The sequence below is a fragment of the Hyaena hyaena genome, unplaced genomic scaffold (assembly GCF_003009895.1).
Source record: "Hyaena hyaena isolate Hyena2069 unplaced genomic scaffold, ASM300989v1 scaffold_422, whole genome shotgun sequence".
Lineage (NCBI taxonomy): Eukaryota > Metazoa > Chordata > Mammalia > Carnivora > Hyaenidae > Hyaena > Hyaena hyaena.
In genome coordinates this window covers 108,570-180,658 of record NW_024081056.1, presented here as the reverse complement: position 1 = coordinate 180,658, position 72,089 = coordinate 108,570, and positions in this window count along the sequence as shown.

Here is a 72,089-nt window from a genome sequence, read left to right as displayed (position 1 = left end):
AGAAGAGATCCTCTTCAGTAATTGGCCAGGCTCTGATCTAAATCACTAAAGTATCAAATCACACAAGTTAGAATTATTCCCAGTTCTTGTTGATTCTAGACTTTTTTTTTTTTTGCTGGATCTCCACCAGACTTAAAAAAGGCAAAGTTCTTGACTATGTGGAGCCTATATTCTAGGATACTCTAGGTGCAAGGGAGCAGAAATACTAACATGCAAATGATCTAATAGGTTAGCTAGTAACTAATGTTACGGAGAATAAAGCAGCATATGGAGCATTGAGATTATAGGCAGAATCACAGCATTCAATTTAAACAGTGGACAGGATAAGCCTCACTAGTAAGATGGGATTTGAACAGGCTAGAGGGAGGTGAATGAAGCAAATGTCTGAGGGAAGAGCATTCCAGATAACAGGAATAATCACTGCAAAAGCTCAGAGGATACCCTGAGGGAGCAATTATAAACTAATATGCCTGGAATAGTCAGCAAAGGGAGGTAAGAGAGGAGGACAGAGAAAATGTGGGTTGAATTCCCTGTACCATTTATTGGTTGCACAATGACAAAGAGTAGAGCCATCTTTCAACTGTCTCAGTGAACTCAATGCTTTTTCCATGGCCTATTTACCTTGCAAGATTTGGGGAAGGCTAAAATAAAATAATGTAAGGAATTAATTTAAATCATTGCTGTTGTTGTGTTCTATAAATAAGGATAGATGCATAGTAGATAGATAGGTAGAAAGATAGATAGATAGATACATACATACATACATATATACATACATGGATGGAGATAGGGGATATATATATCTACACTTAATGAATTCCTTAACAATAATTGTTTAGTTGTCTTCACCAGGCAATTCGAATAGGGGATCCCATTTTAACAGGAGCATAAAAGTGCCTACTTTTATAAAGTAAACACGTGGAAAACTACAATAACTAAGCCTTAAAATGCACAGCATTGCTCCTGCTCTGTGACTGCAGAGAATTGCCTGCCCTTTGTAGTCAGAACTGCCTCTCTGAAGCAGGGTTGAAATCCAGTTTGCTTCTAATAGACCTGTACCTTCTCTCAGCCATGCCTGGTAATATTACCAGAGACAACTTTTAAACATTCATACCTGCTGATTTTTTTAGTCTTCAAGCTAAAAGTAATATCCTGATAAGACAAACATTTAACAAGTGTGTGGTGTATGTAAAGGACATTTTGAATTTCATGTTTGTTTAAATATTTATTCTTAAGAGAGAGCACGAGTTGGGAGGGGCCGAGAGACAGGGACACAGAGGATCTGAAGCAAGCTCCGAGCTGACAGCAGAGAGCCTGATGTGGAGCTTGAACTCAAACCGTGAGATCATAACCTGAGCTGAAGTTGGACATTCAACCAACTGACCCACTTGAATTTCCTGTTTTGCTGCACTTACACAGTAGAAGTAATTTCTATTTTTTTAAATTTGTTTGAATGTTTATTTTAGAGGGGACAGAGCAGAAAGAGAGATGGACACAGAATCTGAAGAAGGATCCAGTCTCTGAGCCATCAGCACAGAACCTGACATGGATCTTGAAACCCCTGACCATGAGATCATGACCTTAGCTGAAGTTGGACGCTTAATCTACTGAGCAACCCAGGCGCCCCCTAGAAGCAATTTCTAAATAAACAGAAATATTTTATTGGTATGAAGATAATACATAAGCATAATAGCAACTTGAATCATATTGAAATTTTCTCCTGAATTCCCTTCTCAAGAGACGGTTTTTTGCTCCTTTGATGTCATCCCCTTAATTCTAAACATTATGCTTATCTTGGTATATCATGACATACTCATTTTAAACAATATTTTTACCACTCTATCATGATGGAGGAAGACAAAACTCCACTTCCCCTGTTTTCCCTCTCTTCCTTTCCAATGCATCATAATTAATTTGGCTGCTTCTCTCTTGTAACTTCATGTAATTTTGACTCTATTGGTGAGGGAAGTGGTAGCAGAGGGCTGAAAACACTGGTCCTGGAGATGGACTCCCTGAATTAGAATCCTTGTTCTGCAACTTTTATTAGTTCTGTACTCCTGTGAAATGTCTACATCCTACCTGTGTCCATTGTTTTCTCATCCATAAACCAGGGGAAAGGATTCCTCTCTACCTTATGGGGTTGTTTGTGATAATGCAACTAAGAATGCATTTGTAGCCTTTAGTGTCTAACACACAGGAGATCTCAAGAAACATTAGCTATTACTATTTATATCTTGTGTTATTAACTTTCACCTTAATCTCATGATTCTCTCAGTGCATCAGGCTGTGCTCTGGAGCCCCTCTGCCTTTCCTTTCCCCTCGTACAAATCACCTTCTGTGAATACGTGCTTGCTTTTATTTGTGCTGTTAGCATTTACATTTTGCTATATAGCTGTAGCAAAGTGTTCTGTGTTTTATCCCCACCTTGGCTCTAAGGAATGAAAACCAATAAACTGTATTGATAAAGTATCGCTTAGTCCTGGGAAAAATAGTGTGATTGGATTGTATTTCCTACTCTGCCAGTATAGTGCTCCTTCTTGTCTTTAGCATCAGTTGTTCAAAATCATGCTACAGTTTAGTTTGGCTTATGCTTTTCATATATTTTAAATTATTTTTCCTAACAGTTGAACTATTTCCCTCTTTTAATCCTTCCACTATTTGCACGTTAAAAATATTTTATTTTCAAACCTGATATTTCACTTACTTGGCTGGGTGCCTTCCTTTTCTAGAATGCTTGCATCTTTCCTCCCCAGTTTGGAAGCTGTAACACTGAAAGATATGATCCAAGAAGAAAGGGGGCCAAAGGGACTCCTCAGACTGCCTTTAGGCTATGCCAGAAATGCTCACTAGTCACTAATTATGAAAAATGCATAGTTCTGGCCCCATCATCCTAATTGTGTAGCTTTGTAGGAGAAACAGCCATATGGACTTCAGCCAGTACTCCAGGTAGTCCACATTCCACGTTGTACCAAACACTGGACTAGGCCTTAAGTGAGAGCTCACCAAAGGCCCCAAACATTTCATAAGATTAAAAAATTTATACAGCATTTTGGGCTAAAACTTTTAGCAATAACCAGGACATTTTCCCTACATCTCTTTCTCAAGAACCAAAAGGTAGCTTGTGAAAATTTTCAGTAGTTCAGACTCCCAGATTCATGTCTTCCTTGCCCTAAATACATTCATTGTAGAGATCTAGAAATTACCTCACTGTGATAAGCCTGCTCAGGCCCTTCCTGACCGAATCCCTGCTATGATCCTGGGGTTATGTGATATAACCAGGTTTCCTGGCAGCAGTTCATACCTGAGTTGGAAATGTTCTTTTCAGCAGTCCCAAAGACAAAGCATTGCCCTCAGATACCCCTTCCAGATAGGAGAACTGAGGCTCGCATAATCAAACAGGTGCAAAGAAATAGAGCCACGACATGGATTTCTAGATATGGTCCGAGGCTGCTCCTGTGAGGAGGGCAACTAAACAAAAAAAGACAAAGCCAGTCCTGAAAACTCGTCTCTCTCATGTAAACAGTGCCTTTCCCTTAAATCCATGCTAAGCCAGACATCAGAGACTTTCTTAGAAGTAGATGTTCATAGCATGGAGGACAAATGAAAGTTAATGGGCAAAATGATGAGGATGGGAGGCCTTAAGGTAAAGGGTTTCAAACAGAAGCTCACGTTTCTAATTTTTCACTGGACTAAACCCAGGTTCTGTCATATACAAATTTGGAAATACTGAGGTAAAACACCTAAACTAGCCACATGGACAATCATTGAAAACTATTTTCCTGGATAGAAATATCTTTGTGTTTCCCTTGAAAAGACTTATATTGATTTCACCAAATACATATCTTGAAGTTATGACAGAAAGCTGAGAAAGTTATATGTTTGAACTTTCCATTTATCGTTGCTGGAAGCCCATTTGTAGTGCTTGCACTGTGACTAGCAGTATTCTAAGGACCTAGCAAAGATCAACTCATTTCTCTTCATAATAGCAATAAATATCACTCCTAATATCCACTTCTGGGGGAAACCAGAGAGGATAAATAGCTTATCCAATGTCACACAGTAAGTAGATAGCAAAACCCAAGATTTGAAACCAAGCCATCTAGACTTTTGTCACTTTGCTGTGTTACCTTATTAAAAACTGTGTTTAGGGAAAGGACTAAATTGCCAAGAATGAACTAAAAGCAGAAGGGAGAAATGAGAAAACAAATTACAGCAGAAATTGAAGAGGAGCTACATTCAGAAATTTCTGGTAATGAGGCTTAGAAATAATCAGATGCTGTTTGGGATGTTCATTTAAGAGAGCACCTGAATCTATTGAGAAATGACTTGGTTTTCTTTAAAGTTCAGAAAGACTAGTTGAATGAAGAATAATGAAAATAAAAAGTAGAAAGGAAAATAATGATGTGACTTAAGTGAGGAGAAGGAATCTTTCCCCTCTAAGATTTAGGAAAAGCGTGGGGTTGTGGGGGAGTAGAGAGATCTTCCTAGCCGGTGTCTAGGCATTTTTACCAGAATGAACACGGACAAAAAAGCTGACCATTGAGGGTGAGTGGGTGGCTCAGTTGGCTAAGCTTCTGACTTCAGCTCAGGTCATGGTCTTACAGTTTGTGGGTTTGAACCCCACCATACGCTCTGTGCTGACAGCTCAGAGCCTGGAGCCTGCTTTGGATTCTGTGTCTCCCTCTGTCTCTTCCCTCTCCCACTCTCACTGTGTCTCTCAAAAATAGCTAAAACGGTAAAATATATATATATATTAAAAAATGGTGACCATTGTACTGGTTTCAATGATCCCTCAAACCAAACTTCAGTTTCAAATTAGGACATACATTTTACAGCATCCCTACTGTGTGTTAGGCACATTACTAAGTGTATTTCCAGTTACACATTTTTTAAAAAGTTTATTTATTTTGAGAGCAAATAAGGAGACAGAGAATCCCAAGCAGACCTTGTGCTGTCAGTACAGACTCCAGTGCAGGGCTTGAACTCACAAACCACCAATCACACATTTGATCTGGAGTAATAGTTCTGTGAGGTACGAGTTGCTTATGGCTGCTATAACAAGTCACCACAAACTTGGTGGTTTAAAATACATTTATTCTCTTATAATTCTCAAAGTCAGAGATCCAAAGCCATTTTTGCTAGGCCGAAATCAGGAGTTGGCAAGGCTGTACTCCCTCTAGAAGCTCTATTTCCTTACCTTTTCTAGCTTTTGGTGACTGATACTATTCCTTGTTTTGGCCCCATTAATCTAATCCCTGTTTCATGAACACATTCTCTTTAATTGTAGTAAAATCCCCTTCTGCCTTTTTTGTAGAACACTTGGGATTACTTCTAGGGCCCATCAGATAATCCAAAATAATATCTCCATCTTAAAATCCTTAACAGTTCCAGCTACAAGATCCATTTTTCCCCTTAAGGTGAAATTCTCAGGTGCTGGGGATTTGGACATGGACATTTTGGGCAAAGGTATTATTTTTCTAAGATGCAGGAAAAAAGTTTAGGGAAGTAGTTTGTCCCAAGGTCTTATCACGTTTCAGAGTGGCAACTGAAATTCTGGCATGCTCAGGCACCTGGGTGTGTCGGTCAGTTAAGCATCTAACTTCAGCTCAGGTCATGACCTTGCAGTTTGTGGGTTCGAGCCCTGTGTCGGTCTCTTTTATGACAGCTCAGAGCCTGGAGCCTGCTTCGGATTCTTTGTCTCCAGTGTCTCCATTTCCCTCTGCCCTTCCCCGTCCACACTTTTTTTCTCTTTCTCTCTCTCTCTCTCAAAAATAAGATACTACTCTGAGAAGGAAGGCTTAACCCCTACCCTGACTCACTGAATCTCTCTTTCTTACATGGAGTCTAGAAACATGAATGTACACTCTATAAAAAGGCTATTCTGGCATAAATTTCAGATAGCAAGAAGCAAACCTCAAGTGGTTCAGAAGCTAAGTTCAGAGAAGCAACCAGAAATTCAGATGATTACCTGACACTGGAAGGACTTGCTTGATATGAAAACAGAGCTATAAATCTCACAAGATTACATGATCCTGTAAGAATTTCAAATCTTTCTGCTATCGATTGGCAATCCCATAAGAATAGACTCCCTTAAACACACTGATAATATGCTTCACAGCTTAATATTCAGCAGCCTATGTTTTGGCTAAATGAGCTTCAGAAAGAAAAAAAAAAAAGAAACTTGTGGTTTAGTTCCATTTACTTTGGAGCTTCTGTTTAAATAATCTGCTTCTCCTAAGTGTCCATCAACAGATGAATGGATCAAGAAGATGTGGTTTATCTATACCATGGAATACTACATGGCAATGAGAAACAATGAAATCTGGCCATGTGTAGCTACATGGATGGACCTTGAGGGTGTTATGCTGAGCGAAATAAGTCAGGCAGAGAAGGACAAATATCATATGTGTGCACGTATAGGAGGACTAGGAGGAACTTAACAGAGGACCAATCGGGAGAAGAAGGGGGGAAATGGTGGGGGAAAGGGAGAGAGGCAAACCATGAGAGACTCTTGAATGCTGACAAAAACTGAGGACTGATGGATGTGGGGGGGAGGGGGGGATGGGCATGGAGGAGGGCACTTGTGGGGATGAGCACTGGGTGTTATGTGGAAACTAATTTGACAATAAACTATTTGTAAAAAAATAAATAAATAAATAAATAAATAATCTGCTTCTGCTGTGCTCTGTCTTATCATCAGTAAAATGGAGGCAGCTTGAAAACCACAGTCACAGAAATGGTGTACAGTTCTATACACACAGTTGTCTTCATTCCTTTAGAGTACCAGTAACATTTAAACTATTACTCAAAGAGTACACATGCTATTTTGAATCAGCTAGGACAAAACTCTATCAAAATTAAGAAAAGGAAAGGGGCCCAAAATAACTATGATTTTTCCAAGGGGACACAATTACTTTATGGTAACTGTGAGATCAGAACCCTGATATCATCGATCCCACTCCACTATTCTTTAATTGGGTTTTGATAGATACAGAGATATAAAACTCCTATGTTATATGTAACTGGAGCAGGACTTGGCAAGATTGGAATTTGAGCACTGCATATTAAGAAGAATCTGGAAAATTCTTTATTATTTTTCAAAAAATTTTAACAGTTATTCACTTTTGAGGGAGATAGAGCACAAGTCGGGGAGGGCAGAGAGGGAAGGAGACACACAATCTGAAGCAGGCTCCAGGATCTGACTTGTCAGAACAGAGCCTGATGTGGGGCTTGAACCCACGGACTGTGAGATCATGACCTGAGGCAAAGTCAGACGCTTAACCGACTGAGCTACCCAGGCACCCCGGAGTTGGAAAATTCTTAAAACTAAGTCAGATATATACTAGATACGTAAAAAATACTGGTACCTGAAGATGATTCTACAGAAAGAGCAAAGGGAATAGTTGAAGGTGTGTATGAGCTATAGTTACAAAAAGGATAGGTGAGTTCCTGTTCCTGGAACTTTGGAGGTTCCATCCCAAGACACAATATTAAAATAAAATGAACATTTTAATTAGGTCATATTTAATTCTACATGTTCATGTAAGCCAACAAAATATCCCAGGTAACATCTACGTTGTCATTTAGTTTCTATCTTGAGTTTTCATTTCTATAAGCCTTTCCAAACACAAGACAGAGGTTGGAGAAATGTACAAGGGAGTCGGCAGAGATAAAATAAGTCCATTTCACTTACTTTAAAATTAAGATCTAAACAAATTCTTCACAGCTGAAAATATCCAAACAATTTCCATTTTATTGCAAAGCTTCTGAGAAAATGTCCTTACCTGTTTCAATACATATCACTATATATTATGGGACTTCTGAAAGAGGAGAGAAACATATCCTGACTAAACATCTCCATGCCCATAATGCAGATAAGATGGTGTCAAACCAACCTGAAGATGTGAGAGCCTACTTTTCCCATTACTAATATTAATAGAGGACAAAATTTCATATGCTTTTGCTTGTACAACTTAAGTCAATTCTTCATGAAATGGATGGCCCATAAAGAAGTCTGTAGTGTAGGCATCATTGGATGCTGAAAGTATTTTTGTAGGTTTTATTCATGTCATGAATTTCTGGGGAAGATCGACTCAAAAACTCTGAGTCTAGTGTGACATTTACAACGAAATTGTCATGTAACCTTGAGCAAAGTGAGCTCATCATCATAAAGGAAGGATATTAATACTTTCTATCCTTACTTTGAGGGGCGCTTGTAATGTATCAAATAAAGTAACAGAGGGGTATATGAATGTACATATTTTCATTGATAGTTGTACATGCTTGAAAGTAACTCTACAGAATGCACTATAAAAATCTTGATGATACGTATCTCGAAACTAGTTCCCAGTTCTCCCATTAAAACTTTGTAAATTAATGAACACCTGGGGAGGCAAGATGGAGGAGAAATAGCGAGCTTCATACTTTATGCCTGCCCACATCTCACAAATAAAGAAGGGCTGAAGCCATAGGACACTGAACTGTAAGAGCCTGGGAGGAAAAGAGACAGAGTCCACTAAGAAGATAGTCCCCAGTGATTGTGAACTGGGGAAGATAAAAATGGTCCAGGATGGAAGGGCCCCCTCCCAGAAGAGCCACGGAGAGAAAAGGGGAAGAGAAAGAGTGGCTGAAACTGCTCATAGAACTGTCCCTGGAGAAGAGAAAAACCTCTGCCTAGGACAGAGAGGGATACTATCATCTCATATGTATCTGCAGGGCATTTGGAGAGAGATACTGTCTCTAGCTGTGGGCTTTCTTTGGGCTGGGTGCCCTGGTCCCAGGTGGCACCAGAAAAAACTGCTCCCCTACTCCTCCTACTCAATCCTGTCTAGGAATCAGCCCAGCCTGCAGGATTGCATTTACCGCAGTATCATTAAAGCATGTGGACTAAGATCTGGAAATGAGGTGGGGCTTGGGATATAGACCATGGCCCACCTTGGCTACACACCACGGCACAGGGAGATCAGACCCAAAGGAGTGATTTGCAATGCTTGGTTCAAGAAGGGACTGGGTCACCACCAGTTTTCTCCCCGCAACCACAAAGGTGGGCCTCAGGGAGTGGCCTGCAGGACACACAGTGGAGGCGAGACTACCTACACAAAACCACGCTCATCCGCACTGGAGAGTTGCTTTATTATTACGGGAGCCCAGGCAAGACCAGCATTGATGCATTTCCATGATTTACTCTAGTTCAGTTCTTGCTATTCAGATGTATTTTCTCTTATCTCATTCTTCTCTCTCCCCTCCAATGGACTGAGCATTCTGGTCATTGGCTTGCTTTAAAAGTCACATTTAACCCATTCTCTTGATGCATATCCTACACCTCTAGAGTTACCTTCCTTTCTCTCTCTGGAATCATCAGACTATATACTTTCTTTGGGTAACATTAACTTCATTTCTTTCTCCTTGCCTCCTACCATATTCTCTTTTTTCTCTCTCTGAATTAAGCCTCTTAGTCTTTCTGCCTGCTCATTGTCCAAATTTGGCTTTCTCCTCGCCCCTGTCATTTCTCTCCTTGTATATGCTCTTCCACCAGCACTGCCTCCACCTTGCTCTTTATTGTAGCTGGGATTTCTGGTGTTATGCTTTTAGATTGTCCTTTGTCTTTTGTTGTTGCTGTTGTTGGGGTTTTATCCCTCTTTAGGTGTGTTGTTTGTTTGATTTGCCTGTGCGTTTGCATGCTTTTGTTTCCTGTGTGTTTGTCTGTCCGTTTTCCTTTTCAGGTCCACCGCAAGAAACAAGCCAAAGTACACATGGTGGAGAGTCCCAAATATCACTACAAGTAGGGAAATAAACTAAACAAAGGCACAACAAGAGAGACCAAGGACGCCATTAAAAGACTTCCTGAACGGACAGGCCATAGGCAATCAATGAGCCTCCTTTAATATAGCAGAACTGGCAGGTGCAGAGTGCAAAACAAGCTTTTAAAACTTACAGGAGACAGAAAGCTAACCAAAATGATGAAACAGAAGAATTCTCTTCTAAAGAAATTCCAGGAAGAAATGACAGCTAAAGAATTGCTCAAAACAGATATAAGCCACATAACTGACCAAAAATTTAGAACGATACTCACCAAATTAATTGCTGGACTAGAAAAAGGCATGGAAGACACCAGGGAAGCTATCGCTACAAAGATTATGGACCTCAAAAATAGTTGTGATGAATTAAAAAATGCTATACATGAGGTACATAATAAAATGGAGGTGGCCACTGCACAGATTGAAGAGGAGGAGAGGAGAATAGGTGAATTAAAATTCACAATTATAGAAAAGGGTAAGTCGAACAAAAGAGAGATAAACTGATCCAGGAGCACAAAAGGAGACTTTGAGAACTGAGTGATGCAATCAAACAGAACACTATCCATATCATAGGAATTCCAGAAGAAGAAGAGAGAGAAAAAGGAGCCGAAGGGGTACTTGAACAAAGGTATAGCTGAGAACTTCCCCAATCTGAGGAAGGAAACAGACATTGAAATCCAAGAGGCACAGAGGACTCCCCTCAGACATAACTTGAGTCGATCTTCTGCACGACATATCATAGTGGAACTGGCAAAATATAAGGGCAAAGAGAGAATTCTGAAAGCAGTTAGGGATAAAAGGGCCCTAACATACAAAGGGAGACCTATCAGAGTAGGTGCAGACCTATCCCCGAATCTTGGCAGGCCAGAAAGGAATGGCAGGAAATCTTCAATGTGATGAACAGAAAAAAATATGCAGCCAAGAATCCTTTATCCAGCAAGCCTGTCATTTAGAATAGAAGGAGAGACAAAGGTTTTCCCAAACAAACAAAAATTGAAGGAATTCGTCACCACTAAACCCTCCTTACAAGAAATCTTAAGGGGAATTCTATAGGGAAATGTTGCAAGGAACACAAGATCCCAGAGACACCACCACAAGCATGAATCCTACAGAAAACACAATGACTCTAAACTCATATTTTTCAATAATAACATTGAATGTAAATGGACTAAATGCTCCAGTCAAAAGACATAGGGTATCAGGATGGATAAAAACCAAAATCCATGTATTTTTTACCTACAAGAGACTCATTTTAGACCTGAGGACATCTTCAGTTGAAAGTAAGTGGATGGAGAAATTGTTCTCATGCTACTGGAAGTCAGAAGAAAGCTGGAGTATCCATACTTATATCAGACAAACTGGACTTTAAAGTAAAGGCAGTAACAAAGGATGAAGAAGGGCATTCTATAATAATTACAGGGTCTATCCATCAGCTAACAATTATAAAAGTCTACTCACTGGATTCGGGAGCACACAAATACAAAAAGAATGAATCACAACCAGAAACAATCTTATGAATAAGAATGTGCTAATAGCAGGGACTTTAATCCTCCACTTATAGCAATGGATAGATGAACTAGACAGAAAATCACAAAAGAAACAATGGACTTGAACGACATATTGGACCAGATGGATTAGACAGATATATTTAGAACTCTATATCCTGAGGCCATGGAATTCACCTTCTTCTCAAGTGTGCATGGCATATTCTCCAAGATAGATTATATACTGGTCATAAAGCAGCCCTCAATAAATATAAAAGAACTGAGATCATATCATGCACACTTTTAGATCACAATGCTATGAAACTTGAAATCAGTCAGAGGAAAACATCTGCAAAACCTCCAAAAACATGGAGATTAAAGAACACCCTACTAAAGAACAAATGGGCCAATCAAGCAATTAGAGAAGATATTTAAAATTATATGGAAACAAATGAAAATAAAATATAATTCAAACTTTTTGATATGCAACAAAGACAGTCCTAGGAGGAAAGTACATTGCATCACAGTACATTGCACTGTATCAAGAAACTAGAAAAAGTACAAATGCAAATTCTAACAGTGCACCTATGGAACTAGAAGCAGAGTAGGAAGAGTACCCCAAACCCAGCAAAAGAAGAGAAATAATAAAGATCAGGGAAAAAAAAAAAAAAAAAAAATCAAAAAAAAAAAAAAAACAGTTGAACAGATCAATGAAACCGGTTTCATTGATAAAATAAACAAAATTGACAAACCTCTGGCCAGGCTTATCTAAAAGAAAACAGAAAGCACACAACTAGAAAAAATAATGAAGGAAAATGGATTTATTATAACCATTTCCTCAGATATACAAGCAACTATCAGGGAATACTATGAAAAATTGTATGCCAACAAACGGACAACCTAGAAGAAATGCACAAATTCCTAAACACACACGTACTACCAAAATTCAAATGGTAAGAGATAGAAAATCTTAACAGATCCATAACTAGTGAAGAAGTTGAATCAGTTTTCAAACATCTCCCAACAAATAAGAGTCCTGGGCAGGTGGCTTCCCTGGGAATTCTATCATACATTTAAATCAGAGTTAATATCCATTCTTTTCAAGCTATTCCAAAAAATAGAAATGGAAGGAAAATTTCCAGACTCATTTTCAAAGCCAGCATCACTTTGATTCCCAAACCAGAGAGAGACCCAGTAAAAAAAAGAGAACGAAAGGACAATATCCTTGGATGAATATGGATGCAAAAATCCTCAACAAGATATTTGCAATTCAATTTCAACAGCATATGAAAAGAATTATCCACCTTGATCATTGGGACTCTTTCCTGGGTTACAGGGCTAGTTCACTATTCACAAGTCAATCAATGTGATACATCACATTAAGAAAAGAAAAGAGAAAAACCACATGATCCTGTGTAAGGTGCAGAAAAAGCCTTTGACAAAATACAGCATCCCTTCTTAATAAAGACCCTTGAGAAAGCCGGGATAGAAGGAACTTACTTAAACGTCATAAAAGCCATTTATGAGAAGGCCATGCCTAATATCACCCTCAATGGGGAAAAACTGAGAGCTTTTCCCCTGAGATCAGGAACACACCAAGGATGTCCACTCTCACCACGGTTGTTTAACATAGTACTGGAAGGTCTAGCATTAGCAAGTCGACAAAAAACGGGAATAAAGGCATCAGAATTGACAAAGATGAAGTCAAACTTTCACTTTTCACAGACGACATAATACTATATATGGAAAACCTGACAGACTCCACCAGAAGCCTACTAGAACTGATCCATGAATTTAAGCAAAATCGTAGGGCACAAAATCAATGTACAGAAATTGGTTGTATAAGTTGCATTTTTATACACCAAAATGAAGCAACAGAAAGAGAAATAAAGAAACTTATCCCATTCACAATTGCACCAAGAAACATAAAACACCTGGGAATAAATCTAACCCAAGATATAAAAGATCTGCATGTTAAAAACTATAAAAAACTTATGAAGGAAATTGAAGACAAAGAAATGGAAAAACATTCCATGCTTATGAGTTAGAAGAACAAGTATTGTAAAATGTCATTACTACCCAAAGCAATCTACACATTCAATGCAATCCCAATCAAAATTGCACCAGCATTCTTCTCAAAGCTAAAACACACTATCTTAAAATTTGTATGGAACCACATAGGGCCCGAATAGCCAAAGTGATATTGAAGAAGAAAACCAAAGTGGGAGGTATCACCATTCCAGACTTTAGCCTTTACTACGAATCTGTCATCATCAAGACAGTATGGTATTGGCACAAAAACAGACACATAGACCAAAGGAGCAGAATAGAGAACTCAGAACTGGACTCACAAATGTATGGCTAATTTATCTTTGACAAAGTAGGAAAACGTATCCAATGGAAAAAAGACAGCCTCTTTAACAGATGGTGTTGGAGGAACTTGACAGCATCGTGCAAAAGAATGAAACTAGATCACTTTCTCACACCATACACAAAAGTTAACTTAAAATGGATGAAGTATCTGAATGTGAGACAGCAAACAAAATGGATGAAGTATCTGAATGTGAGACAGCAAACCATCAAAACCAGCTTTTCACCTAGAGGTGAAAGCAGGAAACAACCTCCTTGACCTCAACCGCAGCAATTTCTTACTTGACACATCCCCAAAGGCAAGGGAATCAAGAGCAAAAATGAACTATTGGGACCTCATCAAGATTAAAACCTTCTGCATGGCAAAGGAAACAATCAGGCAGAGAAGGACAAATACCATACGTTTGCATGTATAGGAGGATTAGGAGGAACTTAATGGAGGACCATGGGGGAGAAAAAGGGAGGAAATTTAGTGGGGAAGAGGGAGAGAGGCAAACCATGAGAGACTCTTGAATGCTGAGAGCAAACTTAGGTCTGATGTGTGTTGGGGGGAGGGGGGAGATGGGCATGGAGGAGGGCACTTGTGGGGATGAGCACTGGGTGTTATATGGAAACCAACCTGACATAAACTATTTGTAAAAAAAAAAAAGTAAACAATAAAAAAACTAATAGGCAACCGACGGAGTGGGAAAAGATAGTTGCAAATGAGAATTCGGATAAAGGGCTAGTATCCAAAATTTATAAGGAACTCACCAAACTCCACACCTGAAAAACAAAAAATCCAGTGAAGAAATGGGCAGAAGACATGAACAGACACTTCTTCAAAGAGGACATCCAGATGGCCAACAGACACATGAAACGATGCTCAGCATCCCTCCTCATCAGGGTAATACAGATCAAAACCACACTGAGATACCACCTCACGCCAGTCAGAGTGGCTGAAATGAACAAATCAGGAGACTATAGATGCTGGCAAGGATGTGGAGAAATGGGCACCCTCCTACACTGTTGGTGGAAATGTAAACTGGTGCAGCCCCTCTGGAAAACAATATGGAGGTTCCTCAAAAAAAAAAAAAAAAAAAAAAAAAAACACAGTAGAACTCCCTTATGATCCTGCAGTAGCACTGCTAGGAATTTACCCAAGGGATACAGAAATGCTGATGCATAGGGGCACTTGTACCCCAATGTACATAGCAGCACTCTCAACAATAGCAAATCATGGAAAGAGCCTAAATGTCCATCAACTGATGAATGGATCAAGAAGATGTTGTTTATCTATACCATGGAATACTACATGGCAATGAGAAAGAATGAAATCTGGCCATTTGTAGCAACATGGATGGAATTTGAGGGTGTTATACTGAGCGAAATAAGTCAGGCAGAGAAGGACAAATACCATATATTTTCACTTATAAATGGAACAGTAGAAACTTAACAGAGGACCACGGGGGAGGAGAAGGGGAAAACATAGTTGGGGAGAGGGAGGGAGGAAAACCATGAGAGACTCTTGAATACTGTGAACAAACTGAGGGCTGATGGGAGTGGGGGATAGGGGAAGGGGGGTGTTGGGCATGGAGGAGGGCACTTGTTGGGATGAACACTGGGTGTTATATGGAATCCACTTGACAATAAAGTATAAAAGAAAAAGAGTATATTGTTTTATATGCACCATCATGCCTATTGATTGTCATCCAATACACTCATCCTGTGTTCCAGTGAACTTAGATTAGAACTTAGGTTTATGCTTCTCTTATGTGTTTGCTTCTTTTCTGGTTCAGTCCTTGGACTGTCAAAATCTTCACTAATGTATCCATTAGTGAATGAATGGGTTAAGCTGTTCTACTAAATTTTCATTCAAGTGGCATTTTCAAAAATATCAAAGATGCCTATTTAGAAGCATAAAAAAATCCCTAGTACAAACCACATTGCTGACTATACATGCTATAGGTATTTTTGCCACAGTCCTAGCAGGCCACGTTTGTTATTTTATTCTAGTTCGGGGAAAGGATGGCCACAACCATCCCCTGGATTGATACTCTTCACCCAGACCCTTTTCTCCTCTGCAAAGACGTGTCCTTTTTTATTCCATGTCTGCAGTGTCCCTGCCACCTGGCCGCTCACAGAAAAGGAACAGATTCTAGAACATCACTTCCCAAGGTGAGGTATATCCATTTCATTCTCTAAATGAGGAAACTGCTGGTGCAGAAAATCACTAAACAAAAAAGCATCTCCTTCAAATACCCTCATGAAAGGACACATTCCCTGGCAGTGGAATGAAGAAGCAAGCAACCATTACAAAGGATCACCAACACAAGGAAAATCTGCTCATTCCAAAGTTCTGTGCCAGTCTCCTAGATCTTTTAGCTATTGGGTGCTATTCTATGCCAGCACAGAGGCAGTGACAGCAGGGGGAAAATCCCAGGCCCTATTGTAGAGTCTTGGAAATGATGCCAAGAAAAGCCCTTGCTTCTAGCAATCATGACCTCTCAGATCCAAAAATCAATGTTTAACCAAAGCCCAAGTCGCCTCAACTGCTTCACAAGCACATCCCATTCTACCTTAGCACGATCTCCCAGATCGGGTTTTGTTTTGTTGTTGTTGTTTTTTCTGAATTCAGTGCTTTGTTTTCCACAAGGAAACTGTGTTATAATGGGAAAAAATATTCTGACTTAATGTAATATGTGCTTTCAATTCCTAACTTTTGTCTCTTACTGTCTTCATAAACTCTACCAAATGTTGAGTCTGTTTCATTGACATAAGGGAGTAATAGTATATGATTCTTGTTCTGGTGAGAATCAAATGAGATATTGTATATGAAACCTCTGTGAAACTAATAACATTATCCAGGGTTGTGCTGGCACAGTCTAGTTACTTCTGTTCTGGAATCTTCTCCATTTTAAGTTGGCCTTTCAGTTTCAAAAGGAAGCAATTACTAAAAGCTGCAAAGGTCATGAGTCTCCTTTCTTTTCTTCTAATCTTCCTGCAGTGTTTCAATATAAAGTGGCTGTCACCATCCGTTTCTTAAACAGCCAAGATACCCACATTTGGGGTTGTGTTAGATGACAATGAGAAATGAACAGGGCTTGTTAGAGAGAAAGGGGAAGCTCCTTTCACATCTGGCTTCTGTGATTAAAATTATACTTTCTCTTGACTCTTCAGTGTTGTCAAGGAGTTCAGCTGTCATCTATCCACTGTTTACTCCAGATTTCTTTTTAGAACTGCTGGCATTATGATTACCAACCGACAGGCAAGACTGAATATTGAGGCTGATAATGATTGGCATCCTTAAACATGGTAAACATGAAGACTTTTCATCCAGAAGACACTGATTTTATTTCTGGCAGTGATGAGGAATAGGCCATGTCAAAACCAAATGAGAATCCAGAGTTCTGTAAAAAAACAGACTTCACAGAAAGGAGAACTTATAGCTGAATACGATATAATCAGTCTTCTCCCAGAGCCTGCCTTCTTCCCTTTTCCTCTTCCTTTGACTTTTTCCTTAGAGACTGCCCTCTACCCTTTCTCCTCTCTGGTCTCACATTCCATAACAAAAGATATGTACAGTCATCCTAATAGACTGACTTTTACAGTGTCTCCTCGGGACTTGTGTTATTGAAGATTCCACTCATTTGCTATCTGACCCTGAAAAGTGTATTTGACCATTCACCAATGTGGAGTTGGCAATGCTATAGTCTTTCCCTGCTCAGCCATTTAGTTTTAGCAAACTAAAAACTGATTATAAGGATGGAGAAAGAATCTGTGTCTTCCAAACAGGAAATAGTTTATCAAATTAATTAGCTTTCAGCCCAACAGAGGCATTGGAGCTACCCAGATGGGCAAGGATTTTGGAGAAGAAAAAAAAAAAATACCTTGAAACCATGAATCTCTTTGCTATTCCTTTCTTTGTTTGTTTCCAAAATTGCAGGTCCTGCAGAAACTAAGCATATTTTATGGCAGACACTACTTAAATTCATTGACACAGGAATTTATTATTATTAAGCTGGCTTACCAAGTTACTTTGTCAAATGTTTATTATTAAAATATTGTTAGGAAGGGACTTAGGCATCATAAGATCTAATCCTTTTATTTTACAAGTGAGTAAACAGAGGTGTACCTGGGTGGCTCAGTCAGTTGAATGTCCAACTTCAGCTCGGGTCATGATCTCACAGTTCTTTACTTCAAGCCCACGTTGGGCTCTGTGCTGACAGCTTAGAGCGTGGAGCCTGCTTCAGAATCTGTGTCTCCACCTCTCTGCCTCTCTCCTGCTCACACTCTGTCTTTGTCTCTCACTCAAAAATAAGTAAATGTTTAAAAAAATCCATCAGCGGACGAATGGATCAAGAAGATGTGGTTTATCTATACGATGGAATACTACATGGCAATGAGAAAAAATGAAATCTGGCCATGTGTAGCAACATGGATGGACCTTGAGGGTGTTATGCTGAGCGAAATAAGTCAGGTAGAGAAGGATAAGTACCATATGTTTGCACGTATAGGAGGATTAGGAGGAACTTAACAGAGGACCAAGGGGGAGAAGAAGGGGAGAAATAGTGGGGGAGAGGGAGAGAGGCAAACCATGAGAGACTCTTGAATGTTGAGAACAAACTGAGGACTGATGGGTGTGGGGGGAGAGGGGGGAGATGGGCATGGAGGAGGGCACTTGTGGGGATGAGCACTGGGTGTTATATGGAAACCAACTTGAAAATAAGCTATTTGTAAAAAAAAAAAAATAATAAGTTAAGGGCTCGAGCTCAATAAATGGATTTTTTATATCTAATAAATAAATAAATAATGTTAAAAAAGGAAGAAATGCAGAAAAAAATAAAAATAAAAAAATTCTTAAAAAATAAAACAAATAAACTGACTTCTAGAACTATAAATTGACTTAGTCACATAGTCCATGGCAGAGATGAGCCTAGAAACCATGCTGTGGAGGTCTAATTTTTTATTCTTCCCACCATACTAAAACTGACAGTCAAACTTGACATAAATAAGCCAAACATTTTGGTAGGACTCAGAGTGTTACATCTTTTCCAAAGAATGAACAGAACATGGCTCTCAGAAGGAAACTGCTGAAACTTAGTATTCCTAAATTTCCTGTGTAACCCTGCAACTTGGCAAGTATCTCCTCCTGTCCTGGAAGCCTTGTGCTATTATCAATAGGGTGAATGGGTGGCCATTTAATTAAACCAACACTATTAGAAAGAAACATTAAGTCTGACCATAGATGCCCTCCTGCTGCATAGCAGATATTCTCCAGGAATTTCATGGAGAAAACAGTCTTTAAGGAAGGATCACTGGGCTAAAGTGATGATCTGAAAGCTTGCATAAAATTCTCAGCTTGCAATGCACAGTTGAGCCTTTGAATTTTAAATTCGGTGGTGTGACAATGACATAAAGCAAATTTGTTTGTTTCCCTCTTTCTTAAAAGCCTAATAAAGACATTGTACAGAATCCATTATCAAATCTTGCCTGGAGTCTTTAATTTGAGCTCCTATGTCCTAAAAGTTCAACCACCACCAAATGCCCATCCCAATTGGTATGTTGCCTGAACAGCAAGTCACAGAGCTGGCAACATTGGCAAAATGGCAAAAACTACACACACACACACACACACACACACACACACACACACACACTCATAAACACGTTATATATCCATCTATGTATGTTTGTGTACGTATATGTGTGTGTGTATATGTAAGCCCCCCCCCCCCATTCTCATAGTAAGAATCTTTTATTCTCTGAAGAGCTGCAGAAATCTGAACTACTACAGTCACCCTGTTAACAGCCAACTCTGTGACAAGGGCCTACTCAAAAGAGAGGAAAGTCAATAAAAGTAAAGTGTAAGTGTACTGTTAATGACAGGTTCTTGCAAGCACTTTCCCCCAAATTATACCATTCCTATTCAAATACCATCTCAAGAGTCTCAGACAGTGTCAAGTGCAATCATTGTTATTGCAGTTGCCAAGGTAATCAATTGAAATCATAATGAAGGGAACAGAAGGAAATCAATAGAGTCTGAAATTACAAATAAAGAGAAGCTATCGTTTAAGAGCATTTGGCTGAAATCTTCCATATTAATGGAGTCAGAAATGGCTGTGTCATTCAGAAGCTGTGTGGTGCATAATTCAGCTGAGTGCATTAGAACACCTAAAAGTGATTGCAATAATTAGGGCTGCCTACCAAGAATCTGTCCACCTTAAAAGGCACATTGCTGAGTTGTTTATTATAGTTCCAGTGTGTTTTCATATCTTAATATTTTCAATAATCTCCCAGAGCAACCTTAGGCAGCAACAGGATTAGCTTGCTCAGAGACATTAAGAGCAGGTTGTTGGTCCAGTTTGATTCTGAGATTGGGATGTAAGGAGGACTAATCATGCATTTTATATTAGAAGTAACTCTTTTTTTCCCAAAAATTCCATCGATTTGTGTAGAGTGATACAGGTAGTAGGGAAAGTAAGGGATAAGTGTGAAAATAGATTATAAGAAAATTGATTATTGCTTAGTCTTCAATCACATCCCTGAAAAAGTTCATTGGGCTCGATTAGAGTGGCATAAAATCTTTCAATGTCACTGTTATTTGTAAAGGCAAAATGAGTATTCTAGAATTGCTGAATACTCATGATCAACTACACCCTAAGGAGAAAACAGAAGCCAAATGACAGTAAAGATTGAAAAACTATCCAGTTCTTTTATCAGGAAATAGTCCATAAAAAGGATAAGGAATTATGAAAAAATCATGTAGACTTTCTTATATTGGCTTATCATTGGGAACTGAAAATGACAGGTTTATGGATTTCAGCAGAAATACGTTTATTACGCTATTCAATATTCTATGACAGGCTTTCCATATTCACTCCGCTGCTTTGCAGGCCTTGACTTACAGGCTGTCTGTCTAAGAAATCCTGAACTTTTGATCTCAATCAATAGATGGCAGGAATACATAAAAAGTTTACATGTGTTTCGCACTGATATTATGAGAACCTTGGAACTACATGCATATATAATTTACACATATTTGACTATATCTTTTCAGTCAAAAATAGAAAAATAGAGGAACACAACAATTAACTTAGTGTGAGTTCTGCTTACCATTCTCCTCAGTGAACCTATACCCCAAAATGGGCATGAAATGGGGAGTTATAAGGTATTTTTCCCACAGCAGTCTTGATTCCCACATGCCTCTCAGAGAGTAAGCGTTGCAATTCTGGTGTTTAAAGATATGTACTTATTTATTTGTTTATCTATTTATGAGCCATTTATTTTTGTACAACATGATTTCTACATGTCAACTGATTCCTTCATATGGTGTTTAACCAAAGAATTATCGAATTTCTGCATATAAGACAGTAAATAAACTTTTTATTCCATGTTGATTAGGAATACTTTTTTCTAGTTTTAAATATTAGTGAGACACAGATGGGGGTTGGGTTGTAAGGCTTGGAATTACAGTTCTGGTGGAACCAATTAACTATGTGCATTTTACTTATCCTTCAGTTGTCAAACACTGAAGGATCAAGCTGATGTTACATGGAACTTGTTGAGAAGACTGTGCCGTTCTTCACCCTGGCACCTTTCTATGATACTTCCAAAGATAATTTTAACTATAGATGGTATTGGCTGATTTTAGGACCCAAACCTCATCTGAGATATAAATTTTCTGCCTGGTCTTAGCACTTATTCCAGTCACAGCAATGGAAACATGTTTTCCAGTGCCTACACATCAGTCACATTGGCATCTCTTGAGAGCTGCTCAGAAATTCATAGTGTCAAGATCCACCCCTGATCTACTATATGAGTATTTGCATTTTAACAAAATACATAGGTAGTTTATTTGCATGTTGATGTTTGAGAGTCACTGTGCTAGACATTTCATAAGAGGAAAATGTCCTGCATAATAGATCCTCTTAGAGTGTTACTCTATTAACTAGAAGAAAGCAAAAGAGATAGAGAAAGCATATGCACATTTGTGCAAGTATACTAGTTGGAGCAGAGTACCATTGCTACCTGTACTATCATATCATAATCATCACCTTAGCTTTGGCATTATTGTTACTAGTAATAATAAAGAGAATCAGAATGTGTTCATATTTTATGATATTGAATCATCTCCTGCCTCTAGGCCAAGGGAAAGCATTTAAAATAATTAAAAGGCAACATGATGACTGCTAAAATAGAGATATAAATAAAATTCTTGGGAAGTTGAGAAAATTGAAACATTTATTCTGCCTGGAGGGATTGAAGGAAGGATTCCTTAAAGAAGATAGTGGTTGAACTGGATATTAAGGACATGGACAACTCAGACAACAAGAACACAAGAAGTATTGAGAGGCTTTGCCATTTTGGAGTTGCCAAGAACTTGAGTGTGTCTGGAGCTTATAGTGTATGAGGTGTCAAGATCTCTTTACATTATGGAAGTTAGGAGAGAAAGAAAGGGATAGATAGGAAGAAAAGAGGCTGGAAAGATGGAAGAAGGTGGAGGGAGCTGGACTCTAATGTTGAGGCATCACTACAGGATCTAAGACTAATGTATTAGTGCTGTCAAGTTCAAGATTCAAATTTATAACTGATGTGAAATGATCAGATTTTTTATGGTTTTATCAAAATCACTTACAGACAAACGAACAAACAAACAAAAACCATAAAGTCACACTTGCATATTACAACTGGGTTGCTTATCCATCCAATAAAATTGAAAAGCTGGTTTTTAGAGTGTGAAACAAATTGAAATGTTTGATATCATTTTTTGAAAAAATACAATAAGCAGTATATAACACTCCATTGTCAAGGATGGCTATTCCTTTATTTTCAAGTATGTAAATAATCTTGGCTTTAAACCTCCAAATCTAACATCCATGGATATTCAGATCTTTCCCCAGATACACATGTATTATAGGGGGGGTTTGTCTTCATATCCTTCTCTGTGTCTGAGCTATTGCATTCTCGTGTGCTAAGGGCTGTGTCATGTGAATCTAGACAAGAAACATTTCCTTCACCAGTTCTTTTTATTTTTTACTTTGTTTATTCATATGTTTCTTTTTGAAATATAACCTACTGTTAAATTGGCTTCCATAAAACTCCCAGTGCTCATCCCAACAAGTGCCCTCCTCAAAGCCCATCACCCACTTTCCCCCTCCCCACCTCTGGCACATGTACCCCAATGTTTATAGCAGCGCTTTCAACAATAGCCAAATTATCGAAAGTTTCTTCACTAGTTCCTAAGAAAAAGAAGCTGCTTAAAGCATTCTTAGATAGTCAAAAGCTCAATAGAGAATACAATACCACATACCACACAGTTTTACACTATCTATAATTCTTATTCTCTCTCTTCTCATCATTATAGCCCATCCCAAAGTCTCAGGGAAAATGTAAATGGTTCCCCCTCCATTATAGAAGTCAGCTTCCTTCCCCCAAGGAGCTCACCTTCTACTACAAACACTTACTATTACAGTTTTCAAAACTAAGATTTATTCTCTCAAAGAAATTGTGATAGCATCTATTAAGAGAAAAATTGTTTACCTTATCATACAATTTACAGTATTCAGACACACAATGTGTGTATATACATACACTATACATACACACTCACACTTATATGTATGTAGATATACATATATGTATATTTGTACATATACTGTATATAAGTATATGGTATGTGTGTGCATAAACATACATGTATGGACAGAAGGTTGGAAGGATCTGTAAAACAATGTTAAGAATAATTATATCTGGGTCTGGGGATTATGGGTAATTTTAGCTTCTTACTTCCCCTGTATGTGTGTATTTAACAGGAATATGTAATTTAAAAAATTTGTAGTAAAGGAGAATGTGTTCAATAGCTAATTTTATTTGAAAGATCAGTTTCATTTGAGTAGTGAAGTGCAAGGTCTTACTAACTTAATAGAGGCTGAAGGATTTGAGGCAATCCATGCAAACTACAGTTTAGAGAAGTCATGCTTTGAAAAGAAGGGGCAGGGGCACCTGGGTGGCTTAGTCGGTTAACAGTCCGACTTTCGCTTAGGTCATGATCTCGCGGTTCGTGGGTTCGAGCCCCGCGTCGGGCTCTGTGCTGACTGCCAGCTCGGAGCCTGGAGCCTGTTTCAGTCTGTGACTCCCTCTCTCTCTGACCCTCTCCTGCTCACACTGTCTCTCTCTCTCTCCTAGAAATAAATAAAAACATTAAAAAAAAAAAAAAAAAGAAAAGAAGGGGCAGCCTGGAATGTAATTCTAGAATAGCATTTAATAAATTAATTCTAGGGGCGCCTGGGTGGCTCAGTCGGTTAAGCATCCGGCTTCGGCTCAGGTCATGATCTCGCGCTTTGTGGGTTCGCGTCCCTTGTTGGCCTCTGTGCTGATAGCTAGCTCAGAGCGTGGAGCCTGTCTTCGGTTTCTATGTCTACCTCTCTTTCTGTCCCTCTCCTGCTCTCTCTCACTCTCTCTCGCTCTCTCTCTCTCAAAAATAAATAAAACATTTTTTAAAAAATAAATTAATTCTAGAGATGGTATTTAGGCAAATACGTCTAGCAAATAACTGTTATAAAGAAAATTTTTGAAGTATGTTTAAGCTACCATTTCCAAATATATTTGACCTAGAATATAAGTTTTGCATCACATACTATAGCTTGAAACACTTTGTTCCATAGCATGCATTTTGGGAAATGCTGCTTTAAGGAATAGTGGAGTTAGTGAAGGGTCATATTTGCTAAGAGTATGCTCATGGACCTAGGGAAAGGAGATAGGGAAGAAGAGAATTAAGATACAAGAAAAAGGCAAATAATTTTTTGACCAAAGTTCCAGAGAAACAGAAGGGAAGGAAACCTAAGACCTTCCTACTCAAAAGAAAGGTTTTCAAACAAGTAATTTCAGCAACATGTGTTAAAATTTCATTTTAACAAGGTTTCCCAGTTTGCACATTAACATTTAGGAAACTTTGCTTTAAGAAGGAGTCAGATCAGAGGCCTGAAAATGTGGGAAAATGTTTGCAACAGCTGCTATGGGAATGTGGTAAGAGGTTGACAAAAAGTCCATTTGATACTGATTCTGATACAATTTGTTTGGTTGTTATTTAAGTTTCTCCAGTGAAGCTCAGAATCTGGGAGTAGAGAATCAAAATTATGATTATGACCCAAGGTTGGGGGTTGACAGTAGGGACATAAATGAAGAGCAAGGGAGCGGGAAGTTCTAAAGCAGTCAAGACAGTAATGTTGAAATAGCTGAATTGGAGTTCATCACAGGATCCAAGAAAGGCAGAAGGAAGCTGAGGCATGAAAGAATTGAGGAAAAAGCTCAGAGGGATGAGGTTGATGAGTAAGTTGAGTTGGCAGCATGGACTTTGGGAATGCCAATATGAAAATGGAGTCCCTTTGTAGTGATAGTGTTATTCAATTTTGTGTAGTTGAAGTGGAATGGAAATGTAAATTTAGAAACCAAAAGTCATAAAGCTGAGGAATTTTGAAGTTGAGGCTTAAATTTTCTCATCAACATGGACGTTGAACTAGTTAGAATTAAAGTCAGGGGATGAGTGGGAAGAGGAAAGGCTGTTAGTTAAATGCTCAATTCAGCCAAACTCCCTCTCGAAGTAGAGCCATACAGAAGTAAATTCACTTCTTTGCTCTCTCCAGCAGTCAGGAAAATGAGCCCAAGAAAAGGACAGACCTTGGTGAAGGGGAGAGACAATGAGAAAAACAAAGGAAACAGAGGAAGAGAAGAAATGATAAGAAAAATCCAAGAGTTTTCCCTGCTGGTCATGGAATTGTCATGCGCAGTACCAGGTGAATCTGAATCTTTTCCACTTTGTAGTCCCAGATTGGGTTGGAATATGTCATTGTAATCCCCAATTAGGGGCTATTTATCCTTTATGTTTGCTTTTTAGGTAAAGAAAACATTTATTAGAAGTCTCTCAGATTTTCCATCAGTCTTGTTCCTTAGAATTGGATTGCTTGAAGCTTTCTAAACAAATTACTGCCCAAGGTAAAGAGATTGCTTGGACTAGTATATATGAATCCCTGGGCCTGTGGACTTGACACTGGGGAAGCAGCAAACATGGTCACTGCAGAATCCAAGACACTCATTATGCTACGGGCTTCCAGGAGATCACTGCTCAGCTCTGCCAACCTGGTGTCCTGGGTTTCTGCTCCCTTCCCCTACTGACTCTCAGCCTCTGTCAAGATACTCTTCATTCATAAAATACTGATGACCACCCAGCTTTTGCAAGTGTCATCCAGCTAAAGGGATAATCTAATTCTAGATGACTGGTCCCAGTTGTTTAGACAACATCTCTTAAGAGGAAGGACAACTATAGCTAGATAGAAAAATTAAATTAAAATAAAAAAAAACCTCCTATTATTTTGATATTTGGAATGCCAAGAGAACTGACCAGCGGAATTGGGACATGGCTGCTAAATCTTGAGAAAGGTGGATCTGTGCAGATGTACATAAGCCATTTTATCTCTTTGAGCCTTGGTTCACTCATCTGAAAAGTGATCACTCTTTGGCCTTTTTCACCTTATGCTATGAGGATTATAAGTATTAATTCATGGGATGAATGTTGGAAAGCAAACATAAAATGTTATTCTTTCTACTTCTGTGAATCCTCTCTTATAGTACAAAGAACAGTACCCTGCTCTAGATGTTGAGTATGTTTGTTAAATGAATGATTGACTGTGTTTTTACCTTTCCAGGAAAAGGTATTTGAATTTAATCCAACAAAGCATATTTTACAGTGTCTATCTGCATAAGTAGCAAGTGTCTAGGGGCCTTTCCAAAGCTCTATAATTCATCTTAGTCCGTTTATGAAAATTGACCTCTACTCCGGTCAAAATGAAGAAAAATAGCAGGTTTACACTATTGTGAATAATGAAATATTATATTGGAAAAATACATACAAAATTTCATTAAAATGTTAGAGATTCCCTTTGTTTCCTTTTTTTGAAAATGAAATATATTTATACTTTTGGTTATAGAAAGTAGTATTCATTACAAAAAGAAAAGGAAAAGTGTAAGATACAACGTTAAATCCTATATAACCCTATCACTTAGATGTAACCACTATAAAATGTTGGCACTTTTAAGGATGTTAACTGCAATATATATTAATTTATATTCTATTCTACCCATATACACACATACACACTTGTGTAATTAAAATAGAATCATATTACATATGCTGCTTACCAATGAGCTCTCCCACTAATCAACTGGATTATGTATATATGTTCAAATCAGTAAATATAGATCTGCATTATCATAATTTATGGTGGTCTGGTAGTACTTTATGTAGATAACAGATGATTAATTTAGCCAATCCTTTGTAAACAGACTACTCGTTTTTTTCCATAGAGTTTTTATTTTATTTCCATGAAAGACCATACTTTTTGTCATTTTAAGAAGTTTGTTTTGGAAAAAGATATGAGCTTCAGAAATCCTGCTTCTTCCCACCTGAATGAAAATGTGTGATGCTGCAAAGATCAGATGTTTAGGAGGCAGAAAGAAGAGCAGCATCTGACCAAATAACATCTGTGTAATGGCAATTATACCATGGCCATTATCTGAAGTGCTATTGTGCCTCTGAAGAGCAGCAGAGAAACAAACATACATAATGCAGCCGACCATCAGCCCATCAAGCAAAACATGCTTATTAGAGCACTACAGAAATTAAGTCATTTCAGAGGAGGAAAAAAAATCCCCTACTTTACCCGCTTTTGGCACCTTCTCTTTAAACACAAAACTCATCACAGATAATTTTCAGACATCATGCTCTACCCAACAGCACCATAATTTTAGCTACAGAGCAAGGAGATTAAATGGGGAGGTTCTCTCATCTAGTAAAAAATTTTTTGCCCTGAACGTGGAGTGTAAGTTACCAGTTGCAGAGTTTGAAAGAACAGGTTTGCCTGAATAATTCAATGGCTCTGTCACTCTCAATTGTTTTCATACCAGAGGATGTTCTTTTGTCACTAAAGGTCTCAAGGAAGTCATAAAGGCATCAAGTCACACAAGAGGTACCTGGTCTCGTGCCCATGACTCTCAAAGACCTAATGTGCATATTGTCATATGACTTTTCCTACCTAATCATATTCTCTGACTTCTTCTGTTTCCTTTACCAGAAGATAGCCAGTATCCTGTTCTCTTTACTCTCTTAACTACCAGAACTTGTCTTTAAATGAGGTCCTATTAACTCATAAGCACTACTACTTAGCTATTGCAATGATAATGCTAATATTATTCCCCCAAGTCAATGGCTTCCATTGAATAAACATTTATTTTGATTCTGTGGATCAATTGATCTATGCTAGGCTAGGGGTAGCCCTTCTATAGTCTGCAGGTTCAAGTCTGCTCCACATTTCTCCATCTTCATTGGACTAGCAGATCTCTAGGCATGTTCTCTCCATGATGAAAGACAGGAACAGGAAAAGACAGATGGGAATATTCCATGCGTTGGATGGTCTTGGCCTGGAACTGGCACACTAGTACTTCTACATTTCATTTCAAAAAAAATGTCATGGTCTAATTTAGCATCAAGGCCATGGGGAAAGAGGGGGAAGAATTGCAGGGTCATGTGGCAAATGGTATAAATATATCATTGTAATACAGGAAGGGGATAAAGAATAGAACAATGATCTAATCTGCCACACATCCTGAGGCTGCTAACAGATTGTTGGCCCTTCTTGGGGAATTTTTTAACAGAGAAAACCACCTTTAATCAAATTTCTATGAAAATTTAATTTTGCAGTTACAGGAAGCAACATACTTACTTGAGAGGAGAGCAGTCCCTTTAAAACTAGGAAACTCCTTACCTACTTGTAAAGTAAAACCAAAATGATAGAGTCTGTGGGTAGATGAAAATTCATCCACCTGGGAACTTGAAAGCCTCCCCAGAAATAATCTTGGGTCTGAGATCATAATGGAGACTTAAGTTTAAATCCTACTAGCTAGCTGCATGATTTGACATGCCTAAAACTTAGTTCCTTTACCTGTAGAATGAGAAACTAGTCATCACTACTTATTATGACTGCTGAGGGGACAAAACAAAATACCATATATAAATTGATTTGTTTCTAATGAAGTACCTGGCACGTAGTAGTCATGCCTGTAACTTTCTCTTCATTGATATTTCATCTTTCAGAAAAGAAATGCCATGAAGTACACTGCATTTGTTAAATAATTGATCCTAAAGCACACAGCAGGGTTTCCTTCACTTACTTTGTGCATTTCCTTTGGTTCTAATGTCCTTTCCATAGAAAACAGATATAACATGGCCCTCTAACCTGTATAAACATAGCTGCTGGTAGATGAATGGCTTTTAGGTACACTCTAGATCTTGAGGGCTAGAGAATGAGTAAAGAACAAAACACTTGATCGTGTTCTTGGCAATTAAACTGTGGCTCAATCTTTGCACAACATTTTCTCCTTTATTTTCAAAATTGCTATCCATGGCAAATATGTAAAGTGGGAAGCTACAGCATGTTTCTAATAAGTAAGTAACCCACTCACCATTGCTTTCACTTTCAATAAATTCTTGTAAATTATTCTACAAAAATTCCATCTTTAACCTGGATGCAAAATTTAATTAAACTCTTATGGATTAAATGAGAGGCTCTTTGTGAGAATGTCTAGCACAAATAAGAACTTGACAAAATCCTTTTAAATTTGGAAACAATCTGAATGTTTATTAAAATTTTAAAAGTGATAACATATACATGTATGACTACAGCATAGAACTGTGTAGATTATCTCACTTTCAATAATGTTGATATTTATGCCCTTTAAATTGGGCAAAGAGAGGGGTAGACGACCTCCCCAAGATCACAGAGCTAACAAGTAGAGTTGAGACTTGAATGCAGGTCTACCTTTTCTACATCTAATAATCTCCCTCAGTCTTACTTCTTTTCAGAAGCCAAGTTGCTGATCCTGTCTTGAGAGATCACAGAACTATAGAATGGCACTAAATGATTCAAGCTCTATTACCACCTGTTTTAGGAAGAATCAGCTCTTTTACAAAAGCAATATACTTTTTATTTATCCACATAGCTCATTGAGCAGTTACGGGAGTGTGACACCAATAGGAAAAGACACGCCTGACAGTACGTTGAATGTGATAAAAATTGTTTTAGATAATCTTGCAGAAGTTTTGGGATCTTGGAAATATCAATTATGATTTGCTGATCATGTTTCTATTTTAGTTTTAAAATGTATGCATTTTGTGAAAAATATGATTCTTATGTTAGTATGCATATCCTTTATACAATAAATGGACTCCTAAAAATTGTGTAGAATAATTTTATAACATGAATTATTAAATGTTTACACTGGGGTTGCTTACCCTTTCATGGAAACAATGGAACTTAGAGCTAGCAAAAAGTCCTCAACTTTACCGAAAGCCCCATTTTAGCAGTGAACACTCAGAACCAGAGAAGTCAAGGAAGTGCCCCAGGTCTACATAGTTAATCATAGAGTAGAATCCAAGTGCTCTGCATTTCAGCCAAATGTTTTTTTTTTCCTATTATGCTACTAAGAAAACAAATGAACAAAACTCTGATGGTATATCATTTTGCAAAGAGAATGCTATTTTTGTACATATTTCAAATTAATATATCTCATTCTTGAGATTACATACTGAATTGCTTTTAAGTAGAATTCATGTATGTATAATGTATGTACATGTATGAATGCATGTATGTATAATGTATGTACATGTATGTATACAGATGTATTTATTTTGGCTCCTGCAGTAGCTATTTGCTTGCTTCAAATCATTAGATCCTCTGCAGCATGTGCTTGTTTTTTGTTTTTGTTTTTTGTTTTTTTTTTTTACCAATTCCCAACAGTCCACAAAACGTTTATGATATTGTCAAATACATACTGGGTAGTTGATAAATATTTGTGGTTGCTGATGGAACTGCCCCTGCTGATAAACTACTGTTAGAAAAGCCTGAGGTCTATATCAGAGAGAAGCTTTTCTCATCTAAACTATCGATTGACTCTTGCATGACATTTAATAAAATCTTTCCATTACCAGTTGCATAACAGCAATTAAAATCCTCATCAAATCTATCTTAACTGCTTAGAGTCTTCCACTGGGGAGCATTTTCCTTGGCAAACATCTGCAATAAAAGGCTATTTAATCTTCATAACTGAAACAGTCAGTTATGCTAATTCGTCTCTTTTATTGTCAGTTTACATTGGAATCACACACAGCTCTGGTCCTTTGGAAAGGTATAGAAAAGAGCACAGTTCTTCTAGCAAAAAAAAAAAAAAAAAAAAAAAAAAAGCTAGTAGTGAGGTCCTTGTCACTGGAATCAGCCACACTTAGCCCAAGTGATCATTTGTCAATAATGCCATACAAGGTATTTCTTATTGAGAAGGAGTTATATGCCTTTCAAGTAGAGATTCTTTATTTGTAGGCTCTCCAAGCCTAAGCTCTCAAACACTGAGAAAGCCATTCCATTTTACAGTTCTCAAGCTAAGTTTTAGAGATGGGTAAAAGTCTCCATTCATACCTCATTTTCCTTTTTCAAATTCTTTAAATTGTTCCACTTCATGGTAAGATGAGGGACTACTCATTTTTAAGCCTTTATAAGGCAAGACACAAAACTGTATATACAATATAATCTAAAAATTAATACTAATGGGGCACCTGGGTGGCTCAGTCAGTTGAGCATCTGACTCTTGATTTCCTCTCCAGTCATGATCCAGGGTCTGGGGATTGAGCCCTGCATCTGGCTGAACATGGAGCCTGCTTAAGATTCTCTCTCTCTCTCTCTCTCTCTCTCTCTCTCTCTCTCTGTCCTTCTGTCCCTCTCCCCAGCTCGTGCTCTCTCTCTCTAAACTGAAACAATAAAACCAAAAAACAGTAATAGGAGTAGTTTATATGTACTGAACTCTGGCACGAGCCAGGCCCTGTGTCAGGGGTTTTGCTTGCCTTGCTGCCTGCTCGCACGTTGCTCATATATGTGTCTCTAAGCGTTCACCAATGTAACTAGCTACGTGGCATAAGTTACACTTAAGTGGAGGTTTTCATTACAAATAGGAGTTGGGCTAATTTAACTGGTGATTGAATTGTTATAAATATGTGTGATAAAATTTAGATTACTGAGTAGAATTTCCATTTAACAGAGCAGGAAATAGAGTCATCCAAGACCCATAGCTAGGAGCATCTTTTTTGTAGTATGCAAACAGGTACATTTCGTGCCAAAGTCCACAAGAATCATTGAAACAAAGAGGGGAAAACAGCACATTAAAATAATGATAATAGTTATATCTTTACACTGTTCATCTTTATACTTTCCAAAAGTATTCAAGCCCTCAAGCTATCATATCTGATTGAGTTTGGAATTCTGGTTTAAAAGTCATTTCCTTTCAGAACCATAAATGGATTTCTCCATTGTCTTCTGGCTTCTTTTAGAGTGGGTGTTGAGAAGTCCAACACTATTTTCATTTCCATGCATTTTTTAAATGGAATCTCGTTCCTTCTTCTCTTATTCTCTCATCGTCTGCTTTCCCTTCCTCTGACTTCCTTCTCCTCCGTTCTCTTCTCTTTCTGTCCTAAGTTCTACAATATTTTCTTCATCTCCAGTGTTGTCAAAGTTCATGATGTGGTATCTTGCAATCTAGAAATTTATCCATATCTTTGATTCAGTGTTCTTGAATAATTTTTTGATATCTCCCCCTCTTTTTTGTTTTTAGTTTATGTATTTATTTTGAGAAAGAGAGAGAGAGAGCAGGGGAGGGGTAGAAAGAGGGAGAGAGAGAATCCTAAGCAGGCTCTCCATCCTCTGTGGAGCTTGATGCCAAGCTTGATCTTATGACTGCAAAATTATGACCTGACCCAAAATCAAGAGTTGAACACTGAACCGACTGACCCACCAAGGCACCTCTTCCCTCTTTTTCTCTGCTCTTTCTTCCTATAATTTCCTAATACTGTATTCAAATTGGATTTCATAGAAAGTTTTTCCATTTGTCCATCTCTTGTCTTTTGATTCTAGTTTCTGAGAGATGTTTTTCTTAACTTTACTTCTAACTCTTTTATGCAGTTTTCCATTTCTTTATTTTGTTTTTAAATTTTTAATTTAAAAAATTTAAACATTTTTATTTATTTTTGAGAGGCAGAGAGAAAGAGAGCATAAGTGGAGGAGGGGCAGAGAGAGAGGGAAACACAGAATCTGAAACAGGCTCTGAGCTGGCTGTCAGCACAGAGCCCACAGCGGGGCTGAAACCCACAAACTGCGAGATCATGACCTGAGCCAAAGGCAAACACTTAACCGACTGAGTCACTCAGGGGCCCTAAGCCAAAGTCGATGCTTAACTGACTAAGCCACCCAGGCTCCCCATCTTTATTTTATTTTTGATTTCCAAGAACTTCTTTTCATATTTTTGACTATGGCATTTTTATTGCAGCTTTTATTTATTTATTTATTTATTTATTTATTTATTTATTTATTTTGCTGTTTGCATTGACTTCCATTATCTTTTTAAGAGTATTAGCGATTATTTATTTGCTTTATTTCATTTTTATATTTTGTTCTCCTTGCATAGCCTCTGTTTTGTTTGGTATTATTTTGTTTGTTTGCCTGTTTGTTTGTTTGTTTTTGGCTTTTTTTATTCTTACTAAAAGTTTTCCTGATACATCAGGTGATCATTGGCTTGCTGCTCATATTTAAGAGTCAGATATTAAAAAGATTTCTGCATGTGAGAGTTTTTGAGTGACTACGGTCTTCACTGTGGGATGATCTGGCTGTGCTGTTTTATAAGAGAACTTCTGAGGTTAATATTATAGTTCTTTTCTTTGGGCTAGTCAGAGTCCCCTGCAACTGATAACTTTCAAAATATATCCTGGAGAGTCACTGAGCACCAAATGGGCAAAATGCCTGGTTTGTCATAATATTTATTACGCAAATATTTATATAATCACCTGTTTTTCATACATGACTCCTATCCTTAACTTTGCTATCATTTTGTCCAAAGATCTCTGTTTTCCTATCTCCAGGGAATAAATTTCCCATCTTATATGTGGATAGGAAAAAATAGTGAACGGTTTGCTCAAAATTGGGAAAGAAATCTGAGAGTTTAAGTATCTCTTGAATAGACTTTTGATCAGTCTTTCTTCTTTAACCCATTTGTCTCTTACTTTCACTAATTTAACTAATGTATTGCATACTCCTGAGTTTTCAGTGATATAACTTGCTTCTCTACTTTCTCTATAGTTTCTTAGGATTTAGTTTTCCTAGGACTGATAAGTTAATTTTCACTCACACATCATCTTGCTTTATAGCTAATTCTCAAAACTTCAAGAAATAGGTAACCCATCCTGATTAAAAATTTCTAAAAGTTATATTTCCCAATTAGCCAACCAATAAAAAATATTTAAATATTTTTATTAAAATTCATATTCCTGAGTTTTACCTCAGATTCACTGAATTGCAATTCTCGGGGAAAATGTCAGGGAGTTTGTATTGTTAACAAATGCAGAAAAGAATGACTTTCATCACTCTATGAATATCATTTCAATATTTGTAAAAAGAAGAATATTTTCATAAATAACTCAGTGTTAGCATTGTCTTAAATTAAGAATAAACTAACACTTGCACACATGTAGTCATACCCACAAGCTGTAAGTCATTCGCAATTGTAAATGTGGACTCAAAACCTATACATATTAGCAAATTGAATATAATATTATAATAAAATAATAATGAATTATTACCAAGTTATGAATCTTCAAAAATTGGCTAACGTATTTCAGGATTAGAAAGGTATTTTTTTCACCATAAGTCACAACATTAACCTTTTAAAGAAGAAAATCTGTTTCAGTATCTCAGTAAATGCTAAATAATATCAAATAGTAATTAACATACCTTTCAGAAGCAAACCACATACCTTTAGAAATGAAAAGAAAGGTCTTGGGCTAGATTAAGTTCTGTCTACCAGAAACTAATAAATGTTTTACTTAGTGAGCTAATGTTAGAACCATTTCAACAAAAGGCAAAGAAAAGGCAAGGATGTCATTATCATCTCTCTTATTGGATATAGTCCTTCAAGTATTCCTAATTGCAATAAGAAAAAATAAGTTAAAATTTTGCAAAGAAAGCAACTCGTCTGTGATTTTTCTACTTACAAAATTAAGAGAATCATCTGAAAAATGATAAGAATTTCTTTAAGTGTCTTTATATAAAATTAACATTTAAAAATTCAATAGAATTCTTAAATGCTTATAGTAATTAACTAGAAAATAGAAAATAGATTAATGAACAAATAAAAGTCAGAAATAGAATATGATAAAGGTAACATTTCAAATCAGTACAGAAATTGTGGAATATTCATAAAGTTATCTGGCAAATATAGTCTTTTAAATTAGGAAAACCATACCCAACAAAACAGAAAAATGTGCTAAATATATGACCAAGAAAATCTTGATAAAAGATACATAAACAACTAATAAGCATACTTAAAAATTAAATGTTACTAAGCATATTTAAAAAGCTTATTTAAAGACTAAATTTTCTGCATTGAGAAACTCAAGTTAAAATAGTAAACAAATTGTCATTCAGATGGGCAAAAAGAAAGTTTTAAATTGAAACTATCTTGGGGGCCCTTGGGTGGGTCAGTTGGTTGAGCACTTCAGTTCAGGTCATGATCTTGCAGTTCTTGAGTTCAAGCCCCAGATCAGATTCTCTGTCCCTCTCTCTCTGCCCCTGCCCCATTTGTGCTCTCTCAAAAATCAGTAAAATATTTAAAAAAGAAAGAAACTATCCTGTGTTGGTGAGAATGGTGTGAACGAAAGTCCCACAATATTTTTGTGGTAGTGCAGAATTTTAAAATCCATTCAAAGGAACTTGGCACCATCTTCAAAAATGTAAAATACATGAAAGCATTTACCCAGGTGCTGTATTTCTAAGAATATCTCACACAGAAACACTCTTATATAAACACAGATATCTATATCCCAAAACATCAATTGAATAATTATCTTTAATGGCAAAAATATGTTGAAAATAGCCTAGAAGTTAATCAGAAAGGAAACTTGAAAATGTTATGCACACCCTATGAAATACTAGGTAATTCCTTACAAAAATTATGTATGTAGTATGGAAAAATCTCCAAGATATCTTAAGTAAGAAAAGCAAATCACAAGGAACTATAAAATGGTATCATATTTATGAAATTTAAAACAGAACTAAAGGCTATATACGAAATGACTAGCAGAGGTTACTTCTAGTAAATGAGGGAAAGGGGTATTTACCTCTGCCTCCTTTATGTTTCTCAACAAGATAAATTCTCTTTATTTTACTGAAGAAATTGTTTAACTAGAAGAACCATCTTAATTTCCCCAATTCATTAGATGCTATTATGAGAGTTTTCTCTTAAACTATACGTATCTTTGGTGGTTTGTCTTTATCTAAATGAGAATGTGGCACTTTCTACTGACCTAACAGAATAGGAGGAAAATTGCCTTTCACTTCATGTCTTCACAGGTCAACCAACTTGACCCTGTTTTCTACACTATCTGTCCTTCATATTCTTATATCCTGAGAGATCCTTACCCCAGTTTTCTCTCTTGACCAATTAAAGCTTTTATCAAGCAGAGATAATTATCTTTTACATCCATATGACCTGTGCACTGTTTCTCTGAAGGTTTCCAGACAAACTATTGTAGAGAAGGGAACTTTATAATGGGGAAGTGGCAGGGGGCATTAGATCTTCCCAAAGAGGAAGTCTTCCTCAGCCTTACTGTTTGGTGTCAGCTTTAAAAAACTGAGTCGTCGTCTTCTTCTTCTTCTTCTTCTTCTTCTTCTTCTTCTTCTTCTTTTTTACAAGTAGTTTATTGTCAAGTTGGTTTCAATATAACACCCAGTGCTCATCCCCACAAGTGCTCTCCTCCATGCCCATCTCCCCCCTCTCCCCTCCATCAGTCCTCAGTTTGTTCTCAGCATTCAAGAGTCTCTCATGGTTTGCCTCTCTTCCTCTCCCCCACTATTTCCCCCCTTCTTCTCCCCCTTGGTCCTCCGTTAAGTTCCTCCAAATCCTCCTATACGTGCAAACATATGGTAAATTATTTCACTCAGCATAACACCCTCAAGATCCATCCATGTTGCTACACATGGCCAGATTTCATTTTTTCTCATTGCCATGTAGTATTCCATGGTATAGATAAACCACATCTTCTTGACCTATTCGTCCACTGATGGACGCTTAGGCTCTTTCCATGTTTTGGCTATTGTTGAGAGTGCTGCTATGAACATTGGGGTACATGTGCTCCTTTGCATCAGCATTTCTATATCCCTTGGGTTAATTCCTAGCAGTGCTATTGCTGGGTCATAGGGGAGTTCTATTGTTAATTTTTTGAGGAACCTCCACACTGTTTTCCAGAGGGGCTTCACCAGTTTACATTCCCACCAACAGTGTAGGAGGGTGCCCGTTTCTCCAAATCCTCACCAGTATCTAGAGTTTTCTGATTTGCTCATTTTAGCCACTCTGACTGGTGTGAGATGGTATCTCAGTGTAAACTGGGTCTTCTTTGCTTCTTATAACTTAGTTATAAATTTAGGTGCATGTTCATTAGTCTTTACTTTTCCTTTTATTTTCTTTTTCTCCTTATCACTTCAGCTGTTAAATCTAGAACTCAAACAACATCATAGACCAGATCTGGGTACTGCCTGTGACAAGACATAAAAAAGGATTTTAGGGGAGCCAAACAAGGGAGTACAATTGTGTTACAAGTGTTTGGATATAGGTAAAAAATACATCAGATAGGTATTCACACTTTAAATAACATGCTGAGTGTTTCCCTACTGTAAGCCCTTCATAACAGATCAATACCGTTTATACCACTCACTTGCAGCAAGCAGTAAATGCCTTTCACCTCACCTGTTTCTAACCGTTTAACATTGTTAAGAAGATGGCTAGAAACATCAATTCAGGTGATTTCTCCTAAACTGAAAATGGACCAATTAGTCTTGGCATTCACTGCAGGCGAAAAGGACTTAGAGAAGGAAAGGGAAAGAGGAAATCACAGGATGAATGTAAATGTATTCGTTTTGCAAGTTCATGAAAGTTAAGTTCAACTTCAGGTTTCAACAAAACATGCTGGAGAAGGGAAAACAATCTGCTTTTGTACTGTATTGCTAACTTGTTGGATACATATGCACTATGGATTGCCTAACATATTGATTATGCTGGAAGTATATCAAGTTAAACAATAACTCTGAACCCAACCCTGGACATTTGTCATGTCAAATCTCCTTGGCAGCAGTGGAAATTGGTGATCAATGCCATTTTAAAAGGAACAGATATTCATTATTAATAAACATGGCAAGGCTGAAATGAGGTAATTAAGTAGAAATAAATTAAGTTCTACTTTACTCCAAGGGAAAAACCTTCCAGGATTGATTGCTACAGTCCATTCAATTAATGTTTTAGTGCAATTCAGAAATACTGGAAAGGTTGAGGAGTGGCACATGCTATATAAAGTTCCAAAAAATGGAACAAGGATATTTTAGGATTAAAAAATGCTTCTTTCTCAAGCTTCACATTGCCTACATTAGCTGTTTGATTCTAGCAATATGATGTTTGTTTGAGTGGATTTTATTCACTGAGGCCCAAAATCCATTTCTGCTATGTAATTTGGCTAAAAGAAGAAATAAAACTTTAACTTTTGGCCTGGGCAAATTATGACTAAGTTTATGCTTCCTTTACGTTATGAATGTGTTCAGTTTTCCTGAAGCCCAATGGGAAACGTATTGAACAGTCACGTGGCAACTTGGCATCAGTACCGGGTACTTCTTTTTTGTTTGTTTGTTTATTTTTCAGAGACAGAGAGACAGAGTAGGGGGTGGAGCAAAGAGAGAGGGAGACACAGAATCCGAAGCAGGCTCCAGGCTCTGAGCTGTCAGCACAGAGCCCGACTCGGGATTCGAACCATGAAGTGTAGGATCTTGACCTGGACTGAAGTCGGACTCTCAACTGACTGAGCCACCCAGACGCCCCAATACCAGCTACTTCTAATTCACCACTGCACTGCAGTGAAGTTGTTACCTACATGTCTTAGAATCCTCTTTCCCTTATTGTTACAGGTTCTAGTCAGCCAATAAGAAATACTTACATAAGAGTTGGAAGGTGTTAGAAAAGGAGAAGCCAGTATTCTGTAGGCAGATTTCTGGAGTTAAAGCAGATTTCCAGCTAATTCTTGAAAGCTACCCAATACTCTTGTAGACTACATAGCAATTTTCTCAGAGACCCCTAAGATCTGCAATGGCTTTCAGGTGAGCTGTTAAGAATCCTCTGCTTTAGGGCACCTGGGTGACTCAGTCAGTTAAGCGTTGGACTTTTGATTTTGGTTCAGGTCATTATGTCACAGTTTGTGAGATCAAACCCTAGTCAGGCTCTGCACTGCCAATGCAGAGCCTGTTTGGGATTCTATCTCCCTCTCTCTCTGTCCCTCCCATGCTTGCATGTGTGCACATGCTCTCTTGCTCTCTCTCAAAATAAATAAACATGAAAAAAATTAAAAAAAGAAAAGAATCGTCTGTTTCAGGACTTATAGTCTCTGGTAATTCCTGACCTTTATCCTTTTGTCTTCTCATGATTGATATGCCTAATTTCCTTTCTTAAATCTTCACACTTTGAACACATAGAGTTGCTCATATATTCCCTCCCAAACTCCCTGAGACATCATTGTCAGAATTATCTTTGAATCATTGGAATTTTTTTTCCAATTTGATATATACCTCATCCAGATCTGAGCACTCTTGCATGTAAAGCTAGAATTTCAAATACTAGAATTTTTCTAAATATCTTGCCTTGATCACTATGAACATATGACATGTATTGTGATTAATAAGATCATGTCATGATATCAACCAACATGAATATCTTTGCTGCATCTCAGAGTTTCCTCTGTCTAGACAGTTAAGGTAAGGGGTAGAGAGCTGTTAAGAGGCATGATGTCATCCCTAGGGGAAATTGAAAGCATAGGAGTATTCAAGAAGACTAGACAATCGAGGATTTGGAGGGTGTGTTCACCATGCAACAAAGATTCTGGAAGTGACAGAGAAATGATAAGACAGAAGAGGAACAGTGAACATGCGGGTCAGAGGAAAGGAACAGAATGGAAAGAATGGGGGTAAGAGGTGACAACAGGGAAGTGAGGCATGAAATAGATAGCTAGTACAAATGTTATCACTAAAAATCAGCATAGTTGACATTCTTGTGTTAAAACAATCTGACTACATGAAATAGTAGTCAGATTTTATTCATTTATTCAGGAAGCATTTTCTACATACCAGTAACTTGTTAGATGGAAGATTCATAATGATAACGTAGTTATTATTCTTTGTGAAAGTGTTCTCCTAAGAGTAAGGGATTATAAAGAAAAGATAATGTAATTCCAACTAGATGGTACTGATTCAACTGAATCTAAAGATCATCTTCTGTTCTAAGGGGAAAATGTAACAACTTTTAGCAGCCAGGTAAGTCAGGATGTTCATCCCTGCTGATCATGTATACTACTTACTATATGACTATTGAATGTCTTAACACTGTTAGTTGAAAGCAACAGACCCATTCAATTACATTTGAGAATAAAAAGAAAATTGTCAGTCATCTACTGAGTGCTGCAGGTTGGATTGTCCCGAAGCAGATGGAGTTTGAGATGGAATTTGGCACATAGGATATTTATTAGGGATCCAAACCTGTGAAAGCAGGAGTGGTCAGAGTGAGAAGATGAAATGTGATGTTAACCTGTCAAAGCCTTGGTCAAACTCATAAGGAACTGTGGAACATATGTATCTGGATGCTCCTGTGATGGACCTAAATGCCTTAGACTTTATCCCTCACACAGTGATCAGAAATGGATATGGGCAAGCTTTGGAATAAGGTAGCTTTTTGTAGCCCAGGCAAACCCTGAAGGAGATGATAGCATTCTCAGAAGTTAGAGCACCAAGTCCTTTCTTGACAAGGACTGTAGGGGACACATCTTGTACACCACAAAAAGTTATTGTATGTTGCCCAATAAAAAGGAGAATAATTGAATCTTCTGGAAGACTAAAGAACTAGGGCCACTCTAGACTAAAACACTAGCGTTTTGTGAACTGTTTCTGCAACTCTGCCTGTAACTTTACTGATCTTTCAATCTTTAATCCTTTTGTCTTCCAATTCCAATTCCCAAAACGATAATTTAATTGGCTCAGATTTGATCAGATTATCAACCCTGGTCTAGTCTTTTGCAGCCAAGCTCCTACAGTGTGAACATGGCTTCCAAGAACCTGTGAATAGGTAAGGGGTGGTGTTGGTGGTGAATTAGTTCTCAGGAAAGAGGGAATGGCTCATGGACTGAGACAACACCTTGAAAGACAGGTAGCCATTACAGGTGATCTGTGATTAAGTCTTTTAAGGATCAATTATGTCGGGACTAGAATCAATCCATGTCCTTGAATTTTTGCTGAAAGAAAAATATTCACAAAACTTGCTTTCGCCCAAGCTTATCAAAAGGTGTTGATAATATCTCTCACCCAACAGTATTGAGAATCATTAGTTTAGAATTTCTGTTAACCAGCAGATATTTCCTGGTACAGATTCCAAGAGAGCATGCTAATATTCTCAGCATGACAGTACATTTTCATGGTGAATCACTGTGAGCAGTCTTTAGGAAACAATATAAGGTGTCCATGATGAAGGTATCTAAAGAAGTCTGGAGAGAGGGACAGAATACAAACTAGGAGCTAACGGTGCTATATTCTTTCATTATCGCTTCAGACATTCATCACTGAAATGTAAGATGAGACTACTCCGAAAACAAAGGAAGAACTACAAGTCTTCCTAGAGATACTCAGTTTCTGATATGTTTTATGTACATGACAGGCTATAGTTACATGAAAAATTTCCTGGCCTACCAAATAAAGGCAAGAGATTGTTCTGCAGAAATAGAAAAAAGTGAGGATTAAGTAGTCCTTGAAGTCTGAGTCTACACTAATACCTTGTGATGAATAGAAATCACTGCTTTTTATTTTAAAAAACATATAGATACTTCACTCTTTATTGTTGAGGCTCTACTTTCCCATGACAGTCCAGAGGTCAGAAATACAGCAATTATTCACTTTTCAAAGATGATGTCATTTATAGCATTAGAATAAATAAAAAACCCATCAGTCAAAAGTATCACCTCTAGACAGTAATGTAGATTAAATGCTCTGATGGTCTATTCATTATAAAACAACTAGATTTGGACAAAATTAAAATTTTAACGAATTACTAGCGCTAAATAAGAAAACTAGCTAGTATTATTCTTTCCAAGCATGTACAGGAAGTGAAAGAAAAGTAAGATTACTCTAAAGGCAATTGCAAGTATCAACATTGTCGTCAGGGGTAAGGGTGGGGGTACAGGACAGAGAAAACTGTGTCTTGGGTCAGTAACAGATGGACAGATAAATCTGAGATTCCTATCTTAACTTTGGATTCAAAGAGGCTAAAAATGGTTCCACAGTCTAAATAGCTGGAACTGACAGGGTTAACCATCAATAGAAGACTAGATTTCTACCAGACAATTCATCAGTTGTCCAAACCACTAAGGGGCAAAGACACCCTAACTTTTGTTTCTTTTCTTGTCCACACCCAGAGGACTAAAGCAAACTTTATCGTTACAACCCATCACTTTATGAAGCTTCAGAAAGAAGGCAAAATGCAAAGGCAGTGAGTATAAGCTATGTAAGCAGGAAGAATCGTTTATGGGGTTTTGTAAGAACAAGAAAAAATTAAGAAAGTAAGAGAGAATGTGAATTCTAAGTTTTAATAGTTTCAACTCCTTCCCCTTTTTGCCTCCATCTCTGGGACATGGCTGCTGCTTCCTGTGATTACAACCTTCATGTCCCCTTATTATGTACTTTTATCTTTTCAATTTTTCAATACCCAATTACCAATTCTTTATATTAAATGATCTTGGGTGAAATCATTGATACAGTTTTAGTCCCCTGACTAGATCCTGATGGATACATATGTGGAACTCCTTATGTTTTAAACCAACTATTATCATTTTTATTTTTGCCTTAAGAAAAGGTGGCCACCCCCCCAAAAAAAAAAACAAGAAACTTGGGGACAGAAATGATAGAGTGGGTAACACAGAAGGAAGAGAAGGGAGTCCCAGACTCCTCAGCAACCTGGGCTGTGAGGTATGAAATAACAAGAATCATTGACCTCAGCCCTGCTTTCCCAGCAACCTAAAATAACAATTGCAATCTTGATTTTAATGCGCTCACTACTAAAAATCAGTCGGCAGTTGAGATCAAATGTTGAAAATGGAAAAATAAATACAAGCTATCGGCACTCACATAAAAGTTCTGCCTTTTTTAGAGCTGATGTTCCCATTTTCCAACTATTTAAAAATGAGATTGCAGTGAGCAGGAGGAATTGCTTTATATTCAGTGCACTTAGATGAATGTTTGATATAAAGGGAAATTAACTTCATATAGTCTTTTTCTGTACATCATATTAAGCATGAGGTTTTCAGTTCTGCATCATGTAGTAAGAGAAATGCACGCAGAGAACATTAGAACTGAAGCAATGATTATTCCATTTCTGGTCAGGAAACTGGCTCCATTCTATATATAGAGAGAGCTGGGTGTCTATGAGGAGGAATCAGTGTAGGACAAGGTGTCAATTCATACTCTCTTGAAACACCCAAAGTATTGAGCTAGTTGTTGCTGTAGTATACTTCAAATGCTAGGTGCAGCAGACTGCACACTCAGGTAAGAGTTTACAAGGACATTTGACATATTTTCAGGGCCTAATTGATACCATTGCTGAGAGCGCCTCAGGGAAATTCTTGTGCTGAAGTAGGATTTCCAAGCTGAAGATTTTTAAAAAATAATCACTAGTTGGTTTGTTTAACTGATAAAGATTTATTTCTCCTGTGTTCTTGTCTTCATGTTCTGACAGTTACCAGGTGAAACTTAGAAGACATCCAACTTGGGACAAGACAAGAGCTTTTAGTTCATAGTTGAGAAGAGAAAAAGAGAAAAAAAGTAACTAATAACAAGAAAAATAAATATGTGTTGCTATGGATCTCATTGAGATACTAAGAAATGTTATTTAAATAAAATGTATTTTGAACATTATATATATGAAACAGAAAATGCAAATGTTAGGACATTACTAATTGCTGTCCAGATAGTTTTTTATTTATTTTTTTAAATTCAAGTTAGTTAACATACAGTATAGTATTGGTTCCAAGAGTAGAACCCAGTAATTCATCACTGTCTCATGGTTTGCCTCCCTCTCCGCTTTTATCTTATTTGTCCTTCCTATATTCATCTGGTTTCTTTCCTAAATTCCACATATATCCAACTGATAAAAAATGTTGATTTGAAGGGGCATATGTTCCCCAATGCTTATACCAGTACTTTCAACAGTAGTCAAATTATGGAAAGAGCCCAAATGTCCATAGACTGATGGATGGGTAAAAAAGATGTTATGTGCATATATACATGTATGTGTGTATATATACAATGGAATATTACTCAATGATCAAAAAGAGTGAAATCTTGCCATTTGCAGCAACATGGATGGAACTAGAGTGTATTATGCTAACCAGAATAAGTCATTCAGAGAAAGACAAGTATCATATGCTTTCCAGATAGTTTTTAAGGAACTACTGGGTGGGAGTCTATGCTGTTTTGGCAAAGGGCCAATATTGCCCCCTTTCCATCTGCCATACAGGCATAGTAATGGTGATGTCTCTTGTCCTGACACCAGTGATACATTTCTGGCTCTGGAGAAAATCACTTGCACCTTAATGTGCAAACACAGTTGTTTTTCCAATAGTGAATCTACTGGGAAAGAAAGTTATCCATACACTAAACTTATGGAGAAAGAAAAATAAAGTCAGATTTCCTCTAATATAAACATCTATAGTGAATGGAAAAGAAAGAAAAAATAACTGGATAGACATTTTAGCAATTTCACAGATTAATGATGGCCATGTCTTTCCAAATGATGGTCTGCTGTGGTCTACATGTTTATATCTCTTCAAAATCCACACGTTGAAATCCTTAAAGCCCAATATTATGATTTTAAAGGTGGAGCCTTGGATAAGTGATTAGTTCGTGAGAGTGGAGCCCTCATTTAATGGCATTAGAGCTTTTATAAAAAAGGTCTCACAGAGTTCCATAGCCCCTTCTGCCATGTGAATATACAAGAAGTCTACTATTAAAAGAGGGTACACACACACACACACACACACACACACACACACACAGAGGGTACTCATCGAATCATGCGTGGACTCTAATATCAGATTTCCAGACTCCCGATCTGAGACATAAATTTCTGTTGTTTATATGATAACCAGTCTGTGGTATTTTGCTATAGTAGCCCTGACAGACTAAGACAGGCCTCTCTTAATTTTTCTTCTTTTCAGTAGTTTTATTTTTAATAGTTTATTGTCAAGTTGGTTCCCATATAACACCTTGTGTTCATCCCCACAAGTGCCCTCTTCCATGCCCATCACCCCCCTTCCCTCCGCCCACAATCCCATCAGCCCCCAGTTTGTTCTCGGATTTCAAGAGTCTCACATGGTTTGCCTCCCTCTCCCCACTATTTTTCCCCTTCTTCTCCCCCATGATCCTCTGTTAAGTTCCTCCTAATCTTATACGTGGAAGCATATGATATCTGACCTTCTCTGCTTGATTTATTATGCTCAGCATAACACCCGCAGGTTCCATCCATGTTGCTACACATGGCCAGATTTCATTCTTTCTCATTGCCATGTAGTATTCCATAGATAAACCACATCTTTTTGATCCATTCATCAGTTGATGGACACTTAGGCTTTTTCCATGTTTTGGCTATTCTTGAAAGTGCTGCTATAAACATTGATGACATCTGCCATTATGCATCAGCACTCCTGTAACACTTGGGTAAATTCCTAACAATGCTACTGCTGCTTCGTAGGGGAGTTCTATTGTTCATTCTTTGAGGAACCTTCACACTGTTTTCCAGAGGGGCTTCACCAGTTTACATTCTTACCAACAGTGTAGGAGGGTTCCCATTTCTCCACATCCTCGTCAGCATCTAGAGTCCTCTGATTTGCTCATTTTAGCCACTCTGACTGCATGAGGTGGTATCTCAGTGTGGTTTTGATTTGTATTACCCTGATGATGAAGGATGCTGAGCATCATTTCATGTGTCTGTTGGCCATCTGGATGTCCTCTTTGGAGAAGTGTCTGTTCATGTCTTCTGCCCATTTGTTCACTGGATTGTTTGTTTTTCAGGTGTGGAGTTTGGTGAGTTCCTTATAGATACTGGACACTAGCCCTTTATCTGATATGTCATTTGCAACTATCTTTTCCCATTCCTTCGGTTGCCTATTAGTTTTATGGATTGTTTCCTTTGCAGTGCAGAAACTTTTAATCTTGAAGAGGTCCCAATAGTTCATTTTTGCTCTTGATTCCCTTGCCTTTGGAGATATGTCAAGTAAGAAATTCCTGTGGTGGAGGTTAAGGAGGTTGTTTCCTGCTTTCTCTTCTAGGGTTTTGATGGTTTCCTGTCTCACATTCAGGTCCCTTATCCATTTTGAGTTTATTTTTGTGTATGGTGTGAGAAAATGATCTAGTTTCATTCTTCTGCATGTTGCTTTCCAGTTCTCCCAACACCATCTCTTAAAGAGGCTCTCTTTTTCCCATTGGATACTCTTTCCTGCTTTGTCAAAGATTAGTTGGCTGTACATTTGTGGGTCCAATTCTGAGTTCTCAATTATATTCCATTGGTCTATGTGTCTGTTTTTGTGCCAATACCATACTGTCTTGATGATGACAGCTTTGTAGTAGAGGCTAACGTCTGGGGTGGAGTTGCCTCCCATTTTGGTTTTCTTCTTCAATATCACTTTGGCTATTTGGGGTCTTTTGTGGTTCCATACAAATTTTAGGATAGTTTGTTCTGGCTTTGAGAAGAATGCTGGTGCATGGGGCGCCTGAGTGGCTTAGTCGGTTAAGCGTCCGACTTTCGCTTAGGTCCTGATCTCGCGGTTCGTGGGTTCGAGCCCCGCGTCGGGCTCTGTGCTGCTGCCAGCTCAGAGCCCGGAGCCTGTTTCAGTCTGTGACTCCCTCTCTCTCTGACCCTCCCCTGCTCATGCTGTCTCTCTCTCTCCTAGAAATAAATTTAAAAAAAAATTAAAAAAAAAAAAAGAAGAATGCTGGTGCAATTTTGATTGGGATTGCATTGAGTGTGTAGATTGCTTTGGGTAGTGATGACATTTTAACTATATTTATTCTTCCAATCCATGAGCATGGAATGTTTTTCCATTTCTTTGTGTCTTCTTCAATTTCCTTCATAAGTTTTCTATAGTTTTCATCATACAGATCGCTTATATCCTTGGTTAGGTTTATTCCTAGGTATTTTATGTGTTTTTTGTGCAATTGTGAATGGGATCAGTTTCTTGATTTCTCTTTCTGTTGCTTCATTGTTGGTGTATAAAAATGCAACCGATTTCTGTACGTTGGTTTTCTACCCTGCAACTTTGCTGAATTCATGGATCGGTTCTAGTAGGCTTCCGGTGGAGTCTGTTGGGTTTTCTATGTAGAGTATCATGTCGTCTGCGAAAGTGAAAGTTTGACCTCTTCTTTGCCAATTTTATTTTATTTTTTTAAATTTTTAAATGTTTTATTTATTTCTAGGAGAGAGAGAGAGACAGTGTGAGCAGGGGAGGGTCAGAGAGAGAGGGAGTGACAGACTCTGAAACAGGCTCCAGGCTCTGAGCTGGCAGTCAGCACAGAGCCTGACGCGGGGCCCGAACCCATGAACTGCGAGATCATGACCTAAGCGAAAATCGGACGCTTAACCTACTAAGCCACCCAGGCGCCCCTTCTTTGCCAATATTAATGCCTTTTATTTCCTTTTGTTGTCTGATGGCTGATGCTAGGACTTTCAGCACTATATAAACAACAGTGATGAGAATGGACCTCCTTGTCGTGATCCTGATCTCAGGGGGAAAGCTCTCAGTTTTTCCCTGTTGAGGATGATGTTAGCTGAGGGCTTCTCGTAGATGGCTTTGATGATGTTTGAGTAAGTTCCTTTTATCCCAACTTTCTCGAAGGTCTTTATTAAGAAGTGATATTGTATTTTGTCAAATGCTTTCTCTGCATCTATTGACAGGATCATATGGTTTTTATCTTTTCTTTTGTTGATTTGATGTATCATACTGATTGATTTGCCAATATTGAACCAAACCTGTAACCCAGGAGTGAATCCCACTTGACCTTGGTGGATAATTCTTTTTATGTGCTGTTGGATTCAATTTGCAAGTATCTTGTTGAGGACTTTTGCATCTGTATTCATCAAGGATATTGGCCTGTAGTTCTGTTTTTTTTTGCTGGATCTCTGTCTGGCTTGGGAATCAGAGTGATGCTGGCTTCATAAAATGAGTCTGGAAGTTTTCCTTTGATTTCTAATTTTTGGAATAGCTTGAGAAGAATGGGTATTATATCTGTTTTAAATGCCTAGTAGAATTCCTCAGGGAAGCCATCTGGTCCTGGGCTCTTATTTATTGGGAGATTTTTGATAACTGATTCAATTTCTTCACTAGTTATGGGTCTGTTCAGATTTTCTATCTCTTCCCATGTGAATTTTGGTAGTGGGTGTGCGTTTAGGAATTTGTCCATTTCTTCTAAGTTGTCCAATTTGTCGACATATAATTTTTCATAATATTCCCTGATAATTGCTTGTATTTCTGAGGGTTTAGTTGTAATAAGTCCATTTTTATTCATGATTTTGTCTATTTGAGTGCTCTCTCTCTTCTTATTGAGAAACCTGGCTAGAGGTTTGTTAATTTTGTTTATTTTTTCAAAAACCAACTTTTGGTTTCATTGATCTGTTCAGCTGTTTCTTTTGTTTCTATATTGTTTGTTTCTGCCCTGATTTTTATTATTCATCTTCTCCTACGGAGTTTGGATGCTCTTGTTGCCCTCCCTCTAGTTCCTTTAGGTGTGTTGTTAGATTACAAAATCTACTTGCACTTTTTCTAATTTCTTGAAATAGGCCTGGAATGCAATGTACTTAATTTTAGAATTGCCTTTGCTGCATCCCATAGAGTTTGGATTGTTGTATATTCATTTTGATTTGTTTCCATATATTTTTAAGTTTCTTCTCTAATTGCCTGATTGGCCCATTCGTTCTTTAGTATGGTGTTGTTTAACCTCCATGTTTTTGGAGGCTTTCCAGACTTCTTCCTGTGATTGATTTCATGTTTCATAGCATTGTGATTTGAAAGTGTGCATGGTATGATCACAATTCTTTTAAATTTATTTAGGGCTGCTTTGTGTCCCAGTATATGATCTATCTTGGAGAAGATGCCATGCATACTTGAGAAGAAAGTGAATTCCATGGCCTCAAGATGTAGAGTTCTAAATATATCTGTCAGATCCATCTAGTCCAATGTTTCATTCAGGTCCATTGTTTCTTTGGTGATTTTCTGTCTAGTTGATCTATCCATTGCTGTAAGTGGGGTATTAAAGTCCCCTACTATTAGCACATTCTTATCCATAAGATTGTTTCTGTTTGTGATTAATTGTTTTATATATTTAGGTGCTTCCATATTTGGTACGTAGATGTTTATAATTGTTAGCTCTTCCTGATGGATAGACCCTGTAATTATTATATAATGCCCTTCTTCATCCCTTGTTATTGTCTTTACTTTAAAGTCCAGCTTTTCTGGTTAAAGGATAGCTACTCCAGCTTTCTTTTGACTCCCAGTAGCATGATAGATGTTTCTTCATCCCCTTACATTCAATCTGAAGGTGTCCTCCAGTCTAAAATGAGTTTCTTGTAGACAGCAAATAGATGGATTTTTTTTTTTTTATCCATTCTGCTACCTTATGTCTAAATGGGGCATTTAGTCCATTTATATTCAGTGTTATTATTGAAAAATATGAGTTTAGAATCATCGTGTCCTTTGTGGTATTTATGCTTGTGGTGGTGTCTCTGTTATCTTGTGTTCCTTGTAACATTTCCCTCATAGAGTCTCTCTCAGGATTTCCTCTATGCCTGGTGTAGTATTGACAAATTCTTTCAATTTTTGTTTATTTAGAAAAACTTTTATCTCTCCTTCTATTCTAAATGACAGGATTGCTGGATGGAGGATGCTTGGCTGCATATTTTTTTGTTCATCACATTGAAGATTTCCTGCCATTCTTTTCTGTCCTGCCAAGTTTCAGTAGATAGGTCTGTCACGACTCTGATAGGTTTCCCTTTGTATGTTAGGGCCCTTTTATCCCTAGCTGCTTACAGAATTCTCTCTTTGTCCTTATACTTTGCCAGTTTCACTATGATACGTTGTGCAGAAGATTGATTCAAGTTATGTCTGAAGGGTGTTCTGTGTGCCTCTTGGATTTCAGCGTCTGTTTCCTTCCCCAGACTGGGGAAGTTCTCTGCTATAATTAGTTCCAGGACTCCTTCAGCGCCTTTCCCTCTCTCTTCCTCTTCTGGAATTCCTATGATACAGATATTATTCTGTTTGATTGTATTGCTGAGCTCTCTAACTCTCCTTTCATGTTCCTGTATCAGTTTATCTCTCTTTTTCTCAGCTTCCTCTTTTTGTATAATTATGTCTTCTAAATCACTTATTCTCCTTTCTGCCTCTTCAGTCCGTGCATTGGATGCCTCCATTTTATTTTGCATCTCATTGATAGCACTTTTTAATTCATCACAGCTATTTTTAAACTCCATAGTCTTTGTAGCAGTAGTTTCTCTGATGTCTTCCATGCCTTTGTCAAGCCCAGCGATTAATTTTATGACTATTGTTCTAAATTCTTGTTCAGTTATTTTGCTTATATCTGTTTTGAGCATTTCTTTTTTTTAATTTTTTAATGTTTTTATTTATTTCTGAGAGAGAGAGAAAGAGAGCGTGAGCTGGGTAGGGTCAGAGAGAGAGAGACACACAGAATCTGAAACAGGCTCCAGCCTCTGAGCTGACGGTCAGCACAGAGCCCGATGCGGGGCTCGAACCCACAAACCAGTGAGATCATGACCTGAACTGAAGTGGGACGCTTAACCAACTGAGCCACCCAGGTGCCCCTGTTTTTAGCAGTTCTTTATCTGTCAATTCTTCCTGGAATTTCTTTGGAGGACAGTTCTTCTGTTTCATCATTTTGGTTAGCTTTCTATCTCTTGTTAGTTTTAAAAGCTTGTTATGCACTCTGCACCTATAAGTGCTGCTGTACCAAAGAAGGCTCTTTGACTGTCCAGGGCCTGTCCATTCAGAAAGTGTTGTTTGAATGGTGTCTCTAGGTCTCTCTTGTTGAGACCTTGGTTATTTTTTTTTTCCTACTCGTAGTGGTATTTGGTACTCTCCACCATGTGTACTTTGTCTTGTTTCTTGTTTTCGCCTGGGGGGGGGGAGGGGGGGAAACAGACAGAGAAACACACAGGGAACAAAGGCACACAAATGCACAGACAAATCCAACAAACACGAAAACTAAAAGGGAAAAAGAAAAAAAAGAAGGGACACATATTAAAAAAAAAGAAAAGAGGAAGGAAGGAAGATGAATAATAAAAATAAAAATACACGAAAAAGGAAAAAGAAGAAAAGAAAAGGAAAAAGAAAAAACCCAATAGACAAAGGACAGTCTAAAGCATAGAACCAGAATTCCCAGCTACAAATAAATAGCCAGGTGTATGCAGTGCTGGTGGAAGAGCATATACAAAGAGAGAAATGACAAGGTGGGGAGGAAGCGAAATTGGAAATGACATGAGCAGGCAGATAGACTAAGAGGCTTAATTCAGAGAGAGAAAGAGGGGAATATGGTTGGAGAGGAGGTGAAAGAAATGATGACAATGCTACTCAGAGAAACTCTATAGTCTGATTACTCCAGAGAGAAAGAGATAAAAAAGGTAGCGGTGAAGGTGTAGAATTTACATCTAGAGAATGGATTAAATTTGACTGTTTAAGCAAGCTAGTGACCAGAATTAATCAGGACAGTGCATCCATTTTGGTCTTGCCCCAGCTCCAGGAAAAACAAACAAACAAAAAAAAAGAGGGCAGCTCTCTAGCGGGGATGGGCATGGTTTGGTCCAGTGTGTCCTGCGGGGGTCCTGCCTTGGTGGTTGTGGGGAGAAAAATGGTGGCGCCCCAGTCTCTTCTCGAGCCAAGCATTGCAACTCACTCTTTTGATTGTGATCTCCCTGTGCCGCGGGTCCCAAGCCAGGCCCCATTTCCAGATCTTAGACCACACGCCCTGTTGATTTTGCCCGAAATATAAACTCGCCAGCAAGTTCCTCACAGCAGTTTCAATCTTCTCACCTCCTCCCTGGGGATCCAGCAGAACAAGAAGCACAAAGGCGAGGCTTCAGGTGCTGCCGCATCCTCTCCAGTTTGAGCTGATGAGCGAGGCGCAGTTTCTCCCGGGGTCACGTGGGACAAGTGTGTCCCACCTAGGATCAGCTAGACAGCAGGAAACCAGATCCCTCTGTGTTCTGCGTGGAGGTTTTTATCTTCTCCAGTGACAGGGACCGAGTTTTGATCAGTTTTGGCCACTCTTTCCTTCCCCCAGACTTAGCGCAGCTCCCTGCAAAGGGGTATCCCCCCCTTCCCTCTGTGTCTCCGGTCCTGGCCCGATTTTATCTTCCCCAGTTTGCACTCACGCTATAAGTTTTTCTCAGTGGACTCTGTCTCCTTTTCCTCCCAAACTCCTAGATTCTGTAAGGGTTCCTATGGCTTCAGGCCTTCTCCGTTTGAGAGATGGGGGCAACTGAAATGTACAGAGCTCCCTACTTCTTTGCCATCTTGCCTCTTCCTTCTTTTCAGTAATTTTGACCAACTTTAATAGAAGGTTAGGTATTTTCTGGTTTAAGGTATTAGAAAATAATTAAAATAAATATAATACATCAGTGTCTTGGGTGAGGATACTCACTGATGCTGAGATGATGTTAATAATCTATTAATAATCTGTTAATCTAATAATGTAATAGATCATCACTATTTCATTCATCTCTTTGACATATATTGAGCACCTACTATATACCGGGTTGTGCTTGGTGTGCCAGGGATATAGAAATGAAGGACTGTCTTAAAGAATTTTAGTTTATCACAGCAATTTTTTAAAAAGTATATCAAACAATGATATAAAGTGACAATTTCTGTGATAAAGGAAACCACAGCATGCTGTAAAATCCTAAGAATGATACCTTTGAATGTTAGGGTGGATAGAGGGAGAGATGAGTTAATAATGAAAGAGTATCTAGAAGAAAACAAAAAAAAAAGTGTTTGGACAAAGGATAGAAGATGGGAGATGAAACAGAGAAGTAAGTAGTCAGTAAGCAGGATTAAGAAGTTACTCTTGGTGTTACTATCCGGTTTCCTGGTTCTACACTTTGCTGAAGTTGATTCCATTCATAGCTTCCCTATGCTCCTTTCCTTTTTACTGTCCGCTGACTCTTCCTTGAACTAAAACATCAATTTATAGTTCACTGGAGAGCAATTCCAATACCCTAATTCCGTCTCAGACAAGTAAAGTACTTGGGGGAATGTCATGATACTGTGTGATGTTTATAAGAGCAGTTCACAACACAATATCTTCCAGGATCTTCCTAGGTTCCTTTGAAGAAAGCTGCACTAGTAATAGAGGCATATCCTTAGACACAGTGATTCCACTTCTAGGAATATATCCTACATAAATTAGGACATACAAATTTTACAAATATATCTGATATAGATATATAGATACACACCATGCGCGTGCGCGCCCGCACACACACACACACACACACTCACTCACACAACACATACACATATGGTATATGCCTACTGAAGAAAATTCTGATACTTGCTTCCTCTGTTGGAGTTATCCTTTTTCAGAAGGGTTCTTTGGTTTTCCGTGGTACATAATATAGAGGTTGAGAACAAGAAACACTTAAGTTAGGGCAGAGGAAGTCCTTCAGAGGGGATTTTTCAAGAACTCTCATTTTTATCATAAAAAAGAAGCTATACATATCTGTTCGTGTAGATTTAAAGATATGTCTACTCATAGACATTTATACAATTTCTTTAGAATATAGAGATGTATTCATAAAATGCATACATAATGCATAGAAAAAATCCTGGAAGGATACCTGCCATACTGCTAATCTATATCTGACGAATGGAATTAGATTGGGGTGGGGAGTGAATTTTCACGTTTTATTTTTTCTGACGAATGGAATTAGATTGGGGTGGGGAGTAAATATTTCACGTTTTTACTGTATTCTTTTTGAAAAAGGCATGTGTTAACTTTGTAATTTAATAAAACTAGTAAGAGAAAAGACAGATTCACAGTATTAAAAAAATACATGGCATTCATTTTGCCTCTACAGAAAAATCATAGATATCTAGGGCTGAAAGGGAGCCCAAGAGACCCCCCAGTCCAGACAGGGCTATGTCTAGCCCATCTAGCAGATGGCTGCACTTTCTTTTCTTTACATTCCTCAGGAATGGAGAGATTCCCATTGGTAGTCTATTCTTGGATTCAATTATCCTTTCTCTCTTGAAATCTCTGCTTCTGAAGAAATAAATTCCCAAAGCAAAGAGACATTGTTAGTAAAGTATTATTTTTGTTTATTATTCTGAAGCATATGCGTTGAATGATGAAGGTAAAAAATTCAAATACCTGATATGTGTGCCAGGCAGAAATTATCTGTTGAAGGACTTCCAAATGACCCACTATACGTTATATCATCTGAAACATTACCCAGTCCTACTAAGATGAATCTGAGTAAAGCAGACAGTTTTCTGACTATGACATAAAGACCTAAGTCTCCAGAGTCTTGACTTGGTTCTATCATGTTCTAGATGCCTGAGTAGTCTAACATCTACCATCTTATATGGGATTAAAGCTAGCCACTAGGGGAGCCTGGGTGGCTCAGTTGATTTAGTGCCTCAATCTTGATTTCTGCTCAGGTCAAGATCTCAGGGTTCCTGAGTTCAAGGCCCACACTGTACACTGTATTGACAGCATGGGGCCTGTTTGGGATTCTCACTCTCTCTCCTTCCCTCTCTGCCTCTTCCCCACTCATGTGTGTGCAGTCTCTCTCTCTCTCTCTCTCTCTCTCTCTCTCTCAAAATAAGTAAATAAACATTTTTAAAAAAGTTAGCCACTAATTCTAATTTAGGAAAAGTTCACAAATCAAGAAAGAGAGCAGAAAACTGATCAAATTTCCCAAATGTATTCCTTAAAACTAGCTACCAGAGTCTTTTTCTACTACCTTATTTATCTACAATATAATCTTGGGGCATTTTCTGCTGATAGTATGAATAACTCCAAGAAAGTCATTTTTAGTACAATCATTGCTATGTCCAAGGAAGAAATGATGGCTTAAGATGAAGGGAGATCTCAAACCATTGGGGTCACTTTACAGTTGATTTTGATTAAGGTCATATCAATTTAGATGCTAATCCTCTGTTTGGTTATTCTTGTAAAAATAGCAGCTTTAGATATGTCTTGCTGAACTATTCATTTATCAGAAAATGAAAACACTTGATCATGGGACCTCAGGTTTGTAAGTCATATATACTCTAAATAGTAAGATATTTTCTAATATTATATAAATATTAGGAAGCATTTTAGGAAGGTTACTATCAATATACTTTGTTAGTAGATCTTCCCCATCCTTGTAACCTAACTTATATCTGTAAATTTTAGATGGATATGCCAAATCAAAGCTGCATACAAACTTTCATCACTGAGAACTCAAAAGAGAATTCAAAAGAAGCAACTATTCTCAGTTCAGTTTTCACACACAATAAATATGATGCTTACTTAATGAAATACATCATAGGTCATATTTATTAGTTTAAACACTATTTTACTTTTATTCCAACTGTTTATCCTATTAGGAATATAGTTCAATATAACAAATTTTACTTGGTGAAATAAAAGCTACATAAAAATTGTTTCATTTTATGAGCAGAAAAATAAAAATATAGGCCTTGGGGCTTAGAAGACGAATCATAACTGACACTTGAGGTGGTGGCTTAAGAGGTTGCAACCTCACGACTTACATATCCAGACATCATATTCTGGCCAGGAGGTGGGTGGTAAGCCTGTAATGCCTTAGAAGTGTTGCTTAGGAAGAACTATCAAGATATTCCCTAATATTTTGTATCCATATAAAAACTATTGTCCTCCTTGCCTATTTACTAGTCCAGTGATTCTCAGCAGGAAAGGGGGATTGTACCCTCCAAAGGGACATTTGACAATGTCTGGAGACCTTTTTTGTTGTCACAATTTGGGGGTGTTGAATAGAAGCCAGGGATGATGCCGAACATCCTGTAATGCGCGGGAGAGCCTCTAGAACAAATGTTTAATTATTCCACCCCAAATATCCATGGGGCTGAGGTAGAAACACTCTGTCCTACCACAGTAATCTTTCTAGTCTCTGAAAAATCCAAGGGTCTTCAACATGCTGTTCCTTACCCCTGGAAGGCTCATCCTTTAGATCTTCATGCTGCTAGTAGCCTCTTCTGTGCTCAAATGTTACCCTTCAGAGGGTCCCCTCTGCATCCCTACACCAGATTCCACACCATAACTCCCATTCCAACCACTCTTTACCATACTTTATTTTTGTGGCACATATTATTTATTATTTGTCTTATCTCTGTTTCTGTTGTGAAAACAACCATGCTTACCACATAATAAGCTCTCAATAAACATTTGTAGTAAGAGTGAATATATACCTGTTTGTGTGCATGTGTGTGTGTGTGTTTTGTTTTTGAGTGTTTGAGGGGGAGAAAGGCAGAGAAAGAGAGAGAGAGAGAGAGAGAGAGAGAGAATCTTAAGGAGGCTCCACACTAGGTGTGGCTCAATGCTGAGAAATGGGACTTGATCCCATGACCCTGAGATCATGACCTGAGCTGAATTCAAGAGGTGGGCACTCAACCAACTGGCCTCCCAGGTGCCCCTATATATATTTATATTTATTCACATTCACACTTGAAGTTAGTTAGCTAAGACTTTACCTAGGACTAATACATATAGCCAATATCTATTGGACAATTTCTGTAGGATAGACAATCTTCTAAAACATTTGCATGGATTTTCTTATTTAAGAAATAAAAGTTGAAATCCTTTCAACTCACTCAGGTAAGCACTCTAGAGATTTCTACTTTACTGGTGAGGAACTGAGATGAAGTAAGTTACCAAGATCAAGCAGTTAGTGCACGAATGGGCAGAGCATAGCTAGGCAATGACGGTGCTCTGATCCAGGAAGCCTGCTCAAGCTTCTTTGTTATTAAACAGGAATCAAACTTTGCTTAAGAGACATAGCTGACTTTCCCTGTGGGTAACCAAGCCATAATCAGATGGATTTTATTTGAATCATTTCAATTCAAAAGCAATGTATCTTCCAGGTGTTAGTGCTGTGTTTGGTGCTACTGAGCACTCAAAGAACACTAATTTCTCCTGATAATAAACAGTCACCGTCATTCTCTGACAAATGACAATTCATAATGCTGGGGGGTCTCAGAGTCCTTTTGCAACATGAAAAGTTGACCAAACGGAACTCTTCTGCTTTTTCATTTTATCTTACATATTGTATATGGGTTAATAAAGCAGTTTATATATAGGAGACCAAACTAAAGTGCTGAAAGAGCAGAGTTTGCACTAAAAATGTTATCCACATTGTGGGTCCTTCACATACTTTTTAACTTAAGAAACTTCTATCTCTTAACCTCTTATAAATACAGTTCACAATTATATTGAATAAACCCACAAGCTGTTATTTGGAAACATAAAACAGGCACAAAAACAAATTCACATCAGGGTAACAATTTTCCTTTTCTTTTAACCTCTTGCAAATGCCAACTCGCATTCCCCAAATTGCTCTTTGGAGAAAAGAAAGTCTACACAGTTAAAACACATTGTCTCTGAGCTCCTAAGTGTGTTGTCAGGAGCTGAGCACTGAAACACGGAGTCCTCTCAGCTCTCTTGGGTTTTTTTGCCCCCCATTTATGGAATAAATGGTTTTGACAGTTTTGCCTTCACCCAGAGAACCCAGTGGTGCAGAAAAGATCAAAATATTTTCCTGACCACATGGAAAATCTTCCAAATAAATAAATAAAATTGTGTGTGACCACATCTATACAAGGACCCTAGACAATTCTGAAATATTTGAAATAAGTATTACCATGCTTCCCCCCCCCTTTCATTTAAACAAAACAAATTGACAAAACATAGTCTTGGAATCTCACAAATCTACTTTGTTACTATCGGATATTCTTTATCAGAGATGATCTATTCCTTCTTCCTGCCTAAAGGAGCAATTTACGTAACATTTAAATTCTTAAAATTCCTCTGACAAAAAATTGCCTTAACATACCTTATTGTTCCCACCCCCTGCCAACATCTAAAAGCTCCCATTATGAAGAAAGGTGACTTAACACTGTTTCCTTGTCTTAGAAGAAGATGGAGAAGTATAACAACCTCTTAGCAAAGCACCTTCAGTTAATAGCAGCAAATATGTTTGAGTACTTCAGATGTTTACAGAGGACTTTTACATATGTTGTCTCATTTGAGAGTAAAAACATCTCATTTGAGACATCAGGAAATTAATAGTCACCAAGGAATAGGCCACATTCTGGAATTCAACTTGAGTCATTCTGGCTTTTTTCTCTTGAAAAAAAAAATGAAACTTTCATTTGTTTTAATGGGTAATATTATGAAATCATTTTCTCATTTCCTGGAGTTCTTCTTGAAATTTTGCCAAATAATCCACATTTCTTAAATTATGCAGAGATCATCCTGGACATTGCTGAGGATGATAGGTGATGAATTGTCACAATTTACAGTCCCCAGTATGTGTGTGTGGAGGTGAGAGGTGGTTAGTTCATAGTATATTAGTGATATAAAATGATAATTTGTCATAATAACCTATTTTCTGCTATTAATTAGTCATGTAATTTTGGTAAAGCAGCTCCGTCTTGGGACCCTAGGTCTCCATTTGAGAATTGAAGAAGGAAGTTTGGGGTCACCAGTTAGGAGGTGTAAGAGCCAACTTGGAGTTCATCTGCCTAAACTTTTTGGGCCTGGTTGCCAATCAATAAAGATCTGTTGAATGTCACTGAAATTAATTATGCCTCTGAGAAAACAGAAGCCTAGGTGAACTGAAAAATTTGACCAAAGTCACATAGCAAGAAGACTCCAGTATTCTGACTTTTGGTTCCTTGTTTGTATCTTGCAATCACAATACCTGATCTCTAGGAACACTCTTGCCTTTAAAACTTACAATTATTAAATATTTCTTGCTTAGGTATTCATTTCTATAAGTGCCTTGCCGATTGCTTGTCTAAAACGAGCTATTTAGGGGCGCCTGGGTGGCTCAGTCGGTTGAGCGTCCGACTTCGACTCAGGTCATGATCTCATGGTTCGTGGGTTTGAGCCCCGTGTCGCACTCTGTGCTGACAGCTAGCTCAGTGCCTGGAGCCTGCTTCGAATTCTGTGTCTCCCTCTCTCTCTGACCCTCCACTGATCATGCTGTCTCTCCCTCTCTCGCTCAGAAATAAATAAAAACATTTTTAAAAAATAAAATAAAATGACCTATTTAATACTTGTTCACAATAACAACTTTATGTTGAAATGTATACATATAGTTTGTAATTTCCATTTCCATTTATCGTTACTTGAAACTCACAACAAATCCCAGACCAGGATTGTCTGAGTGGCTCAGTTGGTTAAGCATCTGACTCTTGATTTCAGCTCAGGTGATGATCTCATGGTTTGTGAGATCAAGCCCCATGTTGGGCTCTGTGCTGACATAGAGCCTGCTTGGGATTCTCTCTCCCTCTCTCTGCCCCTTCCCTCTCTCTGCCCCTCTCCCTCTCTCTGCCCCTTCCCTGCTATCATGCATACTCTCTCAAAATACATAACTAAACAAATCAAATGGACTTTAAAAATATTGCAGACTGATTGCTACTTGACCAGAGACAAGACAGACATATGTTAAAGCCCTACCTAAATTATTTTAAAAGTTGATTATGAGACGAGACTTAACAAAACACTTAAGAGAGTAGTTTTATCACAATTTCTAATACGACCAGATATTAAATCAACAGTAAGATGCTGTTTTTCCATTCATTCATTCATTCATTCATTCATCCATTCAACAATATCCTGCAGTGATTAGGAGTTCAGATCTCCCAATTTCCTTCAATTTAATTTTGGGCAAATTATGGACCCAATCTAAACCTTAATTTTCTATTTTATAAAAGTATGAATACTTGTAGTGCTTAATCAAGGGAGATATAAGAAAAAAAAACAGAAATAATGCATGGAAAACACTCAGCATAACAGAAGATTTCATAATAATTGCTCAGTAAATAGTGGCTATTTTTATGAATAAAAGAAAAATATGTATAAGGTATTGTCTACAAACATGGTGTTGAGATAGATACTAAGGACCAAATTGTGAACAATATGGACAATATTTGTCTTCTGCCCTAGAAGAGCTTACAGTCTAGCAGTGAAAAGGTATAAGGGGGTCAAGAGATTTTAGCAAAGAGATATAAGTCCTATGATAAAGGGCGTACATGATTCTATGGTGACTTAAAGAAAAATGTGACCATCTTGGCTCTAGGAGACTCTGAGGAGCCTTGAAGGGAGAAGGCTTGTCAGAAAGAAGGGAGTTATGGTCAAGGAGCAATGAGGAGCCAAAGCATGGGACACATGGAAGGAAGTGCCAGGTTGTGAAGGGTTTTGAGGACTATGTTAATAAGGAGTTTGGGCTTTTATTTCATATAATAGTAAGCCCACTAAACAGAAGAGCAACACAAATAAATGTTTTTTTTTTTTTTGTTTGTTTTTTTAAAAGATGACTCTTCTGGGTAGAAAATATACCAGAAAGGGAAAAGACAGATGACAGGAAAACCAGTTCAGGGGCTTCTATAATGGCTTTGGCAGGAGATGTGGTGGCCTGGACAGTGGTGGTGACTGAGTGTGGTCTCGAGATTGTAATAAGGAATGCAGAGATCTCAGTGATCACAATGCATAGTCCAAATTAGAGATTTCTGCAAATATATCCAAAGTATTAAAGCTCCCCCAAACTTCCACTAGCATCCTTTAATTGAAGACTGCTTTGATGGTGGTAAAAATAAAAAGCTTAGACTATTTGGAATATTTCTTTATCTTTGTAATGAAAAGACTAAATTGTGTGCTCTAACCACTCCCAGGACTAGTCTAAAAGGTAAAACTATGGGGACCTACTTATTTTATGACTCATTTTATGACTCTTTCCCAGGCTAGGTTAGGTTCTTCTTTCTAATAATATCTGGTGCCCTGAGCTCATCTCAATTTATCCATTATTGCACTTACATTAGAATCACCTTTCCACTTACATTAGAATTCATGCCCAAGCCACGTGAGAGTGAAGGTAGAAATAGCCTGTTGCTCATCATTGTATTATCATGTCTGACACATAGGGGTGATCTTTAAAAGAGCATGAAATGAATGAATTAATGAAATAATGAAGGAAGGAAGGAAACAAAGTATCAGCTAGAAAGATATGAGGAAGAATCATGATTAGTATAGGCCCTGAGTACAATAAAACATTTTCTCTTCTTTTGCATAAATGTATGTATGCATTTTCCATCACTATATGAATGGCAGAAACATACTGGATTTAGGCAGGCTCAAATTGTCTCAAATTACCTTTTATTACACTGAAAGAATGTTTTTGGAGTCAATTTTATCTGTGTTCAGATTCTGCATTGGCCAGATATTAGTTAATTAACTCTGAGACTGTTTTCTCATTCATTATGTATAGATAAATAGTAATCATATCAGAGGATTGATAAAGGATTGAATCAGGTAATATGCTAGATAAAATGTGAGAGGCAATCTATACATGGTAGCTCTTACTGTTAGGCACTTCTTAATAGTTTCTAACAAGATGAAAAATTTAAACACCTTCAGAAGTACTAAGAGGCCACAATTGATAAAAGTATCCTTCTGAGCAATAAAGAAACTTCACCAGTGAGAGCAAAGGTCTTCATGAATGAATAAATTCTTGTCTTTCTATCGAAATTGTTCCATGTAGCCACCTAATAAGACAGATAACTTAAAAAAGAAAATATTTCTTCGTAAGGCACTAACCACCTGAAACTTACAAGTTGGAAATATTTAGAATATAATTCTGTACTTGAGGGTTAAATCTTTAAGAAAATGACAAATGAATGTCCAATAGTCAGAACTGGGGTTAAATTTAATATTTCATATGTACAAGTTGTAAAATTAGTTCCACTGGGGGAAAAAAAAACAAAACATAAAATGACAAAGAGCTGCTCTGGGTTCAACAACTTGCCTTAATGGATTGGCAATTAATTTTACCATCATCACCAAATGTTTGAAAAATAATAAAGTATTTCATTCTGTCTATCAGCAATTTTAGGTAGGCATATGAAATTGCAGAATAATATCCAAGGATCTCTTAGGCTCTTTTACTGATAAATTGGGAAACACTGATATGGATTAGATACAAATAGTGAGAAAATTCAGGACGCATTTAAAATGTAAATGTCTGTGCTTTGTACATGTGTCACATTTTTTAATCAAAGGAACTTTTGTTAGATAATCTGGAGGAGGACATAATAGTGAAAAGACCATTTGAATATTTTTCCTTTTTTGAATTGCTCTCTGTCTTAATGTACACTCTATATTATACAATAGTCTAAATATTTTATGATCTGCCCTATATAATTTTACATATATATTCTTATTTTTTTTATTTTTGTATACAATAATATCTTATTCATTATGGAATCACTTCAACAACTAAGTTGAAAGCTCTTTGTGAGCAATATCTTTTACTTCTATTATTTCCCTAGCACCTATGGTAGAGACTGGGAATAATAAATAATTGTTAGTTGATAGGCTGGCTGGCTTTTTAATGTTGTTAAAGATCCTATGGGAGTTTTAGATCAAGACACAGTTCTGCTTTACAATAAAGGACGATTGGTGGTTAAAGACAGACTTTATTCTCAAGTTGTGGCTGAGCTTTGAGGTAAGTGGGTGAAATAGCTGATAGGTATGGGGCCTTGGGTCCTTGTGGCCAGCAGTCAGCCCAGTATCTCTGTCCTCTGTGCTGACAGCTGCCAAATTGGCCTCCCTCTGGTAATGATCCCCAAGTTAGCTTTAGTTAATGAACTGAAAGGAGCTGCAGGTAATTCTGGCCATTAACTGACTTTTTTTGTGGCTCTGTGAGCTTGCAAGCTTTCTCCATCCCAGAATCCGATGGCAGCCATCTAAGGGGCCTGCAGTGAGGCAGATTGCAGTGAGACAAATCTGTTGTGAGTCAGGTTCTCATCTAAGATCCCTTGCCAGAGCCAAGAAGCTCATGCTTTAAGTTTTAATTAAAGACAAACTGAACCATTTTAGGGTAAAGTTTAGGCACTCCTGGCCAGGAAGACAGCCATATACTCTGTGTACCTGGGGTTATCATGAGGCTCATTTCTATCTGTATGTGGGATGGTAAGGGCAATACAACTACCAGATATTAGAAAATGAGATGTTGCTTTGGTCCTCAAAGAAATTTAATAGCACAAAATGGACAAAGGAATAGAAAAACATACAGAAATACAGGTATATTTTCCATACATATTCAGATAAATACAAAAATGAATTATTATATTTTCCTGGCAGAGTAACAGAAATACCTCCAAGTTCCTACTTCCTTCTTTAGTCTCTAAGAAGGTTTCCATCACTTCCTTTTGCAGATGAAATGATAGAACTGTCCTTCACTCCAGTGTACTCCCTACATTCCAGTAAAAGGATTGGTCATCTTTTCTCCAAGAAACTACTTTACTTTGGCAAGTTACTCCTGATATTATGCTGCACAAAGACACAAATACAGGGGCGCCTGAGTGGCTCAGTCAGTTAGGCACCTGACTTTGACTCAGATCATGATCTCACAGCTTGTGAGTTCAAGCTCCATGTCGGGCTCTGTGCTGACACCTCAAAGCCTGGAGCCTGTTTCAGATTCTGTGTCTCTTTCTCTCTCTGCCCCTCTCCCTCTCACACTCTGTGTCTCTTAAACATTAATAAACATTAAAAAAACTAAAACAAACAAAAAAAAAACACACACACAAATACATTATTAGGTCCCAGGTCAGAAGATGTGGATCCTACCCTCACTACATATTAATTGTGTATCTTGAGTAAGAACTTAGGGTGCTAGAACTGGCCAAAAACCTTCATTTTCTCCTGTTCTCACAACTAGACTATATTTCTCACCTTTCCTTATAATCAGGTACAGTGATAAGATTATATTCTGGCAAATGGAATATGGGAAAAGTGATGTGTACCACATGTGATTCTATGTTCTCTTTCCTTACTTTCTCTTTTTCCAACTGGGGAGTTTTCCAAGCTACTTCCATCCTGAACCCTGAAGTTACTGTCTGAAGGATCGCCTGACCAGGAACACCATGTAAGCCTATTGTCAAGGAAGAAGGAAAGAAAGAAAGAAAGAAAGAAAGAAAGAAAGAAAGAAAGAAAGAAAGAAAGAAAGAAAGAAAGAGAGAGAGAAAGAGAGAGAGAGAGAGAAAGAGAGAGAGAGAGAAAGAGAGAGAGAGAGAAAGAGAGGAAGGAAGGAAGGAAGGAAGGAAGGAAGGAAGGAAGGAAGGAAGGAAGGAAGGAGAAAAGTTCCATTTTGTCAAGACACTGGAATCTAGGATTATATGTTAGCAGATAGACCACTTTTAACTGAGATCTCTGAATCTCAGTTTCTCATCAGTGGTGTAAAGATAATACCTTCTACAGTGGTTACAAAGATTAACAGTAGATTTAAGAGGCATCTGGTACATAGTTGTTTGTTTTAAAATGGAGGCAATTATAAAACAGAGTTATGAATCTCCTGTGATCTTCAGTGGTGATGTTGATCTTCACTTCCCTTGCAAGAATGTTAAATCAGGAAGATGGAACATGAGGGCCAACACTTAACCTGTGAGAGTGTGCATAATGACCAATGACACATACCTCTGAGTATCTGTGCCACTTCTACTCTGCCCCTGCTAGTCAGACAGAAGAAAAGAGATGATAAAACACCATCTTGTATCACTTTGGGGATCTGACTCCACCCAGACAATCTTCTCTGGAGGGAAGGATCTGGAAACTCAGGCATGTAGATAAGAAAGATACAGGGTTGAAATTGGGTTGTGATTTTGATGCCTACAGTAGTTGTAGGAATATAGAGAATTTGAGATTTCCCCAAGTTAGAAGGTATGTAGGATTCATTTGGATGAACTTCAGAGGCAGTGTGGCTCATTAAGATTTGGTATGTTGGGGAACTGGTTAGGTTACCAGTGTTCCATTCACCAGTCACCAGAATCTCACCCTCACAGATAATCCTCCTCTCTTCACAGTTCTGCAGTCAGTATCTAGTGCCTGTGGTATAATAAGGCTTCAATATATATTAACTGAATAAACGAGTGAATGAAAATGATGTATCTGTGAATCATAGTAGAGGATTCCTAAAAGTTCACCCCAAGAGAATAGAGGATGGAGATCCAAGCTCAGGCAAGTGCAAAGACATTTTGTAACCAGAATTATGTGTTTTTTGCTAGTGAAGGGATAAATAGATCTGAATTAATCCAAATTATAGATCATTTATTTCAAAATTTAGGCTCTTCTATTGAGGCAAAGCTGCTTCTAATCCAGTCTGGACGTACAGTTTCATGCTCTACTTATAATATTTGTAAGGAAGACAATTCAACAAGCTCCCTCAATAAATGGCTCTAATGTCTGACAAACTTATCTCATTATCTACTTTCCCTTGAAGGTATTTCTCTTTGTTCTGTCCTGTGTGGTAAAAGCAAATAGGTAATAACCACTGTCTACATATTCCAAGACCTTTTGAGGTAAATTATAGAAGACACAATTCCCACTTTGAAAGAGCATAAAATCTACCAAATGAAAAGAACAAATGTATTAGCTATGCTTGAGTGAAAGAGAGCTATTGGGGTAAGGTAGTTTAAATGACTTTATATGTAGGAGTAGACTATGGTACACTCTGTAAAGTTCATTGTTTGTCAGTAAACCAACGTTATCTCTCAGGATCTTACAGGAGAGAGGATCCCACAGATGTTCCAGTTAATAACTAACAAAGACAGCAAATGTGTACAATTTTAAGCCCTAACTTGTGAAAGAGGAAAATCTTTTATTTAAGCCACTGTTATTTGGTCTCTATTAGAGCAGCTAAAGCTATATTCATATGAATTAATATATATGAACATATACATATATGAATATATATATGAATGTGTATAGTATTCATATATTATGTTCATATATATGTGTGTATGAAGTTAAGGAATGAAAGGAATGAATGACTTGAATCAAAGAATATGCATGTAGAAGTATCTCGCAATAAGTTTTACACAGAGCTGATACTTAAGTTTCTCTTGAGGTTGCCATTTACTGCTCACAAAATTGATATTAGGTAGAGCTGCTGGTTTTATTTTTAGGCCACTACTCCTAATTTGGTAGCAGCAAAGTCAGGAACTCTGCTAAGATGAGGCATCATGAAGTTCTCATTAGGCTTACAGCAGAGGCAGTGGATAGTCATGCTCTGGGCTTAGCCAGGAACCCAGAAGCCATTTCCTCAATGTGAAACAGGTCAGTCCCAGAGACCTGAATGAAGCTGGTGATGGATATCAAGTTGTGATAGAAAGCGAAAATCAGGGTAAAAACAAACAAATAAAAACATAAAATGACATTCAACAGAAAGGCCAGTTTGCATCACAATTAAGAAAGATTAGTTAGACAGCAAAGATGCTGAACCCATTAACACTTCTAAACAAGAGGAGAGAGAACCCAGATGGAGTTTGGTGCCAGCTACAGAGTCTCAGTCTAAGCAAGACTGGGTTTGAGATTGAAATTAGCTGCTTTGGGCAACAGGCTTAGCCTTAAATTTCACGTTTGGTCAGGAAGCAAGTCTCACTAACATTGGGCTGAAAATAAACACATGGCTGTAGGAAAAAGTATTTAAACAGATGAGGAACAGAGCTGACAGTACTCCTGACCCAGCCGGAACTGACACAGAATCTTGCCATGTTCATTAGTTTCAATCTTTCTTCATCTAGATAAGATCTAATAAGGGATTTGAGTTTTCCATCTTCTTTTCCTTTCACTGGGTCACTGATGGAACTATTAATGAGTGTGAAATCGCCACAGGGCAGGCAGCCTTAGAGAAGAAGAGATGAAACAGATGGCAAGTCTAATCCACAAACTGGATGAGGCCATTAAGAATCCACTCATCATCACTATTAAACATTCAAGAGGTGGTTTTTCCGCACGTTAACTTGACAGTATAATATGAGTCACAGTCTTTCTGGGGCTTAGGTTCAATATCTGTAGAATCTGTAGAACCACTAGTTCAGTGGTTATTAAAACTGCTCTGAGGGGTCCTAGGGTTCTAGTCTGGTCCTTCAGGTCACCTCAAGAAACAAGAACTCTCCAGGCCTCTACTTGAACTAAAGCCATGCTGCATTTATATGTTTTACACAACAACATTACAGTCAAATTTCTTCTGGGAGGAAAATCATCCCACTGCTAAAACAAAGTTTGTGAATCACTGGGCAAGGCAAATCCAATGGACATCCCTAGCTCTAACAATTTGATGCTGTACTGTGCTGAAAAAGCATCACACCTCTTATTTATAGCTTCTTATCTGTCCAGGTAAGGCTGATAAGGTTAAAGGGAAAAAAGTATTTTTCACCCCCCTGAAAGGCAATACTGTATCTTATAGCTAGTGTTCATCACAAAAACATAAATCTGCTACCTAAATTCCCACTTGCCAAGTAGACAGGATATACATAATAAATTAACATTTTAAAAAGTAATACATCTTTAAATTATGCAAAAATAGACTATGTTTGTATTTTTCACTGATACCTCATTGTCAGAGCTGTAATTTAGAGTAGGTTTAAATAAGCAGCAGTGGGTAGTCCACCTGGATAGAAGACAAGGGATAATTTAGGAAGTTAGCACAAACTTGAATTTTGGAAAAAATGCAGAAAGCCATTGAAAGTGTCCATGCCCTGCTCCACCTTCACCTCTCACTCCCTCTTTTGTGCACTGCCCCCCAATTTTGGTACCAGAGAGTTGGTTAGTTTAAATGTAAGTGAAAAGGATTTTTCATTAAATTCTGGCACATGCTAGTGCATATAATGCACATAAAGAAGTTTTTGTTTAAAATTCTGTTTATTTTTTCCACTTATTCATTTTATATGTTTATCTGGCACCTACAATGTTTCAAGTGTTGGGTTTTCTCTCTCTCTCCCCCTCTCTCTTTCATATGAATGACTAAGACACAAATCCTTTCTGTCTAGGAGTGCCCAATATGTGAAAATGTTCTGGAGTCTATAAATAACATAAGTTCATTTAAAAAATCACACTCAGTACTGACAGTAATACAAAGTTCAACCACACATAGATTCTGCCTTTCAGTGGTAAATACAATAACATTTGGTATATCCTTCCAGACTGCTGTATCTATTAAGATAACTATATAGACATATTATTTAAAGTGAAATTCTACTCAATGTTGTTCTCTTGTAATCTGATTTTTTTATTGAAGGGATAAATGGTAGGTACTAATAAAATATGTAACTGAATTCAATGAATCAGCTTTATCAGTGACACCCAAGTCAAAAAGAACAGCCAGTACAGGATGCTTGGCCTGAGACTCAAGTCAAGCTAAGTTGAGGAGATATAGCAGAGGTAGCAGAGAGCAGAGACACTGTCCTAAGGTAAGATCAATAGGCAGTATTCCACTGTTGGGTCAGGCTTTTGGAGAACATAGGTTAGGTCTGCCTCCACATCCATACATATTTTTGCACATATAGGGAATACTCTTATATTTGGGGGCAATCTGTAAATTCACTCCATTAAGTCAGAAATTGCAAATTCATAGCCAATAGGCTAGATTTTTCTCAGAGGTAGTTTCAAAGACTGTTAAGATTTAAATATATATATATGTATGTATATGTATATGTATATGTATATGTATATATGTATATATACTTAAATTAAAAGATTTTTATAAAAAAACTGACTTGCCAACAAATCTTGGAAAGGTTGGAAGCATGGGGGCTACAATTCTGCAGGATATTAATTGGCCTTAGCTAGGGCAAGGGTTCCCACACCTTTTTGCACATTAAACTTATCCGGAAGGGGTTTGAGACACTTGAGGTTCAGGTTATTTGATGAGTCCAGCCCTACTAAATCAGAATGTTTGGGAGTGGGGACCGGCATCAGTAATTTTTAGATGCCCAGGTAAGTCCAATGTCCAGCAAAGTCTGAGAACCACTGCCTGAGGGCATTTTGAACTCGCGATTTTCTGTGCCTGAAAGATTTGTTCTTTCCTTTATCTGTTCTTTCCAAATATCCACATGGGTTGATGGCTCACATCCCAACAGTAATTCATCCCATGTCACTTTCCACCCTAACTGCAAAATCCTCTCCCCCAGCATCTGATATAACTGTGCTACACTTTAATTCCTCAGCACTTGTCTTCATTCAACTTATTATATATTCACTTACTTACTTGTTATCTCTTACTACTAAAATATAAAACCCAAATAGGGCAGGGAATTTTGTCTGTTCACTGTTGTATCCCCAGCATTTAGAGCAAAACTTGGTATACAGCAGGTGTAATTTGTTGCCTAGGGTGGAACGATGCTGAGCATTTGCTTTCTTTAGATGGGGCATATATCCTGTTTGCCACAGCCTGCTTCGCTCCTCCAAGCTTTTTGTCTGATGAATCTGTGACTCTGGATTTAACTATCACTTTTCAGTTCAAATGGTAATACAAGTAAAGGAAATATTAAACTAAACTGGTTTAAGATGAGATCCTAGAATGATAAGGAAAAAATACATGGGTAAAGAAGAACGTTCACGGTCATGATGTATTTGAGTGTTTCTTTATTTCTGAGTTAAAAGATGAATCATGACATTATCACACTCTCTGATCTCAGCTCAGTTTGGTACTCGACATACAACAAATGTGTTGTAATCCGTTTAATAAGTTTTTTCTTTTCTCGGCGAGAGTCTGAACAAGTTGTTCTATAGCAGAGCATTGATCAAAAGTGGCAAACGTCATTATCCTTGGCAGATTACCAGGAGTTCTGCAATTAACAGCAACATGAATAAAACTATTTTATGGACTTTAAAGTAAATGTAGCTTGATGAAGGGAAAACATATTCACTTTGGCACAAATTAACCTACTGTTGGAACTCTTCACATTGAGTACATTTCTAAGGTTACTGAGAACTGCTGGGGAAAGAAAAGCAAATGGAAACAAAAATAAAATAAACTGTCACCCTGCAAGCTCTACTTCTCTGAATCCATTAGCAAATAGTATTTATTCAGTAACCTCATGCACAGAGCCCAGTGCTGGGTGCTCAGAAGTGTAAGTAAAGAGAGAATATTTGTCATTTAGTACTTACATAATACAGGAAATGAGTCCACACAACAATTTAGATTAAGAAAACTGTGTGGATAAAAGCTAGATTAAATTATGAAGAAATAAACTAATTGCTAACTGACTCACAAGGATCATTGCATAAGATATTTTGAATTTTGAAAATCTGATACTCTTCTGATTTCGTGTAGTAGATAAATAAAATAAATAGTAATAAAATATTTATATTTGCATGGCAGTATGTGGAAAAGAATACATCATGTACATCTGAGAGCATATAATCTATAAGTAATCTATATGTCTGTTTTTATGTATGTAATATATTAGTTTACCTAAGGGTAAATAAACATATAGATGTATGTGCCAATTAGATATCTATTTGCTTCTGAGATGTATCTTGTCTGTTCTATCTTGTCTGTCTCTGTTGACCTCTCTTTCTAAGCTTTATACTGGAGGCTGGTCCCTGAAAATTATATTTCCCACCTTCCATACCTAACCAGCTTCCAGATAGATTGAGATGAAGGCCTTGGCAGGAAATGAGAATTTGGAACAAAGAAAATATCCAAGATGTTTCTCTCATAGTCTAATTCCAAAGAGACAGTCTAGACACTTGTCCTTGTTCCTTCACCTTTACAAGTAGTAGTGACTTTCTGCTATTGATAATGTTTGCTTTGATCATACAAGACTTGGGTAATTAGTTCCTTAATTTAAAATCCCTCTACTGACCTATTGGATTTCTGACTTTTTCTCAGTGACTCTAAACTGACACATATATACAGAAGAGTTTGTATATATTTATTATAAAGTTATCCTGACACTTGCCAAATTGGCATTTACTGGGAAAGGAGAATTATACAATTTTTCTTTTATAAAAAAGTGTTTTGTTTATTTACTTTGAGAAAGAGAAAGAGAGAGACAGAACAAGTAGGGGAGGGGGAGAGGAGAGACAGAGAGTGAGAGAGAGGAAAGAATCCCAAGCAGGCTCCATGCTGCCAACATGGGTCTTGAACTCAGGAAACTAAGAGATCATGATCTGAGCCAAAACCAAGAGTTGAACACTTAACCGACTGAGTCACCAGGACACTCCGCCTCACTTCTTGTGAGAGGGTATAGAAATATTAAACTAGAAGGTAGGATTCAAGATGTAATGGAGAAAACCACACACAAGCCCTCTTAGAAAAAAATAGGTTCAGAGATACATCTAGAAGTTGGTTCTCTATGTTTTTTTGAGTTAAAAAAAGATACGTCATTCTAAATTTATCCTTTGGGGTGCCTGGGTGGCTTAGTCGGTTGAGCATCCAAGTTTGGCTCAGGTTATGATCTCACAGTTCATGGGTTCGAGCCCCGTGTCGGGCTCTGTGCTGACAGCTTAGAGTTTCCAATTCTGTGTGTCCCTCTCTCTCTGCCCCTCCTCTGCCCATGATCTGTCTCTCTCTGTCTCTCAAAAATAAATGTTAAAAATATAATTAATTTTAAAAAATTAAAAAAAAACTTTCTCTCTATTCTTCAGACTTTCCCCACCATATAATTGGTCCTTATATTCTATCTATTCTACCTCTGAAGTGTTTCTGGAATCTGATCCTTTCTTTATTTCCTCTGACACTCCATTGGTTCAAGCAGACTCATACTTTTATCCCCAAGGTGATTTCTTCAATCCATTCTCTATAAGATTGTCAGTGAATGCTTTCTAAAAGTTAACTCTACTCACCTTTCTGGTCTTTACACATCTCTATTTTCTATCACTTCAGCTGTCCTGGACTACTGTAGTTCCTCAAAAAAGCTATGCAATCTCTTCTTTTGCATATATGCAGTGTTTTGATAGGAGTATATATGCAATGTCTTGCCCTTCTTGGCCATGAGTAAGCCTTCTTCACTGTTCAAAATTCAGTTGGCATGTCAACCTTGCTATGAAGTTTTTCCTGGCCATCATAAGCAGGATGAATCACTCGTTGGACTTGTAGAGTACCTTACCATTTAACCATTGCTCTTACTCACTATTGTTTTTGGTTCATATATGTTCTT